Source organism: Nansenia antarctica (genome assembly GCF_963989245.1).
Source record: "Nansenia antarctica genome assembly, chromosome: 5".
Taxonomy (NCBI): domain Eukaryota; kingdom Metazoa; phylum Chordata; class Actinopteri; order Argentiniformes; family Microstomatidae; genus Nansenia; species Nansenia antarctica.
This window is the reverse complement of record NC_137690.1, coordinates 50,034,997-50,107,085: the sequence shown is the minus strand read 5'-3', so window position 1 is coordinate 50,107,085 and position 72,089 is coordinate 50,034,997. Positions and strand designations below refer to the sequence as shown.

The following is a 72,089-nucleotide window of genomic DNA, read 5'->3' as shown; positions in this document are numbered from 1 at the left end:
AATAATAATAATAATAATAATAATAATGATGATAATAATCATACAGATAATAATAATTCATTTATTTTGTATAGTGCTTTTCTCAGTACTCTATGAATACTGAAGAAGAAGAATGAACTGGTCTTGTACATCTAAGGTGCTGAACCACTCTCACAGAATAAATAACTTTGCCTGAGAAACAGTAGGAAAACGTTAGTGTTAGCTCCCCAAGCTAAAGCCAAGGCTTGTTCACTTGAGCTTGAGTCACTCCCTATCTTCCGCTGTAGACTGAAGACTCATCTCTTCAGGCTACACCTTAACTGTCCCTCCTGAGACCTCTACATCCCCTCTACCTCCCCAGAACAGTTTCTCTACTGTAAATAATACACACACACACACACACAAAAACGTAATTCTTCGTTCTTCTAGCCAATACCCTCTGGCCCGAGCATGGATTACTTCGTCTTGCTATGACTGATGGATAGATGATTCACTTACTTAGTCAAATGTATTTGCTGTAAGTCGCTTTGGATAAAGGCGTCTGCTAAATGCCAAGCACGTAGAAAAGAAAGTAAATCTAGCGAGGTTGGAATGGTCAGTGAACCTACTGAACAACTACACTAGAGCGTGGTGCTCATTCCCTCTGATGTCCTGGTGAAACTCACATGTCAGGCCAGAGGCGTCTCATTCACTTGGGCGCTCATCTGTGCTTCTAAAAGAGGCGATTAGAGCGCTGGCCTTTTGAGGCCGAACCGCCTGGTCAGTGTCCATTACAGAGAGACAGAGCCACTCTCTACATCTCCTTACAGTCTCTGGCCCTGAAACTGAGGAGTATCCTCTCTCACACATACACACACACACACACATACACCACTCTGTGTGTGTATATGTGCGTGTGTGTGTGCGTGTGTGTGCGTGTCTGCGTGTGTGTGTGTGTGTGTGTGTGTGTGTGTGTGCGCGCGTGTGTGTGTGTGTGCGTGTCTGTGTGTGTCCCCATGCGCGTGTGCGCGTGCTCTCACACCACACTCTCTTTCACCCACCAGAGTGCCACGCCGAGACCGGTGCCAGCCAGAGAGAGCTGCCCGCCCGCGGCGAGCGGATTGGTAACGGGGTGTAGGGGTCAGGGGTCAGTCAGACACACTTACAGGAAGTCGTCCTGAATGTTGCCATTGAATGTGCCGCAGAGGCCCACCGTGTCCTCCTTCCACTGCTGGTCGAGCTGCAAGTAGAAACGGAACTCTTTCCAGCTGTACTGCAGACGGAGGCCAGTGGAGGTCCGCACCTGCAGGAACATGGAGGACAGCTCCTGGATCTGGAACATCTCTGGGGAGGGACACAACACACACACACACACACACACACACACACACACACACACACACAGGAAGGGGTTAGTGGGACTGCATGGGACTTTAAATGTAATTAAATGTAATTAACACCCGACCCATGTAATTAAATACCCATGTGATTAAACGATTAAATGAACAATAGGATATTGTAAAGTTTTTAATAATAATATTGCAAATCAATTATAATTTAATTCTAATGGAATAGAATTGAATAAAGAGATGCATGCGCTCAACTGGGATTCCCAGCTAAAAATAAAGGTTAAATAAATCAAATAAAACTAAGGTTAGGAGGAATCTGAGCATTTTTTAAATGTTTACACACAAAGTACATGGAAGACATGGACCGCACTATGAGAGAGGCACAGGAGTGAAAACACTCAGTTCTAAAGGAACAAAAACACAGGAGAAAAGCAACATAATACAGCATTTAACACAATGTCCAGTTGGTGTATTGTTGTTGTTGTTATACTTGTCTAAAGAACAGATGTCATCCAATACACCTCTCTCAGTCCCTGAGCTGAGAAAGAACACAGGCCCAGCCAGACAATGGTCAGACATGTTATTGTACTGTATGTGAGGGTTCCCCACCATCCCAGCTAAGAGGAGCCAGATTAACACCCAGACAATGAGGTGTGATATTGTGTGATATGTGTATAAGGCAGGGAGATGTAATACTGTTCCCTACCATCTGAATAAGGCAGATAGATGTAACAGTGTTCCCTACCATCTGAATAAGGCAGATAGATGTAATACTGTTCCCTACCATCTGTATAGGGCAGTGAGATACGGTACTGCCCCGACATGAAGACCTCTCCAAGGTGGCTCATTGTGATCTCCGTCCTGGGATCCTCGTCAATAACCAGGTTCACTGATTGGATGCAAGCCCCGTCCAAATTCTGCAATTGAGACAAGACGCTTGGATAAACGGAGCGGCCATTTTGCCTAATAGCAGCAATTCAAAATCAGATACTACACTTGATGAATAGGAGAGGGAAAATGGCTAAGGGAGAAAAAAAATGGAGGTAAAAAAAGGGACAAAGAAATACAGTTCACTATTCAAAGAACTAACATATTTTTCCTTTTTTGCTTTGTAAAATAGAAGTCATTCTTACACACATCCTACTATCTCTGTGTGAAATAGTTTAGAATGTCTCCACAGGGCACAGTTTCTTATCGAAGATAGAGAGCTGTGGTGGGGGGGTGGGGTGGGGTGGGGACGGGAGAGTGGGTTGGGGGGGTGGGGGGGGGGGGGGGTTGACAGGAAGCGATCCGACTGTATGAATCGCCTCTTTCATGGGTGGTGCAGCAGCCCACAGCTGAGCAGTTGAGCCCCCACCGCTCCCCCTCCTCCTCCTCCACCACCCCTCCCGTTTCTGCGCAACCTGGTCCCTCTATCTGCCACCTCCACCTCCTCTCTTCATCTTCCAGACTACAAAGCCGTTCAAACCTCCATCACTCAGGACCCAGATAAGGTAATCCAAGGGAATTGGCCGTTTGGGTTCATTTAGAGCAGGGCTCCCCCAACCCCCCCCCCGTTCCCCGTCCCCCCACCCCCCCCTCACTAGAATGCGTGTGACATCTTATACAGGGCCCCACTTGCTGCCTGTCAAGTTGGGGGCATCAGCGGTTGAAGGGGTAGCTGGGAAATAGCAAGTCTGTGAGGAAGAGAAGCTCTCGGTCCTTTGTAGCTTTTCATGTTTTATCTGTCAGGGCATTAGACAGTTTGATCAGGACACAAACGCATCTTCTCAGGTCCTTTCATCTAGTCCCCCTCCCAGCCCTCGGGTTACAGACCTGAACGCCAGAGACAAACTCAATTTTCGACATAATGATGTGAATGGAAAAAGGGAGCAAAATGTTTCCTATTAGCGCCCAGCCATCATTATTTGTGTGATCACATTGCCAAGAAACAAATAGCGAGAGTGGTTTGAAATTTCATACACGAAGACAGATGAGAGGCGTCATTTTGTGGTATATCTTCATACAGCGTGCATGAAGAGTTTTGTTCAGTTGTGATACATGCCATTGTAGCAGTCTTAAATAAACTCATAGTATGGATGCTAGAGAGGCAATTACTTCATAAAGAGATCTGTGGGGGTGGTGGTGGGAGGGTGCTATCAAACACCATATTTCATTCCATGCATTACAAAGAGCCCATCCTCCGATTTCTGCCTCCACCAGCCTCCCCTGATATTGAGAGACTATATTGTGTATATATGGGTATATTGAGAGGTCTCTCATAGACACTTACTGGTCCACAGGGCGCATTCTGAATGGTGACGGTGAACTTCCCTGAGTTGCGGCTCTTTGCCAGCACGTATTGGCAGGATGCTGGGAAGGTGTACGTACGACCATCAAACGACTGGAAATACATGTCTCCAGTCACGGAACACTCTCCTGAGAGGGGAGAGAAGAGATAGAGAGAAAGAAAGAATGAATGAGAGAGAGAATCAGAGAGAATCAGAGAGAGAGAATGAGAGAGCGGGAGAGAGAGAGAGAATGAGAGAGAGAGATGGAGAGAGAGAGAGAGAGAGAGAGAGAGAGAGAGAGAGAGAGGGAGAGAGAGACAAAGACAGAAAGAGATAAAGAGAGAGAGAGAATGAGAGAGAGAGAGAATGAGAGAGAGAGATGGAGAGAGAGAGAGACATATCTCTCAAAACACAATCTCTGTCTAGTCTACTACTGAACATCAAATCGAATTGTGAGCGAACCTTTCTAAGACCCAACATATTAAATTATTAATTATTATTATTATTATTATTTAAAAAAATATGCATCAGTAGCAAAGTGCCTAAATCATGCCATAGAGCATGATAAGACGTATTCAATATGTCATGAGCATTAATAAAAGACGATTAATCAAGTCACAGTTCAAGTACGCAACAAGCAGGTCATGAAGTGATGAGGTATGAATGTGGACCTGGGCAGCTGTGGTCTGTACAGTTCCACACTCCCCCCACGCAGGTGCTGAAAGACAGAGAAACAGGAGACGTCACAGGTGGCATTCATGTCTATGGGAACATGAAATAACTGATCCAATCACACAGGATAACAGAGAGAGAAATGTGATTCATCATAATAATTACAGAATCACCGCTACAGTGCATCTGAGATGACAGAGATTATTAGTAGACATTGTATGAATTGCTCTGGAATGATGTTGTGTTGTCAGGCCCTGAATAAGAGAATTGCCATGGTGTTGATCGTAGAGATGACACAGCTGACAGTTTTTGAACATAGTGTGCGATGAATCGTAATACTGAAAGGGCAGATCTTAATGATTCACGGATTGGTCTTCCTAGACTAAAAGGCATCCTCAATAACATAGTAATTTGTATTTTAATTGTATTGCTGTATTTTCATTAGCATTCTCTTCGTCACTGTATTGTTGTAGTTGTATTGTTGTATTTTCTTTATACTGTCAAGCACCTTGGATTGCATTTTTGCATGAAAGGTGCTAAATAAATACAGTTCGATTTTACATGCCGCTTATACTGCCGATTTAGATCATGAAACGTCCAACATGGCACCCAGTGAAGTGACTGGTGAACATGGTGAGAGAGTTCACTGACCAGTTGTTGCATTCCTCCTGGACAGCCTGTCCTGATGGGTAGACCATGCCATGGTATTCACAGGGACATTCTGAAGCCTTCACACAAAGACCGTCCTCGTAGATCAGATCTGGGAGACAGCAGTAACCACAGAGTTAGACATCTGAGTTAGAGTTAGTATCTGCATTGAGATAGAGTTAGTATCTGCATTGAGATAGAGTTAGTATCTGCATTGAGATAGAGTTAGTATCTGCATTGAGATAGAGTTAGTATCTGCATTGCTTCATATTGTGTTGTATGGTTTGATATTGTATTGAGTCATATCATATGGTATCATAGATCCCAGCTCATACTGGTGTAAACTAGGGCTGTAGAATATTTTACTTTATTATATATTACTTATAGAACTCATTCTTTAGTTGACAATTAACTTCAGAAAAAAATATAATTTTCATCACATTCATTTAGATCACCTTACTGTATGTGATCTAATGGTTTTGCTCACCCTTAGACGCCACTCTGTATAACTTATGCCGGCAAAAATATACATTTATGTTATGTGCATTCAAAACGTTTGAGTTTGTAGCTTTTTAATGAGTGATGGACAATGATAAAGTGTATGGCCGATTGAATCCAGCAATAATGTGTATGCATTCCTGTTGATAGGCTACTGTTACAGTATATACATGATACTGAATTCACTAAATGAAAGCCAGATGTACTTAATCCACAGCCCCGATTCATCGACTAAAGAGAACAAATGAATCAAGATATTAGAAGAACATAGAAACCACCAGTCTAACCGTCAGGACAGTAGCATCCATCCAGACACGGCAGCTTGCTGTCGATGCACATCCTGTCCACGTTGCAGGACACGGGGCAGCAGGTGATACACTCTTTGTACAGCAGGTCAGGAGGGCACTGCTTGGCTGATAATAGGACAATAAATATAAATAAATAATAATGATAAAAAAGAGACCTGAAGTGACATCATATTCATCAGCTTGCACTGATCTTGATATTTTGTCATGATGGGGGTCTGTCATGGGTTATTTGAGCAGAGACATTTTCATCTGACACTTCAAACAGTGGAGGCTGGTGGAGGTAGAAATCGGAGGATGGGCTCATTGTAATGCATGGAACGGAATGAGGAATGGTATCAAAGAAACGTGTTTGATTCCATTCCATGCTTTACAATGAGCCCGTCCTCCGATTTCTACCTCCGCCAGCCTCCCCTGCCGTGCTGCAGAGGGGAAGAGAAACACTGAACAATAAGCCGATGTTCTCTAGCCGCCTTGCTTTGGAACCTATTGAAATAATCATGTGACAGCAGAACAAGTCGTCAACCAATCAAAATGTTCAGACTGTTATTCTGAAAAATCCAAATAAATGTCAACGTTGTTGAAAACCAAAGACACACTCGCTAGTCAAACCGACCGTACAATGCAATGGATTCGGTGAGTAATCCCCACTACTCGACAACTAACTAGTGGGGATTACTCACCGAATGCATTGCAATGTTTTGGCTTGACTAGGGAGTGTGTCATTGATTTTCAACAACGCTGACATTTATTTTAAAACATTTCAGAATAAAAGTCTGAACGGTGTGTCGGTTGGCGACTTGTTCCCGGTTTCACCAGCTGCTGTCACATATTGTGATTATCCGTTCACCGTAGCTGACAGTGAGGCATTGCAGGAGAAGCCGGTAGGACACGTACCACACTGCTGTATGCGTCGTCTCCAGCCATGCAGTGGGTGGTCGGCGTGGGCACAGGCGCGAGCATATTCAGTGAACACCTGGCATACCACATCCCCGTTGGGACCTGACCTTCAGAGGGTGGGTGTGGTGGTGGTGGTGGTGGTGGTGGTGGTGGTGGTGGTGGTGGTGGTGATGGTGGGGGTGGGGGTGGAGGGGAGGGGGCAGAGAGAGAGAATAAGTCTTTCACAGCAGGTCGAGAGATGAATGCTTATAGAAGGAGAGTATGGCTGAAATCAACCACGTGAAAGATTAACTTTATCAAACATCAAACATAATTTGGTGCGACTTGAATAACTTTTAACTGTAATGTTTCTCACAGTAAAAAGAAGCTTCTTGGAGTAGGATTCAAGTGTTACCTATCCACCTACTGTACTAGGTAAAGCAGAGACAGACATGCTGTACATACAAGTTGGATGACTACAGAATATTCTGTTTAAAAAATAAAAATGTGTGCTGTTAAAATTAACAAATTAATCAAATTAAACCAAATATCCTGCTTTTGTTATGCTTTTAGAATTTGGGGCATGTCCTGTACAGACAAGCATTTACATTACATTTTTTACATTTTTTAGGCATTTAGCAGACGCCTTATTCCAAAGCGATTTACAATCGATACATTTGACTAAGCAAGTGAATCATCAATTCACCAGTTCTAGCAGGAAGAGTAATCTAGCTCAGGCCAGGGGCCATTGACAGTCGTCGTGATAGAAGAAAATGTTGTTGTTTTTTTGTTTGTTTTTAATAGACACTGGAGAGACAGTACAAGGGGGGCAGTAGAAGTCTTAGGAGGAATAGTATAGGGAAAAAGCAGGTGTCTCAGGAGACGCAGTGCTGGGGGGCAGTAATGTCTCAGGAGGAGCAGTTAAGCGTGTACTTACAGACAGAGGTCGTTGGAGCAGCTGGCCATGTACGACAGAGGACTGACAAAGTCATGGCAGGCTGTAAAGGGCTCCTCCAACAGCATCGCACAAACCTCTCCCACTTTCTGTCACCAAGGAAACGAAAAGAAGGCTGGTTTTATCTCAACAATACAGTATATGGAAAAATACAGTGTACCATTCCTCTGGAAGCCGAGACCTAGTCGTCAATCTGTGTCACGAAACAATTCTCAAACATGTTTAGAACCAGCTAAAGCAGAGATAGATGAGCCTAGACAGAGACAGAGAGAGAGAGAGAGAGCGAGAGAGAGAGAGACAAAGAGAGAGACAAAGAGAGAGAGAGAGAGAGAGAGAGAGAGACAAAGAGAGAGACAAAGAGAGAGAGAGAGAGAGAGAGAGAGAGAGAAAGAGAGAGAGAGAGAAAGAGAGAGAGAGAGAGAGAGAGAGAGAGAGAGAGCGAGAGAGAGAGAGAGAGAGAGAGAGAGAGGCCAGTTCACAGATTGGATGAACAAATCCAGAACAAGCAGAGAGTTGGAGACTTTGAGAGTGGCGCGTAGCCAGTACCAGGAGGATGTGTGGGTCCAGCGCTGCACAGGGCGAAGGGTACTGATCGGTCACCATGGAACACCTCGCCTGGTGAGGCCCCTCCTCCACCCAGCTGTTACCAAACATGGCCAGGTCCTGAGTCAGCACACCTGGGAGTGGGAGGAGGTGTGTGTGTGTGTGGGTGGGGGACAATACACATAAGATTACAGAAAAAAAAGAAATATCCTTCTTCTAGGATTATGATTGCCAATGGCCCCTGGCCTGAGAATATATTACTATTTCCTGCTATGACTATTGGAGAGATGATTCACTTACTTTGGATAAAGGCGTCTGCTAAATGCCAAAAATGTACACATAACTTCTCTGGAGGGGAGCGGGAGGACATTAGAGTACATCACTATAACAATGATGATCAACCACACTATTACACTGTCGTTGGTTCCAACTCTGTCATTGGGAGATGAACCAAATTGGAATGAATTGGAAATTGTATTTGAATCTTTTTTCAAATTATTATTAGCCTTTCTGTTCATAACGGTTAACTGGAATGAGGATCAAATGGATTCAAGATTCAGTGTTCCTCCTACCATAGCTGGTCTTCAGGTCGTCCTGTACGTCTGCGTTGAAGTTCCCACACATCCCACAGGTTCTGCCTACGTACTCCGGGCTGAGTTTGATGTAGACGGAGCCGCTGCGGCCGTCCCAGGCCAGCGTGAAGCCGTGCTGCTGCGTCACCAGGACGTACTGGGAGATCTGCTCCAGCTCCACGTCATGGATGTGGCTGGGCAGCTGCAGACTGGCGGAGAAGTATTTACATTTTTCTTAATAAAAGTCAGAACATTTTGATTGGTTGGCGACTTGTTCCCGGTTTCACCAGCTGCTGTCACTTTTTTTAAGGGCATTTCTGCTTTATTGGGATAGAGACAGTAGAGTTTGGACAGGAAGGATGGGTGAGGTAGAGGAGGGATGACATGCAGGATAGGTCGATGGCCGGAAATGAACAAGGGACCCTGCAAATACGTGGCATGCACCTTAGTGAGCTACGCCACCCAGGCTCCCCATACAGTATCTATTTGATAAGGTATAACAAACTACTGTATGTTGTAATGGTTTGAGTCGTTTATAAGCAAATATTTAAAGAGGAAAACCTTCTATTACCTTTGACCTTTGAAGGTGACGTTGGAGCGGTGCAACCTGATCTCGCCCTCCCAAGGCAGGAAGAGGCTGACTGAGCGGCCACAGGTGTACGGGGACACCCGGCAATCTGGGTCGTTGTGGACCTGAACGTCACGAAACATTCATAAACATACATAAATCATAAACATACATAAATCACTTTATTTAAATAAATATATCACTTTATTTCTGTAAAAGGATGGTGGTCTTTTTTTTAACCATCAACCAACTTCAAGATTTGAAAAGATCCCAAGGTCTGATAACATGGTTAAAACAGCACATCCACAGGATGATCTTTGATTGGCTAGAAATTGTGACAGCAGCTGGTGAAAGCGGGAACAAGTAGGGAACCGACCAAATGTTCAGACTTTTATTCTGAAAAATCGACACACTTGACAGTCAAGCCAAAACATTGCAATGCAATGGATTTGGCGAGTAATCTACCTACTAACTACTACCTAGTTAGTGTAGAGTAGTGGGGATTAGTCACCAAATCCATTGCATTGCAATGTTTTGGCTTGACTAGCGAGTGTGTCATTGATTTTCAACAACAGAAATGTATTTACATTTTTCAGAATAAAAGTCTGGATATTTTGATTGCTTGCCGACTTGTTTCCGCTTTCACCTGCTGTCACAAATGATATTGAGCTAGTTTCCCAAACACAGACTTAAGCCTGCTCCTTGAGTAAAAGCAGATGTTGAATGGATTCTCTATTGAAAGTGTGTTTCAGTCAAAGACATGGCTTGATCTGTGTCCAGCAAAACCACCCAAACATTACTCAGCCATTAGCCACAATAAAATGTCTGCTCAAGTGCTTTCTCTCCTTGTTTTCCCATGAAACTAAGGAACTGCTCTGCTTATGCGGAACAAAGTCCATGTTTGTTTTGCACATTTGAGTGGCGTATAATTACAGCATTTAATTGTAATTGACATCAATTGACTGTAATAAAGAGAAGGCTTTCACTAATCTTCAGAGGGTTTTCCTCAGGCAAAAAGGGTTTTCCTTAGGCAAAGGCTGTACTTGGCTAAACCACTTTTAAAACCAGCGCAACTGGAGAGCGGTTTGGAAATAGAGGATTCTGGTAGAAAACTACAAACGTTGACTGCATGTTTTTTTCTTTTTACCAAATCACTCACTCTTTTCAACCAAGTTGAAGGCTGCATCCAGCCACAGTATAAACATTAACATCTTTATACCAGGGAAATGCTTTTGAGCTCCATAAAACTCTAGCATGATAGATTCAAAAACCTGGGTGAGGACAACCGCAGCCAAGGATCATTTTAACTGTCCCTCTTAAGACCTCTTCATCCCCTCTACCCCCCCACCCCCGCCCCCATTACAGTTTCTCTACTGTAAATAAATAAATAATAAATAAAATAAAATCTTACTAATAAAATAATTTAAAAACGTACTTAGACACATGTAGTTGTTGTAAGTCGCTTTGGATAAAAGCGCCTGCTAAATGCCAAAAATGTAAACGTAAATGGACTATTACAAAAATGACAGAGATTCCTACCTGTATGAGTACGCTGGACTGGCTGGTGTCCTCGCAGTCTCTCAGCAGAGTGTAGGTGCATCTACCAGGGTAGTAGTAGTACAGCCCATCAAACGTCTCAAAGTTATACTGCCCCCAAGCGCGACACGTCATTTCCCGCTCAAACCCTGGATTGGGAACTGGACGAAGGACAGACAGGCAGATGGAACAGACAGTGAGACAGTGAGACAGTGAGACAGAGACATCGGCTTCTGTTTTGCTATGTTTGGGGCCTACAGCAAAGTGTCATGTCGAAATCAAATTTGAGGTATATACCTTGAGGTATATGAGGATATTATAATACACAGTAGTGATATTGAGGTATATGAGGATATTATAATACACAGTAGTGATATTGAGGTATATGAGGATATTATAATACACAGTAGTGATATTGAGGTATATGAGGATATTATAATACACAGTAGTGATATTGAGGTATATGAGGATAAATAAACATTTGATTGGCTGCCGACTTGTTCCTAGATTAGCTGCTGGCACATGCTAACATGCTAACAACAATAAGCAGTACTTAAGCTACAGTATGAGCACCTGATTCCTTATTCCTGATTCCTTATTCCATCCATGCATTCCAATGAGCCCGTCCTCTGATTTCTACCTCCACCAGCCTCCCCTGATACACCAGGTGCTTATAGCGTACGGTCAGTTTATTCCTGTTAGAATTATGTGTACCCTACTGTATTGAAAGAATTCATATGTTTTTTAATTATGTTTTCAACTTTTACTCTTTGATAATATGAACCTGTCCTAAGTTCATTGTAATCATTGCTCATTACTCATTACTCATAATCATTAGTGTGTAATCCTTGTATGTTGTTCCTGTGTGAGTGAGATGTTCTTTCCTCCGATTTCTACCTCTATCAGCCTCCCCTGATATATACATACACCACAGCATGTCAGGTGCTCATAGCTTAAGGCGTTTATTGCTGTTAGTTAATATGTGGTACTGTATGTAGATGTGTGTTGTTTATGACCTGTTTGACAGCGAGTTCCAGTAGCCTGGTATAAACTGCAGTCACATGACCCAGGCTGGACACACTGGCCTCCATTTAGACACGGGAACAGACAGGGTTCTGAAAAAAAGAGATACACGTAACATAAATACGTTGCTATAGTAACATTCAGAAGGAAAAAAAACAGATTAGTATTTTCAATGGTTGAAACTCAATCGAAATCCCCTCCTCCTACCTAGCGGCAAAATACGCACGTTCATTGAACCACTACCTGCTAGAGGACTGGACGTGTGACCTACTCCACCTGACATACTTAGAAAGTCACAACTTTCCATGGCTGTCTGAGGATTAGGAGAAAGTCCCCACCGTCTGCCTTAATCTGTCCTTGTCCCCCCCCCCCTTCTCTCTCTTCTTGTTTCCTCTCTAACTCCCTCTTCCCGAATAGTGACCTTTATATCAGTGTTGCACTTGATCGAGCAAGCCCAGTCTCTCTGATGTGACATGTATCCCTATAGGCTGGTGTGTGTGTGTGTGTGTGTGTGTGTGTGTGTGTGTGTGTGTGTGTGTGCGTGTGTGTGTGTGTGTGTGTGTGTGCGTGCGTGTGTGTGTGTGCATGTGTGCGTGCATGCATGCGTGCGTGCATACGTGCATGGCTGCGCATGTGTGTGTGTGTGTACCACCCCATGAATAGTCCCAGCAAGTCACTCTCCTCACCCAATGATAATGATAATTCTTTATCTTGCCTGTCAGGCTGTCAGTGACAGCATATGGTCAGTGGTCAGGAAGGTAAGGGACAGCTGAACAATGGCGATAATAGACCTGACCCTGTCAACCTCGCAACCTATAGAGGTGTACACACACACACACACACACACACACACACACACACACGCGCACACACGCGCGCGCACACACACACACACACGCACGCACACGCACACACACACACACACACACACACACACACACACACACACACACACACACCAGCCTATAGAGGTACATGTGACATCAGAGACCTTCACAGACTGGGCTGAATTTGGAAGATAAAGGGTCTCTCCTCGCCTCTCTCAGTGTATTCTGAGTAGAGAGGTAAAACAGAGGGGGCAATTGTTCCTGTCGGAAAATACAGATCCACTGGGAGGTGTGGGAGAGGGAGAACCATCTTGCACATTTTAATGTAACATTTGATCATGACATTGATTGTATAAAGGATACATACACAATCGAACGTGTTGTTTTATTTTGTGTGAGCAAGGCGACTTCACAGCGGAGGGATTCATCTAAGCACTTCGCCTCAGGGTGTTTTAAAGCTGTGTGTACTACATACCCTTTAATACTGTGTGTACATACCCTTTAATACTGTGTGTACATACCCTTTAATACTGTGTGTGCATAGCCTTTAATACTGTGTGTACATACCCTTTAATACTGTGTGTACATACCCTTTAATACTGTGTGTGCATAGCCTTTAATACTGTGTGTACATACCCTTTAATACTGTGTGTACATACCCTTTAATACTGTGTGTACATACCCTTTAATACTGTGTGTGCATAGCCTTTAATACTGTGTGTGCATACCCTTTAATACTGTGTGTGCATAGCCTTTAATACTGTGTGTACATACCCTTTAATACCACATGAAGAATGACTCTGGAGGAGGATACAGTACCTGTGGCCCTACGTTTTGATGTCTTCATTGCATCCCTTGATTTTACAGACATCTCAACTGAAGAGATGTTGACCGGAGACATCTCAACTGAAGAGATGTTGACTGGAGATATCTCAACTGAAGAGATGTTGACTGGAGATATCTCAACTGAAGAGATGTTGACTGGAGAGGCACGGACAGAAGACATGTTGACTGGAGACGTCTCAGCTGAAGACATGTTGACTGGAGACGTCTCAGCTGAAGACATGTTGACTGGAGACTTCTCAGCTGAAGACATGTTGACTGGAGATGTATGGACAGAAGACATGTTGACTGGAGAGGCTGAAGACTCATTGGCCGAGGTGTTGGGAGACGGTGAGGTGGATGAAGTGGAGTTGGTTGAGGCATCGGATGAATATATATTGGTTGCTAATGTACCTGCAGTACCTCTATCAAGTTCCTTTGGGAAACAAGAAAAAAACACAAGAAAACATCAGTTGCAATTAATAAAAAATGCATTGTGTATGGCCTAAAGTAGATTAATTAAATGATCCTTTCCTCTTGAGCCTGTCCGGACGAGACCAGATATATGAAATGCGATCATTGACATATGGAAGCCTTGAGCAGAGTTTGAGAGAGTGACTGCTGGGTCGTTTTCAGCAAACCAAAACTAAGCTCTTGTAACACAAGTGGATTCTGTTAATTAATTGTATCAACGTTTCCAGAATTTAATATAAAATACAGTGAGTTCTCGTTCTCTGCAACCTGGAGATGCAAGCCGCTGCTCTCAAGTGACGGATTAATAAAGATTTGATTAAAAAAGTTTGACATCGAAACGTTTTACAATTCTACGTTTTGTTTCATGACATTCCTTCCACATGGCTTTGCATTGGTGCCAAATATAAATGTGTGTGTGTGTGTGTGTGTGTGTGTGTGTGTGTGTGTCTGTGTCTGTGTCTGTGTGTGTGTGTGTGTGTTAAGAGGGATAAAAACAACTGTCACCCACTCCAAATCACTTTTGTATTGAACGTTGTAAACACTATAATGGCTGTCCTGTCATGTTGCATTACAACTCCCCAACCGACCAGGCAATAAGTGTTGGGTGTTTTCCCCTATGGGTTTGGGTAGATATAAAGGCAATAGGGAGAAACTTTAACAGGCATCAAAGCTGGAGCTTTGAGGCAGTTTGTCCTGCCCTAGAATATGGCTTTCCTCCCCATAGACACAGCACATTACTCCACCTGGGACTTAGCAATTTATAGCGGCATATACACACAGGGATGCAGTCACACACTCACACACACACAATCACTCACACACACACACACACACACACACACACAAGCACTCACAAACACATACAAGCACTCACGCAAGCACACACGTATGCACCTCACACACACACACAGACACACACACACACACACACACACACACACACAAGCACGCAGGCATGCACACACACACACACACATACACACTCACACACATGCATGCACACACTAACACAAGCATGCATGCACGCACGTACACACACACATACGCAAGCATGCATGCACACACACACCACCTGCATTCAAGACCTCCACCCCTTCCCAGACACCTGAGACCTCCAACCACTGCTTTCATCTCACATAGAGGGGACATGGGCAGGAGGGGGGCATATCTGAATTATTCAACATTGATTTTGTGAGTCGAAATGAGAATACACGTCATTCAACACCAATGCTGTGTCCACATAATGGTAACTTGTAATAATTGTCTTGCGTCTAAATTATGTAACACTGTTGTAGGATATCAGTAAGGGACATTGTGTGCTAGATAAAGAACAACAGATTGTACAAGAGATATAATAGTTCCTATTGCCTCTTGGGATGTCCTGGCCTTTTTTATTTAAAAGGGGTCAGTAAAGCCATTATGGACAATGAGCTCTAGTGTCAATGACCCATGCCATTGTGAGTATTGTTGCGTTTACTGACCTACAGCAACGCTAGATTATCACACCTCTATCTGTGTGAAATGAACTGTGGACAATGGCAATTATCACATTTGACCTGCTACTGTGTTAAAGAAAACAAAAGAAGTGATACTTTATATTCCAGGAGGGATAGGGAGTTTGAGAAAAAAAATCAAACGAAACTGGTATACACATTCGGGAATAAATATCAGTGAAGCTAAGCACTCTGTGAGATCCTCAAAAAGTGCAGTTTAAATATCATTGTATTTTGTTCTGTTCTAACCCTAAAGTAGAATAAGCAAAATAGGATCAATTTTATGACGGACAGAGAGGAAAGTCACACTGATAAAAAATAATTACAAAAAGATTAAATATAGAGTAAAACATATACTTTGATTTTCTTCCATTTACAGAGATTTCACTAAAGATTCCTTTCAGTCTTTTTGTTTGGAGGAAAATGGTTGCGATAAGTTTGCTCTTTTGTGTGTGTGTGGGTGGGGGTGAAACCCCTGTCCATTACTCCAGCCCGCTAGTGTCGGAGCCTCTGCCTGACGTATTTAACGTGCTCTATCAATGCAGCGTTTCAAAACCGCGGCTCCGCTCGCCTACCTACCTGCCCGCCCTGGGACGCGGTATCCCATTTCGCCAGCATTATACCGCTGCTTTTGCTGTTGGGAGAAGAAGAGAACAAGGCAAGGTTTGTTCTTCACAGGTAATCAGCACTTGTGTTGGTCGGGAAAAAGAAGCTCTGCCCAAAAAAGACAAAGAGCTTTTCCCTGACATCAACAGAATTAAGACTCCGAAAATGACTGTGTGACCATAATTCTGAACATATAATAAACTATATTTCCCATTAAAATCATCTTAGAGTTTTGCAAACGTTTACAGATACAGCTTCAATCATTACAGTTGCAATCATAATTGTGTAAACATTTTAATGAAATTGCAATGAAATAAAACAAAAATAAAATGTATCTTAACATGAATAATATTAATAATAATGTCATTATTATTATCATATGGTAAAAATCATGAATCAATTGAATGAAACTATCAAACTCACTTATCAAAATCATGCCAGTGTGTTAGGTTCACGCTGTCAATACCCCACGAAATATGTGCTGAAATTAAAATAACAAAATAATGTGATTCATGAGGTTTATGAAATGATCACTGAATCAACGTGGAACAACACACCATGAGTTTTTTAAAAAACGAATTCTAATATGAACAAATTCAAACATCTCGAGTTATATTCCAGATATATGCACACCTATAAGAGCGCTCAACCAAGTGCATCTTGGACAACATTTATTTAGTCTACTTGTACCCTATTTTTGCGGAAATATCAATTCACATAATTACTTATTTCATTCGTAAGGAGCGAAATTGAAGCGTACAACATAAATGCTAAATAACAACCCAAATAGTAAGTCTGACTAACCGGTATTGAGATTCATTAACGCGAACTTACCTTGATAAATAAGTATAAAATAGAAAGATAAAAAATGCAAAAATCTTTTCCTGCTGAGAATTAAATTAGGATCCATTCGTGATGCATACGACCCACTATAAGTGGAATCGATGTCTCCCCCGCCGGTTAAAATAGAATTTAAATGTACCATCGAAACATTTTTTCTGAAACCATCACGTTAATTTTCCTCCGCACAGACGTGTTCTCCCTCTCGCCCGCTTTTTCCATTCGGTTTATTCCAGGAGCATCCTGACTCCTTGGTTAAGGACCGACCGCTCTGGCCTATTAGCATAATATATGCAAGGTAGACAGGTAGACAGGTAGGGTGAGGGGAGAGACGGACGAGGATTCTGAAGTGATCAACTAGGCTACACAAAACCACACAAGCGTTTCGTAAAAAAATAATTAAAAAAAAACAGTGACACCGATAAGTGAGAATCTTTATTGGACTCTACGTGACTCTAATTTGTGATGTTATGTCAATAGGGACAAGTTACAAAATCAACAGGTTGAATAATTATGTAGAGAAACCTGGTGTGAAGGCAACTAACACGCATATTATTTATCAAAAGCGCAAGATGGGGCTAGACACAATTTGGCCATTTGAAATTCGATTTTGCAAGAGCTGCATGTATCAGTCTTCAGTCAATTATTGACCATATTTGCCACTAACACTAATAGATCCAGCACGCCTCAGCAGCCTGCGACAGAGGCTCTTCGACATCGCCCCCGTGTGGAGCAGAGTCATACAGATGACTGTATACAGATGACCTGCGCTCAACAGCAGGCTCCGATGCACATGCACCGTGATTCATGAAATATAGTGCTAACTGATTGCCCAAGATATTTACAGAAACAGATGTAAAGAGAGATTGGGGAAGGACGAGCATGAATATGCCGGTAGGTCTAAACGCCTACATATAGGTCTAAAGTTCTACTTCACCCACATGGATGTTTGTCATACTTGTGATGTAATTGCATGTTGGATGATGTGATCATCATCATCATCATCATCATCATCATCATCTTGTAATGTATATTTTTGTGTACATTTGGTGTTCCCTCACCTGCTATATGCAAGCTTGCATGTAGGCCAGGGGGCTGGACTGGGACAAAAATTAGGCCCTGCCATGTGGCTCAGACCGGCCCAACACAATCGGTCTGACACCGCCGATCAACATGCTGGCAGTCTGTTGAATATACCATTTGTAAAAAAAATAATAATATATAGAGCGGAGTAAGTGACATGGACAGCAAGTATACCAATGCAAGTGTGAACCAGTGTACTCACTCACTGTTGACGTACTCCACGGTGATGAGACATGGCTGCTGTATCTGTAGTAGGCCTAGCCCCCACAGTCGATCCAGAGAACATATCTGTCAGTTTCTGACATTTTGAGGCATCCTCTGCTAGCTTCTTACTTTTTTTCTCCCTAATTTTCTGGGCACCCCTTTCACTATCTTATCTACGAACCAGTGGCGGCTGGTGCAAACATTTTTGGGTGGGGCACAGCAGTGTGGCGGGGGGGTCCTCTTTCGCACGCGCATCGCGCGCGATTTTTTCTGCGTGCACGATTTTTTCCGCGTGCACGCGCATAAAACACGCACTGGCGTTACAACCATTGTATAATTTCAACTTTCACCCTTAAAATGACCGTGTGGGCCATGGAGAAGTTACCCTGTCAACTACAGACACTGAGGTGGAAGAGTGACCGGTCTATGGACGTCGGTACGGTCCAATACCCAGTGTCAGACAAGGAGGAAGTCTAGTCAACAAGGCTAGTACAGGCCTCACAGCTACACTCAGGTTAATAAAGGTAGCAGATGAATATGTGTACTATGTGTCTGTGTGACATGGCTACATCAATGAGCAGAGATGAATGCTGCAGTCAGTAGTACAGTACTATCTATTTCATAGACACATGATGGATGATGATGGAGAGTGATGGTGGTCAACACATCACAGCAGGTCAACACATTCAATGATGTATCACAACCAGACCATGTCAGAAACACAACCAGACCATGTCAGAAACACAACCAGACCATGTCAGAAACACAACCAGACCATGTCTGTATCACAACCAGACCATGTCAGAAACACAACCAGACCATGTCTGTATCACAACCAGACCATGTCAGAAACACAACCAGACCATGTCTGTAACACAACCAGACAATGTCAGAAACACAACCAGACCATGTCTGTAACACAACCAGACCATGTCAGAAACACAACCAGACCATGTCAGAAACACAACAATGCATCAGCTGAGTTAAAGAAAACCAACCCTTACCTTTGATGACAGAACATGAGCCGTGTTTACCCGTACCTCCGCCTTGCCCCGCGCATATTGCTATGAATAGTTCGAAGATAGGTGCTTGCACGTTAGGTGCGAGGCTGCTTGGTTAACCCATTAGCGGGAACATTATTAGTTGCACAAAATAGGCTGATTTAATTGACCATGAACATCAGAGACAGACATTACGAATGTTCATTTAAAATACTCCGGAAGCCCGAAGTCCGGAAAACCGGAAGTCGGGAGTCCTCAGCATAATGCATTGTCTGCAATACAACCGGAGATTCAGGAGGACGCACATTTGTGCGCCCTGGCCAAGAAATAGAGACAGCCAATTGGAGCGCTGCTACAGCTCACGTGTACGCGAAAAGTATTCGTCCTGGCATAGACTTGCAATTGACCGGCGCCCCGCGTTCTCCCCTATGTATTTTAACAGTGAGTTTTACACACACACACACACACACGCACAGATAAAAAATGTTATTGTATTGGAGGATTTTTAATGAATGCTGATAGGCGCAGACAGAATATCAGCCGCATTTTGTGAATAAACAATGTTTATTTTAAAAAAAAACTTTTTTTTTCTTCTTCAAATCGCAACTAGGAAGTGAAGGTGGGGGCGGCGCCCCAGCGCCCTCTATCGGCCAGCCGCCACTGCTACGAACATGACACTGCACTTGGGTTGTCGGCCGAGGGATCAGAGTGGGGGAGGGGGCCGATGGACAGCAGGGCCTACGCATGTGATTGGGCCAGCCCATGTGTTAGTATAAACGGGGGCCGCCGCTTGATTCAGCGCTAGTTGACGCCGCGCTATTTTGGGCCGCACTAGTTGTTGTTTTTTTGGGGGGGGGGGTCGGGGGGCGGCGGCCCGACCGGCCCAAAACTAGCGCGGCCCACCTGCCAGCGGGCAGGTAGATTGATTGTATGGCCAGTCCAGCGGTGGGCCAGGGGATGGCTAACACCGTCTCTCACCCATCCCATAACCCATCACTGCCTCATTTTAAGTACCCCTGCTCCACTACCCCCGCTATCCCTCACCTCCGCTCTTCCTCACCCCTACCTCCTCCTTCTCTCTCCCCTCTCTCCGACTGTTAGTATTTTAATGCATCTGTATTTGCTAGTGTTTTATTGTTGTAAATTATTTAACCTTGTTTTATTTCTAGCTTCCCATCCCCCCCCGCCAAAGAGCCATTGCTTTTTGGTCAGGCTGCATTTGTAAATAAGAATGTGTTCTTACATGTTTGCCTGGTTAAATAAAGGTTACATAAAATAAATAAAAACACCCTCAGTGATCTGTTTCCTATTACTTACTGTACAGATCAGCCTCAGACAAATGATCACTGACAATTACTGTGCATATTTGGGAGCAGCAAGAGAATGTTTTCCTTCTTTTAAAGCGATGGCAGTGACATTATCAAGCAGCAGTTATAAAGAAGAACAGTCGATGAAGGCGGAATTGTTGTCATGGCAACAACAGGTTCGGAGAGCACAAGACCGGAGGAGATGGAGGGGTTTCATTGATGGCCTATGTTCCCTAGGGAATTTAAAGGCCTAAGTAACTAATGAGTTAGTAAGTTATGAAGAACATTCTGCATGTGGGGCATGTTTTTATCATTCCAATCTTATTTGAACAGAGAAAGAGGCCTTCAGCAGGACCAGACCTTGGAGGGGGAGACATCCTCCTCAGGGTGGCCAGGCAGAAGGATCAGAGAACAGCCATCAAGGCCAGACAGACTGTATTACAGCCTGTGTTATACTGTATACATGAAGAAACTGTACATGATTGAAACAACATAAAGCCTACATAACAACAAATCCCATTTGCTGGTCATCATCTCCAATTTCTATTCCCCATAGCTGCCTGAGCTCTTACAACCATTTTTCTTTTCTTTTTTTTGAACACGATTTTATCTTTTATATTTTTGTCCCGTTTCTTTATGTTTTGTTAGCTTTTTTGTTCACAAATGCTTTCTGTACAGTGTCCTTGAGTCGAGAAAGTCGCTTTTAAATTAAATCTATTATTATTATTATTATTATTATTATTATTATTAACATTTGAGCACTGGCGGACTCAAGGGGGGGGGGGCAGGGGGGGCGACCGCCCCTCCTGGTGCTCCCACGGTTGAAAAACGTCTCTCTTAAGTGCCCTTTTGAGTGGCGAAAATGAGAGGACGTGCCCTATTGGTGCCCCTCCAATGGTCTAAACTTGACCATGTGCCCCCACAGTTGAAAAACGTTGCACTAAAGTGCCCTTTTGAGTGGCAAAATTAGAGGATGTGCCCTATTGGCTGCCCTTCCAATGGTCTAAACTTGACCATGTGCACTGATGGGGTCCCATGTTATGCAGTAGATGCCCTTTTTTTCTTTTCGCCCCTGCCCTTCAAACAGCCTGAGTCCACCACTGCATTTGAGTGTGAATTGCTCTGGGTTGACACACATACAGGCTCAGGAAGTGGCCCTTGTGTCTGTGCGTCACAGAAAGCAGAGCTCCCACAGAGAAAAGAGCTTTGAGTGAGATCCCTCTGAGACTTCCCGGGGTGCTCCCATGTCCCACACACTCATTGTCCCACTCTGCCATCAACCATTGTGTGTCTGGTTTCATAAGGCAAACAGGGCATCAGCGTGGGGGACACAGAGAGGAAACTGGGGGGGAGAGAGAGAGAGAGAGAGAGAGAGAGAGGAGGGAGGGGAGAAAGAGGGGAAGGAGAGAGAGGAGAGGGAGGGGAGAAAGAGGGGAAGGAGAGAGAGGAGAGGGAGGGGAGAAAGAGGGGAAGGAGAGAGAGGAGAGGGAGGGGGGGAAAGAGGGAAGAGGGTTCAAAGAGGCTTCATAATACAGTCAGATTGGACGTGGGGGAATGAGTGTACTTCCCACCCCAGGGTGCAGAGGGTTTAGTAATCTTCCCCGGGTAAAAGCCTGAAAACCTGGCGCCTGCTTTGTGCCTGCCAGTGAAGAGACGGGAGAGGGGGGAGAAGAGGGGAGAGAGTTCACTCAGATGGGTTATGCAGCCATGTTGGGTACCTGAATCCTCACTCCTTACACAGGGTCTTTATACCAAACAAACACATTTGCCAAGCTTGCTAAAGAAGTAATTATTCATACAGTTAAGACAAGAAACTTTAATCTTTATTAAACTGTTGTATTGTCTTATGTACAAAGGAAACAAAGAGATGTAACATGAAGGGTTAAACATTGTCGCCTAAAACAATATTACACACTTTTCTAAAAGTTATAGGGAAACATCACCCCTGCAGTTTACCATCTCTTTATGCAAAACATACAAATCAGACATTACAATACAAATTATGACAATAGTGTTTATTCTAATTACTTACTAACTTCTGTTGAGATGATCTGTTCAGATTTCCGCAGGTCATACTGCCTAAAATCAACTAATACATGGACAAGGAAAATGGTGCATATTTATAATGTTTTATTCAAGGTGATGTCCTTTCAACGAGGCTAGTGACGTTGATGTGTTTAAACCATACAAGCTGCAGTAGCCAAATAGATCTCAGTTAGTTAACAGAAACTTTGGTAGCACTTAGACCATCCATTGCCTACATTGCATTTAAGATGATCTTAGTGCTACTGTAGACAACTTTCAGTAAACTCAGTCATCCCTGGACAACCATTGAGATAAGTGTGATGATGGAAAAACATCCTGCTGAAGTAAAGATTAGCAGCACTAATCAGTTAAGATCATTGTCATTTGTTTAAAAAAAAACATGTGACACACGGTAAACGCTTTTGACAATATATTTAGCCAGGGTGCTAAGTTTGTTTTGCCAAGCTCTAGCTTAAGATAATTACACTTAAGGCCAAAACTGAGAGAGTAACACCCAGGCTCAAATCTGGGCCGTCAAAGGGCACAACATAAGTGAATAACTTGTAAATCAAATGTTATAACATCATAACTTAATGCTATCCGATGCTTACCGTTTTTCCTCAAACAGGAGAGGAATTAGTTTGTAAGACATACATTTTTCAGAACAAAACCCACATTCTCACTGATATCCAAACACTCAGGGCCAGTTCCTCAGACACAGAACAAGCCTAGTCCTGGAATAAATATCGGGCCGGTTTGCTTGAGCCTAATCCTAGACTAAAAAGCATCCTCATTGGAGATTTTCCATTGCAAGTGTGATTTAATCCTGGAGTAGTCCTAAGCCTTGTCTGTGAAACCAGCCCTTAGAGAGTCTCCAGTGACAGAGTTTAGTCCAGGACTAGTCTTAATATGTGACAGCAACTGGTGAAAGGGGGAACAAGTAGGCAACCGGCTCAGACAAACTGGGAACCACAGCAAGAGAGAAACATACACTTGATGAAACCGTCTGAGATTGAAATACGATAGTGGGGAAGTCAAGGGAATGAAACTGAAGAAGGCACAGAACCAGAGTATTCCCCATCTACTGGCATGAAGGTACCATCATAAGGGATGGGGAGGGGAAAGGAGGGGAGGGGAGAGGAGGCAAGCTCTAGGCTCCACATACTCCACACGCTACAGTGATGAGCTACAGTACCGACCACCACTACCAAAACAAAGCTACACAGAACATAAAGGGGAAAACAAACGTTTAAAACAAGAAGAAAAGAAAACAAGAAAAAGACGCTTTAATTGACCCGGTGTGTCTTCATCTTCGAGTTGTTGTTTGTTTGTGTGCTGTTTGTACGTGTGTGTGTGTGTGTGTATAGTGTGTGTAGTGTGTGCGTGCGTCCTGATGTACCTTTGGATAGAGTCCCAAGTTTGGCCCCTGTGTGTGTGTGTGTGTGTGTGTGTGTGTGTGTGTGTGTGTGTGTGGTGTTATCTTGGCCGGTGGGCCAGGAGGAAGTCCTTGTCCTTGCAGGTGAGGCAGAGTTTGAGGTTGCGTAGCGACCCCCCAGCACAGGAGAAGGCCCACCCCCCCATCAGGAGCATGATGATGTAGGTGGGCACCAGGCTCCCCACGTAATGAGGGTTCTGGAACGTCTGCAACAGGACAGGACAGAAGTCTCAGGCTGCATTCGTAAATTCGCTCTGAGAGCACCGGAGCACACACTGGGTTCAACGTCATAAAGGGACCAAGTCATTTAATTGGACAAGAGGCATTCCATGAGTGCTGATCAGATTTCCAGAGTGTATTTACGAACGCAGCCTCTGTCAGGGATCGCTTTTCACATTGTGATGTGGCAAGAATCTGTGGCTGTGTTCCAAAATGCGTTCTTGCATTCTGTCCTTGGTATACACTCTAGACAGAGTGCAAGAACACATGTTGGAACTCAGCCAGGGTTCCAAACGCTCCCCAACAGGGGTCAGACAGGGATATATTATATCAAATATCAATAAGAAGAACAGTAAAGCACTGTCTTGACTTGAGGGAGGTAACCTATTCTAATACTTAACACTTTCAATAAGAGACATAAAATGCTGAGGGTTCATTTGACTGCTTTCTGGTTAAGTTCACACATTCCTTGCCTTTCATTGTGGCTGACGTCAAAGACGACCGCTCATGGGGTGCTTAGTGGTGTAGCGCAATAATGCGCATACCACATCATCACAAGGTTCCTGGTTCAATTCCGACCAATCGACATATCTTGCATGTCATCCCTCCTCTCTCTCACCCATCCTTCCTGTCAATCTCTACTGTCTCTACTCCAATAAAAGCAGAAAGGCCCTAAAAGTATATTTAAAAACAACAAACAAACAAAAAACGCTCATTCTACTGAACGCCTTACCAGACAGGACACCAGCAGGTGGCTGATGACCACGACTGCCAGGGACCACCAGCGCTGCTTCTCACACGCCTCGAAGAACACCACCCCCCAGAACATGTGCAGCAGGATGATCGCCATGGTCATAAAGGCTGGGAGGAGAGGAGAGGAGGAGACCCCACACACACACACACACACACACACACACACACACACACACACACACACACACACACACACACGGTTAAAGACAGGTCAGACAATGTGAAGTGAGAAGTTCTAGGACTTTTAAGGGGTAAGCAGGTACTTACTCCAAATCCCTAGTAAAACCCATATTACAGTACCTAATAATTACATATTAATACACTGTTTCTTAGATTCACCGACTCGAGTGTCATTTAGTACCATTTAGTACACAAATTGTGTTTACATTATTGAAATAAGTACCTGAAAGTTCCCTTTGCTACAACATATAGGGCCGGTTTCACAGACAAGGCTTAAGCCTAGTCCTGGACAAAATCACACTTTCAATGTAAAATCTCCATTGAAGATGCTTTTTAGTCCAGGATTAGGCTTAAGCCTTGTCTGTGAAACTGGCCCATATTGTTGTAAATACCAATTGTAGCCGGGCTGTGTAATAAAGGGTTACCCCGTGGGCTACAAGCCAGTAGTGAAGTAAACTAACATGGCTTCCTTGCCACTTAGGTTTAGGGTTATCCCCAGTGGCATTCTATGAATTCTATTGTGGCCTTGTCCCATACCTGACGAGAGGAAGTAGTGTTGTGAGTCTCCATGGATACCAGTTGTACCGGGGCCTACAGAGTCAGCCAGGATGTTGACCACAGAGAACGCTCCACTCATGAAGCCAAAACCAAGGCCTGACACTGGGGAACACAGATAATACAGCCTGGGTCACATACACACACACAACACATCCAGTATCAATACATCCGTATCAACGTGAGGCCAGAACACAAGACACTGAGCACACACACACATATAGGGCCGGTTTCACAGACAAGGCTTAAGCCTAATCCTAGACTAAAAAGCAACTTCAATGGAGATTTTATATTGAAAGTGTGATTTAGTTCAGGACTAGGCTTAAGCCTTGTCTGTGAAACCAGCCCATTGGCTGCTACATGTATAAGACCCCTGTACTGTACTCCAAATCAATATTAGCATCTCAGCATGACTCAGCAGAGTAATGTTCTCAGTGTAACATCTCAGCTAAGGTGGTTTTGCATTACCGCCACTTCAATCACAACAACTGCCATGGAGTTAACTAAATGAGAAAAACAATACACAGTATTTGACACAAAATGGCCAAATATGATAGGATATATATGGTAAATATGATAAAGTCCTGGTTGATTGGATGCTCTACAGTACATACCATAGGCCAGTTGTCGTATTGAGATCGGCATCGTTTCTTCCTGGCTCAGTGTCAGCAAACCTTCATTTGCTTTCCTGGTAGAATTAATACAAAATAAAAAATCCTTACTGCTCTGAGCATCAATGACAGAATACAACTTCTCCAATCATTTTCGAGTTCTGATGATGCCCACATGCTGACGAAAGTTATTAAACCATTGATTAGGCTAATCATTAAACATCATTAAATCTGAACTTTTAAAAAAACAACAACAACATTGATTATGATCATGCTTCTTTCTCTCACGCTGAGTATAGTGACATCAACACCAGCCTAAAAGTGTGTCAACCAGAGGAATATAACACTCCCTTCCAACAATGCCACTTCCTCTTCTACAGTCAGAACCCCCGTAGGGACTACGCTGGCTAGAACGAGAAGCCACATGATAGCAGGTCATGGGATACACAGGGCCTAGGCCCAGGCTTACTTCAGCAGCTTGTAGTAACCAAAGCGGAAGGTTTCCTGCAGGAGGACGCACAGCACCACTCCGAATATGAGCAGGCCTTTCTGTTGGGAGGCACTCTCTTTGTTGCTGATCTGGACCGTGATAAACCACACCAGAGAGGACAGCAGCAGAGACACCAGCCAGAAGAATGCCCTTGGGAAATATGACAGAAAAAAACACATAAGTTGCACAGTAAAGTTTAAAACACAGAGGCCCCCCTGCTTACAAACATAAAATGATCATAAATGTACATTCAGAATAACAAACATAATACAGTTAGGCTAATTCGTTACACAACAATTGTGAAGTCAATATAATCAATTAAAATGTGTACATTCCTTGGATGACAGATCTTTTATCGATGTTTTAAACTGACCGTGTGACACAATGCCAAGAACCTAAGCCTAAGAATTGTACTCTTGTGTACCCGTACATTGGATGTAATAAAAGCAATCCGGATTCTGAATATCAACTTTTAGGTTCATTTTGAAGGTTGTTGAGGGTTAAGTTAGTTAGGGTTAGGTTAACTAGGGTTAGGGTTGAGGGTTTGAGTTAGGTTAGCTAGGGTTAAGGTTAGGTTAACTAGGGTTAGGGTTAGCCAAGCGTGGGACCTGGTTTGGCACTCTAGAGAGAGTGTGCCATAAAAGCAGCGATGTAAGGTCAAATGGGAGTTTTCAAAGAACTGCTTTACTTACAAATAAAATCCAATGACAAACCCTTCTTGAAGTCAAAGCCTTTCAACCGACAGACTGACATAAAAGAAAACGGTGTGGGCGGAAACTCTCCGTAGAGTTGTACCGCAGAGCAGTGTGAAGCCGAGCCTAATTCAGCAGCACTTTGCCCTCATTCAGTTCTATCTTAAAAACAATAAGCGATTTCTTTTAATAGAATCAAAACCATGTTGAAAGTGAAGAATAGCCTGCAGAGCTGAACTAGGACTAGACAACAGTAGGCCTATCATCAGCATAAAAATGCAGTTTGCAATTGTACAGGACAAATCAAAATGATGGAGGCTATGTAAATGGTAAACCACAGAGGACCTAGAATCGAATCTTGCAGAACACCTTTACTAACGTTGAAAAACTAGGCCTAGACTGAACTCCTTCTCCATCTTCTCCATCTAATACATTCTATTAGGGCTGAGAGCTGCAGGAGATACAGATAAAGCATCTCAACTGGGCCCTGGAGTCTTGTTAACATCAATCTTACACAACACATCAGACACTTCCCTGGTAGAAACGCAATGGATGGAGAATTTAGGGTCATTGTAAACCAGTGGGGAAACTATCAGCCTATCAGTCTGATCAGGGATTAATCTAGACAGGCTACCTGTCTGATTGTTTCTTAGGGGTTGCCAGCAGAGACAAAATGTTGGTTAAAAGGAGTCATTTATTCTTTTCTTTTTTTTTAATCCGTAATGATGTAAGAATTGGATAAAAGACGTGGAGGCACAGAGGGAGAGGAGCTGGATGCATTTCAGTGATTTAACTGCTTTCCATAATGTAGATGGGTCACCGCCAGAATCAGAGATTAGATTGTGTTTATTTAGTCAATTGAATTTGCCTCCTTCTGGAAATACATTCACAGGCGATCAGAGTATAAATCGGTAGAAATGCGTCTACCGGGAAAAAACGGATCATGTCTTTGGTAACTGTTTTTGACTTAATTTCGTTGGACAACTTTCCTCAACAAAGAACTACACAACAGAGAAGCAGGATATAGCTATTCAGGGGGGTTGTTTTCAGCGATAGAGTGCGGAGGTGTGCTTTTGTGTGCCTTCAGTGCCTTGCGACCCAAATGGGCAGCAGTCGGGCTGCAGTTGCAGCTATGATTGACTCTCACTGCCAAATACATGTATTAGGTTGATCTATTCGAGCTAGTATCATAATAATCGAAGTCTGAAGAGGCTGACTATGGGTCAGACTACACCCTGGAACGAAACCTCTCCATTGCATGGTCCATGGACATGCATGTAACGAGCTAACGCGTTGTAGCAGGTTCTAACATGTTGCCATCATCAATAGATTAATTGAAGATCGGAGACTCTAACAACAGTGGGACAGGTTATGGACCTACACGGTCTATTTCGTTCAAGCAACGACACTAACCAACTACACGGAAAGCGTTATAGTACGATATCACACATCTGTCCACCAGAACATCGCTCAAATTGTTACTCACCCGGCTATAAGAAAGATCACCCTCAGTGGGTCTCGGGCAATAGTGAATAAGAACAAAGCAATGGCAGGGCCGAATGCAATGAACGTGCATCCGAAAAACACCGATGCTGTCATCTTGGGGCTCGGTCCGGCTCCGGGGAATAAGTCAGCTAACAACCTCAGGCGACCGGGCTTCTTCTTCGACAGATGACCAAAAGGCCTTTTTCCGAAGACTTGAATAACTCTTGTACAACTGCGATAAGTCGTTAAGCCACTAGCTATCTATATTATCTCATTGTTTTATGTTCAATTACTGTGCTTTCAGTTTAAACACATTTCTACTGAAGCGCTTCCTGCTCTGATTGTTTGGAAGCACGTGACCCGAGTGTTCCAGGTCGCTTACGTTTCAGTCGGGCTGCGCATTTAGCCCAGATAACCGACCTGCATGGGTCGAAGTACTTTTGTATTTAAAGAGATAGTTACATATTTTTTTTACGCCATGGTTCCTTGGTACCTAAAAGTGGTCAATGGGTCAGGAAAAACAGCAATCCATTGTTCAAAGTAGTAACCTTAAGTAGTAACTTTAGCCAAGGTTAACAAAATGAGAAGTTTCATGTTCTCCAGAATTTTGGAAGTAATTGAAATACAGTAGGCTACTTGAAATACAGTTTCAACCCAGATAGTACTTTTCGAGGCTCAATTTAATTGAGTATTTCAACATGCAGTATACATGGAGTGAATAGTGGTGTAATAAATGATTCTGTGGTGGCATTATTTGGGTGCATTAGAGGACATTGATCTTGTAAATGGTTATCAAGCGACGAGGTGGCCGAGTGGTTAAGGCGATGGACTGCTAATCCATTGTGCTCTGCACGCGTGGGTTCGAATCCCATCCTCGTCGATATCCCTTTACTGCATTTCGTTGTCCGGTGCTTGTACTCTGCAATGTCAATACAATTGAACCTGATCTAAAATATGCTCCCAATATTCTTACAATATACATGGAGTGAGTAGTAATGTAAAATACAATAATTCTGTACTGCGAGGTTTAATAGAGGATATTGGTCTATCGAAATATGCTACCCCTGAAATTATGATGTTATAATGGAGTATCAAAATATGCTCACAATATTCTTACAGTACACTTAACCCTGTTTGTAATATTAATACATTAAATTAATAAATAAATAAAAACATGAATAAAGATGCCATAATACTGTGAGAAGTTATACCTTTATGGGATGTAGGCCTACACAACTGAAAATTGAAACACATATGGTAGACTTTTTGATAGGGTAGCGCGAATCGATAGACTCTGTATCGATTCGCACTTTGGTAGCATTATGGAAGCAACATCGGCTTCAACATCTCTCCACAGGATTGCTCCCCTGGTGCCATACACTACTCAACCAGCAGAGGTCACTGTTTACCCATTTACAAGAAATGTCTGCATGAAATACCGTAGGTAGGCTTTGGCTACTCCATCTGGGAGTGGTGTAAATCCATTAAATGAAGTCCTCTGTCTACATGCAATTAGTATAGGCTACTGTATCATCAATTCTATTGACCGATCATTATCACACTCATGGTAAACATTTGTGAGTTGTACTCCTTTTATTTACAATAATATTGACAGTAATCTATCTCCATCATACATCTACCTCTGTGCCACATTTGGTGATGTCATTATGAAAATAGTCCCAACATGTGTAAAATAGTGATACTGTCATCTGATTTGCTATCTAAATCATTTCAGGGAACATTAATCTGCCTCTGTGTAAAATGTTTTTGATATTATCATGTCCATAAATCTATCTCTGTGCCAAATATTGCAGCTTCCTCACTAATTATGTCTTGACAATACTGCTCCCGAATCAAATTGAGTGATGGTTGAATTCCTTGATAACAGCCCATCCCCTTTAATTCTGAGGACGTCTATTCTTCGCCAGTGGCGGGAGGGAGCATGCAGTGACTCCTGGCTAAATCCAGTCGCAATGAGAGAGGCGCTGCATTGTCCAGAGCAGCATCCGAACAGACAGGAGACGCTTCAGCCATGTAGCATCAATACCGTACCGTGTCACGATTAAACTTGGGCAAACAACTTGCAAACAAATATTGTCTGGTTGAGTTGTTTAATTAAATAGAAGACCAATCCTAATACTAAGGATATCAGTAGCTTTCACTTAACGTGTGGAAAAAAACATCGGATAGGTAAGCTTTCATCTTGTTTTGAGAACAAAGTTGAATGTGTTTTGGTTGATTTAGAATGTAGCCTAATAATGCATTAGAAAGTGTAGGTTATATTTCTTTAAAATGCGTTTGACCTCCTGTTAAGAGTTTCATTGGTAATAGGCTAAACACAAGATATATTGTGTCTGTTATGTCGTGCATTTATTCAATACAATGGTTTTACAATGGCCAGATTACAATGGCATTCAGGCATGTATAATTATTGCTTGGTGGGGGAAACGCGATGCTCACTCCGTTCAGCACCAAGGACAGGGCACAGACAGGCGCTGTGGCGTAGTTCGAAAACAAACTGCGCTGCGAGTGTTTTTCTATCATCAGCAGACAGCTGGGCTAAGATCTAGGCTGATCAGCTGAGTCATGTATCGACGTAGTGGCAAAACATGTTTTCTAAACGTAGTATCGAATATATCTGCGAATTAACCAGGAAATCTATTTCTACATTGCTGGAATTTTCGGCCTCCAGAAAAATGTAAATCCAGCCAGATGTAATAATATAAACTAAATTCAAGTTGGTCATAGCTCTATGAAGATACTATACATCCTCAGTACATTGATGCATTGCAGAATGTGTGATTTGCATTAAGACAATGTATGTGAAATATGTAATTATGTTATTTTAACCATCCCTTGAATAATGATTATGTCTTTAAGCTATATGGGCTAAGGTTGATGATGGATTGAGGAATTCAACATACAGTATGAGTCAGATTAGTTGCTGTGACATTTGAGATTAGTACAAATATTTATTGAACTGTGACATTTATTTTGCAGGCTCAGAAAATGGCATCTGCATACGCACTCTGCCTGTCTCTATGTGCTGCTGTTCTTGGCTTTGCCGACGGCTGCCCAGAGCTGTGCACCTGTTCTGACAAATACGGACGGCAGTTTGCTGAATGCTCTTACAAAAACCTGGATGAAATTCCCGAAGGACTCCCACCCAATGTGACTACTCTCAGTCTCTCAGCTAACAAACTCACTCTGGTCCAGGCAGGATGTTTTGATAATGTCACCATGGTGACATCTTTATGGATGGGCCGCAATGAAATAGTGTCCATCGAGGAGGGCACACTGGCGCCGTTGGTTCAGCTGCGAAACTTTGACATTAGCTACAACAGAATAGTGGATTTCCCCTGGGAAGACTTACGCAACCTCACGGCCCTGCAGCTCCTAAAGATGAACCACAACAGGATATCCAGTCTGCCTAAAGATGCCTTCTCTAACCTCAAAGACCTGAGGTCGCTCCGTCTCAACAACAACAGGTTCACCACCCTGGCAGAGGGCACATTCGACGGCCTGATCTCCCTGTCACATCTTCAGCTCTACAACAACCCCTTCACCTGCTCCTGCTCCATGGACTGGCTCCGAGACTGGCTCTCAAAGACCACAGTGTCCGTCCCAGAGCCCAACTCTACTGTCTGCGCTTCCCCAGAACATCTCAAAGGTGCAGTGATTGTGAAACTAGCTGAATCTAAGTGTATGGCCCCCAATGTCACCATAGTATCACAGCCAAACATTGACAACACCACAATCTACGACAGCACCTTGTTGATCTTGAACTGCGAAACGGAAGGGAATCCAAAACCGGAGGTCATCTGGAAAATAAACACAAAAGGCCAAAACACTGAATTTCCTTTGTCGTCAATAGAAGATGAATCAGAAGAATATGAATTAGAAGAACCTGAGGAGGACAGTAAAATGTCCGACAATCAATTCCAGTTGTTTCCTAACGGTACTCTGGTCATATCACACCTCGCCCTGAGCGATAGTGGCAGCTACAGCTGCTTAGCCACCAATGAATTTGGCAGAGCAGAAGGTACGGTGGCAGTAGTGGTAGTGTCAAAACCTAAACCAAACCCCCCCCCTCCTGTTCCTAAAGTGTTTAAACCACTGGCTGTCCCACAAAACAATCCATCCGTACGTCAACCAGTGGTTCCAACCTCTGTATATAATGCCTTCAATCTCCCTCATCTAGAGAGAAAGGACAATACGACCCCAACTCTTCCTCAATCTATCGACATAGACACGCAGACAGAGTATATCGAACAGGCTCCAATGTATCCATCACGTGCTGCTAGCAAATGTGGCCTGAGCAGTGATACACAGTACACCTCCAACCACGCTTTCAACGGCACTCTGGATGATGTCAAACAGTATATGTTCGACTTCGGGGTCGTTGCCTTAGGGGTGTCAGAGACCGATGCTAAGGTGCGTCTCAATCCTCTGCTCCTGCCCAAAGACAAAACAGACATCAGACTCATTGCCTCGGAGGGGTTTCATAGTGTCAGCAAAGAGCCTCGTAACCAATCAGAACTGTCCAGGAAATCCCTCTCAGACGGGCTGTATCTGTGTGTCACCGCCGACCCTCAACGCTCAGCAGTTCAGTGGTCGAGGATAGAAGATGGTGTCAACACATATCTGTTCCAGGGTTTACACCCTGGCACTAACTACTCCCTCTGCCTCACCTACAGAGGGGAGGACTGTGACGTCCAGGTGATCTTCACGACAAAGAAAAGGATCCCAAACCTACTGATAATTATCTCGGTCAGTATATGCCTCCTCACAGTATCCACTGTGCCTCTGCTGGGAGCCACGTGTTTTCATTTGGTGTACAAATACAGAGGTAAGACGTACAAGCTCATCATGAAGGCCAAAGACCAGTATCATATGGACAGGAACCTAGCTGCTAACTTTAACCTCAGGACAGCGTACGCAGAGTCCCAGAGAAAGATCAATGTCAGGGAGATAGACGAGGCAGAGGGGGAGTCAGAGAGTGGCACGGGGGAGAGAGAGGGAGATGGGGACGTGGAGGGGAGTGTGGTGACTGAGTCCTTCACTCTCTCACAGTACAGAAGTCACCTGGATGAATGTGAGGTAGGTTCTGAATATAGTGACCGGCTCCCCCTAGGGGCAGAAGCAGTGAACATCATTGGCACCTACAAATTCACTGGCAACTGAAAATCGAGTCAGTGTGATTTGGATGTTTGATTGTGCCCAACGCATCTTGGAAAGGTTAAGGTCAACAGTAATTGTTTCATTGAGGTTAGTTCACATATGAGAGAAAAGCCTAAAATGAGAGAAAAGTCAAATTAAAAGAGATTATCTGCTAATGAATGGAAAATCAATGAAGATAGTTTGTTGAGTAATACTGTGTATACGTCCTTTGTGAAGATCACTAGTTGACCCTTCCAGTGTGCTCATAACAGTTAGTTGTGCTAAGATGGTGAGTTAGTCACAGTAATTGAGTGCAGTCTCATGTCTAACAAAACACAAACAAGCAAAGAAAAAAAGCTAAGGTGTAGTTCTGTATCTCTTAAACTGTCTTTTTAGCAGCTATCCTACTGAATGTGTAGGCCTATGTGAATCTATTGTACCAATTCTGTTTCACATGTATGGGGTATTTCCACTATTGTGTTGCCAAGAAAAACAGTATTGTGGTGATAGAGCTGCATGTTTCTAGCTCTATATTCTGTTCTATTCTATATGTGTCAATGTACATGTATAAAATATTGTGCCAACCTCTGATCCTTACCTCTACCTTCTCCAACACCTCTCAGTTTTCTGCTGCTCAGTTCGTAGTAAACACTTTGATAGAAGAAAAATGATAAGATTCTGAATTGCCTCACTTCGCTTTAAAGTGTCCTCTTCTGATTATATGTGCCTGAATCAATAAACGAAATGTCAAAGAACTGTTGATTATTGACTTGATGAATGTTGCTGACTGTTGTTTTTGTTCCCGAGAGCATTTCAGTATGTCCATTACGGCTGATATACATGACAAATACAATTTCATTTCATTTGATCTGATTTGACAAGTTAGCCCCACCCTGTAGTCTGGTGTTAATTGCGGCTAGCTTCTTTCTCAGCACATAACACACAGCATACCTCCATCCTCCACTTTATTTATTGTTTTCCCACATAGAAATGTAACAGATATCTGTTTATAATAATAATAATTATTAATATGATTATTATAATAATAATAATAATATATTCAAATTTGTACCGGTATATATGGTATCTCAACCTTTGACACCTTACAGTAACGTTATACAAAAACTGATACAAGACAGACATTGTGAGATTGACACTAACAGAATTTGCTTTGCGCATCACAACTGAACACATAACAATTCAGCATGAAGAACTCCTTACCCAACATTGTGACTAGTAAATGTTGAAATTGAATTGACAGCACATGCTACATAATATGGCTCTGATAGCCGAAATTGGTTAGATGGTTCCTTCCCTTGAAAGTAGACATTATTAGTAACCATTATAAAAGGTTTGGATTTGTTTGAATAGCAACTGTATAATACGCTAACTGTAACCACTGCTAACCCCCAAAATCATTTGGGTGTGAAAGATACACACAATGTAGATAAACGTCACAATATTTAACAAACAAACAACCCAAGGAACTCCATCGGATGCACAGATGTGATAATAACAAGCCTACAATCCACTCCATTGCTGTTTCCTGGACTAAACATCCAATCACAACCGTTCACCTCTCCCTGAACATAACATACAAACCCAACATTGACTCCAACGAGAGCAGCGAGGGAACCATCCGGTGTACTCATAAACTGTAGCAACCGGTTCCCCAGAACCCCTTTCTCAGGCGCTGCTCAGACGTGATCATCTGTGCAGCGCAACTGCCATGTAGATGACCTGAATGTAGATGACCTGAATCTAAACCCCCTTGTCTCAGTTCGCTGCGGTGGCTGCAGTGTCAGCTGTGGTGGCTGCAGCCTCAGCTGTAGTGACTGCGTTCTCAGCGGAGACGTCACCGGCCTTACCGACGTCCTTCTTGCTGCCCCGCCTGGCGCTGCGTTTGAGCGCTCCGTTGACAAAGCTCTCCGAGTTCTGCAGCTGGAAGTGTTTCCTGCAGCCCAGCAGAGAGGGGTTGTTGACCAGGGTGCAGAGCAGCTGCCAGCGGGCCTGCACCCGTCTGGCGTTGGACGCCTTGTTCTGCGTCGTCTCCTGATGGACCATCTGGATGCCTGAAAGCACGGAGGAGCTGGCTGTCAGGATAGAGCTGAAGACACTCACACTCAGGAGTCAAGCAGAGAGAGAGTGTGTGTGTGTGTGTGTGTGTGTGTGTGTGTGTGTGTGTGTATAGAATAGAATAGAATAGAATAGACTTTATTGTCGTTGTACAGTTGCCTATACAATGAAATTGTAGTGGTTCTTCTGAAGGTGCAAAAACAGAAAACATATTCACATATTCACAAACATACACATATAACATATCACAAATATTACACACTAGACAATTAAAAAGCGAAAATGCTATAAAACAAGCTAAGAGACAATGAGGTCCGTGGTGTCAAGTGCAAATAAAGACAACAATCTTAAGAAAATAAAAACAACTATAAAAGCAAGCTAAAAGTTGTGTGTGTGTGTGTGTGTGTGTGTGTGTGTGTGTGTGTGTGTGTGTGTGTGTGTGTGTGAGGCCACACCTTAGTGCAGGGTAGGATCGGACAACGTAGATATTGTTGTATCAAACCAATGGAGACAGAGCACAATAGGGGTCATGACTCTACCCCTCTCTCTTCAATTAACACCATTACCTCATTAGCTGTCCTCTCTCCTTTCATGAAAAGCAGTGGGTACTGGACACAGAGGAAACAGGCTGTGTGTGTGTGTGTGTGTGTGTGTGTGTGTGTGTGTGTGTGTGTGTGTGTGTGTGTGAGGCCACACCTTAGTGCAGGGTAGGATCAGAAAACTTAGATATTGTTGTATCAAACCAATGGAGACAGAGCACAATAGGGGTCATGACTCTACCCCTCTCTCTTCAATTAACACCATTACCTCATTAGCTGTCCTCTCTCCTTTGATGAAAAGCAGTGGGTACTGGACACAGAGGAAACAGGCTGTGTGTGTGTGTGTGTGTGTGTGTGTGTGTGTGTGTGTGTGTGTGTGTGTGTGTGTGCATATGTGTCTATATGTGTGTGAGCTACTCACACTACTAACCTTCTTCTGCATCTCGCATCTTTTGCTCAGCACTGCCCCCCTGGCCAGCAGACTGCAGTAATAACCCACAGAAGGCCTTCATCACAGGGTGACCCTGGCTCACCTCCACCTTCAGGAAGTGGGCATAGTAACGATAGCCTGTAGAGGTCAAAGGTTAGGAAGGAATCAGACATATAAGGCTGGTTTCTCAGACCTATGTTAAGTATACAACTTAAAACCAATGGAGAATTTCCACTGACATTTGTTACAGCAGCTGGTGAAACCGGGACCAAGTCGCCAAACCGACGGACCGTTCAGACTTTTATTCTGAAAAATGCAATTTAAATGACACACTCGCTAGTCAAGGCAAAACATTGCAATGCAATGGATTCGGTGAGTAATCCACACTACTACCTACGTAGTGTAGAGTGGTGGGGATTACTCCATTGCATTGCAATGTTTTGGCTTGACTAGCGAGTGTGTCATTGATTTTCAACAGCACTGAAATGTATTTAAATTTTTCAGAATAAAAGTCCAAACATTTTGATTGGTTGGCGACTTGTTCTCGGTTTCACCAGCAGCTGCTGTCACATTTGATTTAGTCCACGACTTGGCTTGATCTGTGTCCAGGAAGCTATGCTACTGTATTTCCCCTCATATTCTAGTCTAGGGTACAGTACGACCACAAGCCCACGTACCTGGGTCAAATGATTCCGCAGAGCGGTTAAGCAAACTGATATCCATACGACCCAGGTGGATGATGTTGTAGAGGGCAGTGATGAGAACCCTCCACATTCCAGCAATGAGTCCTATTACGATGTTTATAAGGTACAGCAGGTAGGTCAGCAGGAAGAGACTGCCTCTGGAAGTGACATCACAACCAGTGAACAATTTGTTATTTGGTTTCAATACCCAATTAACATTTACATTTCTGTCAATTAAGACAGATTTAAATTGTTCAGTTGATATGAGGAGTTACGGGTTAATCACTTCTAGGGAGGGCTACCCCCCACAGAATAATAAAAAAAAGGAAGTGTTGTTATTAATGAATGTTTTGTTACGATGCCCAGAGGTCTCTATTGTTAGGTTGCTTTTGTTCTTGTTCCCACCACCACCTCAGCCTCCACCTGCTTTGGTTCTGCTCTGTCTGTATGTATCAAGGGGGTTGATAGATGTGTGGGTTCCCTGCCATGATATATACATGCATCTGTTGTGGAGCTCTCAAAAGAATGGAGCTATGCAAATACGCCAAGCCTAATGGTATTATCATTTTATTTTCAATAAATGGTTCAACTAAAACATGAGAGATCATGACTGAACTTATGACATCCGTACCTGTTGTTCAGGTCTCTTGTGCCAGCGTCCTTTTTGATGAAAGCAAATGTGGCTGCTACATGTTGAAGAGCAGTAGCCAACAGCATTGTCACCCAGATCGGCCTGTAATTGAACATATTCATGACAGAAAGGTCTCATTCACTTCGGAGTATACTAGCATAGTAGGAACAGTATAATAATAGTATAGTAATGAGGTCAAGGGCTATTGAGCTAGCCAAAAAATAGCTTAACAGTATTCAAATAAAGTGTTGTTAAAACCCTACAGCACTCACCAGGCCTTGGCAGCCAATTGGAAGAGTATAAGGTTATTGCCGTAGAAGACAGGTATGATGATGAGAAACACCAGGAACACGAAACAGATGAAGAAGACCAGAGTTTGGAGGACCAGACCTTATAACAGATAACATCCGTTAGTGGGGAATCTGAAATATAACTGGAAACATGTCATACATGGAATTCCTCTTCGGAAAGGTTACTATTGAGGTAGAGACGTTGTTGTGATTGTTCCCTCTGTTTCTCTTTAGTAAGTGTGGGTGATTGTTTGTGTAGTTGGCATGTTGGATGTTAAGTATGACGTGGGCCTATGTACATGTTATATTTGAGAGTAAATAATAAAGACAGTTTTCAGACAAAAATGAGACAGAGATACATTGATACCTAAACTGACAACAGCAGCCTGGTACCCCGTGAAGCCCATCCAGCAGACAAGGCCAGGCTGGGATGGGCGGATGGTCTTCTGGCAGTTATACACCTTGTAAATGTCTCCTCTGTACAATCCCTTCAGATTGGACCTGATGACCCCCCCCCCCACACACACACACACACACACACACACACAAACACACACCTTTTGTTTTAACAGCTGAACGATGGGTCTGGATAAATGGAACCACTCTGACCATCCGTCAGTGGCTATGTTAATTTCAAAGTCCAATAATGATGGTAAACACACTGCCTGTGCAATTGTTTGTCGCATAAATGAATAATTCATAATGGTTATGATTGTTAAGAATTATTCGTAAACAGAATGTTATGAGTAATGTCACCTATGAAGGACCATGGATCTCATGAGCATGACGAGACTGACCAAACAGGAAAGGATAACCGCACACAGATAGCACACTGCAAAACAAAGGAGGTGGTATTACAATGGTACAATTATTACATCTTAACATCAGCCAAGTTCTATCCTAAACTTCTATTGGACTGTACCATACTAAATATTATTTGTTGTTTTTAGTCATTTTCTCAAAGGATTAATAATAATAATAATAATAATAATAATAATAGATTTGATTTAAAAGCACCTTTCTCAAACTCAAGGACACTGTACATAAAAAATAAAATAAAAAGAAACACAACAAACAAAAAGGCAGCTATGGGGAATAGTGTTAGTCAGGACCCATGCCATGCTGTGTTAAGGGTTTCTGGAGGGATTATCCATTGATATTGTTTCTCATTCATAACAAGAACAGATACCTACCTTCCAGGCACCACGTGTAGTAGGTCACTAGTGTGACCACCTCCATTCTGTCCTCTGATAGGACGATTTGGAAGCTTAACAGAAGGAAGGCAATGTTTTCATCGATACCAGCACGGACAATATGGAGAGTAGGGATCACCAGTATGATCAATAACAGAGCCACCTAGGGAAGGGGACATGATGGATACAGTGACACAAACTCCATTATGGCAGCCTTACCCACTGGCAGCAATGGTGTGAATCAATCGCAATGGTGTGACATAGCATGCATGTATTCCTTTAAACAGAAGGTAAATTAATTGTGGCATGGTGCAATGCCTAGGCCCAAAACAGGCACATAATTGAAAGTTACCTGATAAATTGCCACAAAGGACACAAATGCTGAGATCGCAAGCTTTATTGGAAATCTGAATACTAGAAGAGAGAATGACAATATAGGAATATCATTATTTGTATAATGTTCTGAATTAGAAATGAGAACAAAAATGACCTTTTGTGGACATCAATCTCTTACCTTCGTCTGGTGTGTAGATGTAGGACTTCACTGTATCCAGTATCCTCTCAGACAGTTTGGGGTTGTCAGACATGCTACTGTACAAAAACAGGTTCATCGCAATAACTACATTATCAGGAAAATAATATGATAATGGGCAAATAACAAAGTATCATGATTAAAAGTATAGTAATAGTATAGTAATAAGGTCAAGGGTTATTGAGCAGGTATAGTATTCATACCAGGTGTTAGAGGACTTGTTTTTCTTCAGCACTGACTTCACATAGGCTCTGTAGTAGCTGCAGTTTAGGTCCTGAAACAGCACAATAGTCAGAGTCAGAATCAGAATCATATGATTCTTTTTTAATCACACTGCTATTGAACATAACATGTGGGTACATTATCAGAAAAAAGACAGCACACCCATTTCATTTCACCAATATTGACCGAACCATAGTTCGAAAAGGAGAATTGTTGTGGTCAAAAGTAAAATGTTGCTATTAGAGAATGACCAATGATTTTGACACTTGGAACTTATTCAACATGATTTCCCATTTACCTCTAGGTCATAGTGAGGCAATGCCACAGATTACCGGTACTGTGGCATAAACACTACATTGTGTGCTCTTGGAGAGAGCTCCTAATCTCTTCAAGGACGTGGTACTAAACCTAGTTGATTCCATTCGAGCTGATTATCATAATCAGGCCTCTGGAATGTGTGTGTGTGTGTGTGTGTGTGTGTGTGTGTGTGTGTGTGTGTCTACATCTTAGTGCAGGGTAGGATCAGAATACTTTGATATTGTTGTATCAAACCAATGGAGACAGAGCACAGAAGAGGTCATGACTCCACCCCTCTCTCTTCAATTAACACCATTACCTCATTAGCTGTCGTATCTCCTTTAATGAAAAGCAGTGGGTACTGGACACAGAGGAAACCCAGACAGGCCATCTGTGGCAGACTGGCAAGCAGGGCATAATACATATAGAGCTGTGAAGACAGTAAACAAGATTCAAGATCATCAACCTCCTTGTCTCAACACCACTGAGCTAGTGGGTAACTAGCATGGTAACTGCCAATGGCCCCTGGTCATAGCATAGATGACTTTTTCTTACAATGGCTGAAGATAGATCACTCACTTACTTGGACAAATGTATTTGTTGTAAGTCGCTTTGGATAAAGGCGTCTGCTGAATGACCAAAATGTAATGTAATGTAAATATAGTGGGGATAGCTGCACTTCACAAAGCCTTTATGCACGACACAGGTACAACAGTAACAGAAGTTCAACATCTTAGTAACATCTTAAATGTGAAAAATCACTAGCTCTAATCACTAGTGCCTTGATGTTGACGTTCTGGTATTTCTTCAATCTTGCTGTGTAGAACCTTTATGCACATACTCATTATGACAAGAAATTAACCTTGTGAATAACATGCGATTTGATTGACATCGTGTCATCGTGTCCCTCCCTCCAATATCTGACCTCAGGAGTTATGGGACAGTCAATCCTCTGCCAGATCAGAACTCCAAAGTGTGTCCAGGACAGCAGACTTCCCAGCACATAGCCAGGTTTAATATGTAGCGTACCACAGGCCAACAGAGGGTAATACAGGGCCGGGTAGTAGAAGATGGAAATGATCTTCATGTACTCTGAAAAATAGACAATAGGTAAAGATGATATCATCTGATACATCTGTCCACATTTACATTTACATTGTTGGCATTCTCATTTTATGCACCCAAATTGTGGAATGCACTGCCAGTTTACATTAGGGATGCAACTTCAGCAAATATGTTCAAGTCAAGACTAAAGACCCATGCCTTTAAGTAAGTAAATAATTAAATTATGATTATATAACGATTGGAGCACTTTGAGCTGCAACGTTTGCAGGAACAATGCTATACAAATAAAAAAGTTATTATTATTATTATTATTTAGCAAACACCTTTATCCAAAGCAACTTACAACAAATACATTTCACTAAGTAAGTGAATCATCTATCCATCAGTCATATAGCAAGGGGCCATTGGCAGTCATAATGCTTGAAGAAGGAAGAATTAAGTCTTTTATTTCTTTATTTAATTATTTACAGTAGAGAAACTGTACAGAAGGGTAGAGGGGAATAAGAGGTCTCAGGAGGGACAGGGGAGGCTGGTGGAGGCAGACATTGGCTCATTATAATGCATGGAATGGAATAAGGAATGATATCAATCACACATGCAACGCTATATTTCTTAGCATACAGGGACACAATGGGATTCCTGACCTTTGATTTCTGGTGGGGTGTCTTTGGAGAACGGGAGGGGGTCAGGGGTCAGCACCAACACAGACAGCCGGCTGAAGACAAGCCCAAAGACAGCCAAAGCCAGGCCTTTGTGCCGTGTGTGGTCCAGGAAGTTGATGGGACTGTCGAATCGCACCGAGAGGATGGAACACATGCCAGAACACACAATTTGTTAACAATATATAACATCACCAGGGGGGTATTCCATCGACGTTGCTAAAACCAAATCCAGGCTTATTTTTATCATAAATATGCCTGGATTTTCCTTCAGCAACATTGATGGAATACCCCCCTGGTATTCTTCCTTGGAAAAAACTATTACAATACGTAGTATTCAACACTGTTTTATTACTCAATTGCAGTACATGTATGTATCTACCTACCAGTGTATTACAGAGTAATTACTAGGTTATTACAATGGTATTGGGCCTGCAGTATGTGATGTAAAGTGTGAACAATATATCTATGATGATGCAGAGTATAAAAAAGACAACAAAATGCAGTTTGCATCTATCCAAAAGTGCAAATAGTGATAATATATATATATATATATATATATATATATATATATATACAGTGTATATATATATATATATATATATATATATATATATATATATATATATATATATATATATATAAGTGATATATATTTAAAAGAAACATTTAAATAACATGATTGTGATAGGTACAGTATGGCAAGTACAGTAGTTAGAGGTATATACAGTTATGAGTTATGTACAGTTAAAGTAGCTATGTACAGTATGGTATGTACAGATGTATAAGGTATCTATGTACAGTATAGTATGTACAGATGTATAAGGTAGCTATGTACAGATGTATAAGGTAGCTATGTACAGTATAGTATGTACAGATGTATAAGGTAGCTATGTACAGATGTATAAGGCAGCTATGTACAGTATAGTATGTACAGATGTATAAGGCAGCTATGTACAGTATAGTATGTACAGATGTATAGTGAATGACCTGCATCTACCTCAGCACCCCAGGAGAGCCCCGCAGGAAGCCCTGACAGAGCCTTTTCCTCCTGGTCAGGGCTGCCAGGATCACCATGACAACAACCTACGGGACAACATACTGTAGGTTTCATTAGTGCTACACTTGAGCATCCACTTCCAATTGTCTGTATTGTTCCTTCTTATTGACTTGGTTGTTATGCCAGTATGGTTTGAAACATTATGGAAACCCTCCTACATCTCCCCTTATAACAAAATCTTTGAATAGTACCTCATTCTAAAAGCTTGACTCTTTTCTAGCTGCAGTCTCATTATTTTTGATGAGATCCGTTTGGTCTGAATGATTGACACAGCCCTAGTTTTCCTCTGAGTGCCCTCTATTTGGCAAACTCACAGTAAATTGGTTTACAGTATATGTCTGTTCCATGAACATGCATCGAATTAGTTTGCTTAGCAAAATGGAGCAAGCCTTTGTTCTGTCTGAAATCAGGCACGGCCTTATGATGTCGAGGGGAATGTCTTTCCATGGTCACGCTTCACTCATCCGCAACATCCCAGTTAATTTTGATGTATTCTAATTTCCAATCCATTGTTCAATTCATTCAACACTTCAGTGTTAGCGGCTGAGCTCTGAATACAAAGCTACTAAGTCACAGCTTCAAATTCAATATGATTTACAGTATGTATGACTTCAAATGATTTAACTTATGGCTTATGTGGCCTTCCCATGAGTCAGCTATCACAGTAATGCATATCTGCACAGGGTCTAATGTTCAGCTGAAACAACTTGTCAATATAGTGTTGTTACCGCAGTAATTACAGCATTGCAATATATAATATTATATAATAATCTAATATCCTGTAATACTTACAGATATTGAAGCGATACATATGTGGAAAATCTTGTCGTCTGCTATCAGATCACATGGGAGAATCATTCTGAAACAGTTATGTCACAAGCAAAAAGGTCACAGTGAGGTCACACTTCATGCCAAACAAGACGAACGTCCAGAAACATTCTGGTCAGTTTGAACAGTCAGTAGCAAATGTAACTAGAGGACTAATAATTTACTATGGATGGAACCATAAAACATTAGGCCCTGATTAGACAAAAAAGAGCCCCAAAGTATGGTCCATTAAACTGATCATCAGACTTTTCGACTTTTGTTTAATAAACCTCAATGATGAAACATATCTCAGTTGTGAGAGGGGGAGTGGTTTTAACCATGGGATGGGACATATCTACAGATAGACTCAATATAAGTTTAAGATAGAAAAGTCACAGGAATCCCTACTGTAAAAGACAACATAAAACGCAAATGTTTCTAACTTGATTTTGTTAAAAGACAGTGACATTGACCCATGATGCATCATCTGAATAATACCACTTTCAGCACTGAAAATCAGTTAGGGTTAGGTCTTCTTTTTTGTCCAACAGGATAGCATTCGTATTCTATTATTATCTTATATTATTGTCCATACTTACGTCTTTGGTGGTTTGGTTGGCTCCATCTTATCTGAGTACCAGTCTGAGTAGTCGTAATAGTTATAGGCCGGCGGCTCCGGCTCGATCTTGGTTTGGTTCATTGTGGCTGTTTTTCTTTTGCTTCTCTGCTCTTAAAGTGTAGATGTGTTAAAACTCAGCTAGAGAGAAATCCACCTGTTCCCAGAACCTCTGCCAGAGGTTATGAAGCCCTGCTTGTGCCCTGTAAAGACTGACTATTGAAGTTTACTCCAAAGGTTGTTGGGGTTAGCCTGTAGGTGAGGCACAGCAGTGTTTATGGTACAGAAGTACCTTCTAGTATGGTATCCTACCCCGCTGTTGGACTGGTGTAATGTGGCAGGGCGAGGGCTTAGCAGGCACACCATACAATACACTCCTCTCACACTAACTACTTAACACCACAGATTACGTCAGCCCCCAAAAGGGATAAGAAGAGAGAGGGGGGGGGGGGGGGGGTACCAGAGAGAGAACGTGTGTGGGCTAGAGAGAGGGAGATGTAACTATGAGAGGTGTATCTATGTCCACAGTTGACCCTAGCCCCTTGGTTCAAATGAAGCCTAATATTCAGATGGGTTGATTGATTGATTGATAAATTGATTGATTGATTGATTGATTTATTGAATACTGCCATTACAAAATGTGTAGAGCAACACCTAGTACAGGTTGCCTTTATCTGTCTCATATAGCTTTGTAGCCTAATGAAATGATCTGCAGAGACTGTTTTTCTGCCAGTGGCCTTGGTTGTTAAAACGAATGGTGCCTGGGCACATCATGTCAATAACACATCAGGATAAGAAGACTGTTATTTCATTTTATATGATTCAACGCAAGACGGAGTCGGTGTTTCTCTGACGTATAAATAAAAATCACGCCTGAGCTGAATGGAGGATTGAGAAACAACAAGTCACGACTACTCCGCGGTGCAGTTTCACCCTGTTTTCGTTCTTTTGCCTGTTTCATAAGGGGCTTATCTCATAAGACGAAAAACCTCTGCCTGATGTGTTGTTCAAACAGTGGCTAGCTTTGTGCTGAAGAGGGCTGATGGAGTGAGGGAGAAGGAGAATGTTGATCATTTTACATGTGAGGGGACAGGATGCCCTGCCCACCTTGTTGCAGATATTTACTGAGCGCTACGCTATCTTGAGTGCTGGCTGTTGCATATAGCGAGCATAGCCATTAGCCCATGTCTGTATAGTTTGAAGTAGAAGCAAAGTCCATTTAATGGCCTGGAGGATGGGAGGAGGTAAACACTGCATCCACATCTATCTTTTTTTTTAATGAGGGTAACCTAAGAATAGAATACAAGCCTTAACTTATATAAAGATAAACCGGGGCATAAAAGTTAACATTTTTAAGTGAAGTTCCGCAATTGCAAGTACAATACAAAAGCCAAAGTTCAAAGGTCAAGTTCCTAATTTCTCCCGTGAAATCCTCTGAAAGACATTTCAACCATGTCGTCATCAGAATCAGAAACAGAATCAGAATTGCTTTTATTACGTCCCAATGTACAAGTACACAAGAGTACAATTCTTTGGCTTTGGTTCCTCAACATTAGTATTGCAGCATCAAGATACACATTTGTCATTTTCCTGCAGCAATGTCACTTCTCTTCACTCAGGATGAAAAGGTATAAGCTACAGTATGTAGGATGCACTGTACTCTGCTCTCCTTTCAATTCCTCGGGTTCGACGGATGGTTGTTTGATTAAGGAACCTTCTGGGTTCCTTGGGGGTTGGTGGAGTTTGGAGGGGGGAGGAGGCGTGAAGGGTGGTGGCCGATCTGGTCCGACCCTGGTCTTTCCTCCAGAGGGGTGGATTAGGAGACGCAGGTATCACGAGGCTGTGACGAGGAAGGGTGGCTTTGGCAATGCCTGGGTTATCCAAGCCATGCTAAGAGTGGCTTATGCCCCTCGAAAATGAATGTAATATGAACATTGAATACAGTATGAACTGTTAGATAGAGCGGGGGGGTTGATGAATGAACCATTTTTGAGCTGATGAAGCATGGGAAGCATGAATAGCATGGGAAGCACAGATATTGTGTATACAGTGACAGAGCAATTTAATGCAAAAGACGAAATATTGGTGAATCATATGACATTTGTATTTGAATCTTCCCACCAGGGACGTGCCGTCCATATAAGCAGAGTAAGCAGTGCTTACCCAACGAAAAAATAAAAAAGGACCGTGAAAATATTAAAATAAAAGTGCATGTAACCGTTTGTTTGTTTTCATTAAAAGAGTCGTATTTTAGGTCCCAGGGCAGCAGGAGTCATTCATTTTGACGTTGCATTTTTAGCGCCACCTGCAGGAGTAAGCACTTCCTACTCTGCTTGGTTACATTATAAACACTTCTCTCTCTGCTTTCCCTCGCGTACATTCGAATGCGTGAAAATGTCTTTTTAATTTTTTTCAGATGGCTCAGCCCGCTGTTTAATGTGGCCAGGGTAAGCATGCTTACAGCCAATCAGTAGGTCTTTAATTTCGATAAGAGCTACTGATTGGCTCTTATCACTTTCAAGTTCACTTAACATTTCACCTCTCGCACGGCAGAATAGCTTATGCCAGCCAGGCGCGGATCTATGGGTGGGCCTGGGTGGGTGTCTATGGGTGGGCCTGGGTGGGTGTCAGATTGACAGCTGGCCCACCCAGTCAGATTCATAAAAATACATATTTTTTTTATAATAAAATATTTTTTAAGTTTAATTTTCACTAACTAACTGTAATGTGAATAGTTTTGTCTTGGAAATGATTAAAAGTATGTATTAATACTAATTATATTCAACTTCCTCTCTTACGTTTACATGGCTTCCTCTTTACGTTTACCGTACTCTGATTGTTCAGTTGACCGTGACTGAAGGGTATACCGCCGTCCACCAGGTGGCAGTAGTTAATCTTTGTCATTAAAAATACTTGATTCACATTGAGGAGCGTATTTCTTCAGTGACCAGTGTCAAGTGTCAAGTGTCAGTGTCAAGTGTCTGTCAAGTGTTCAGTGTGCGCGCTACGATGGCTAAACAGCTAACATTGTCTCGCTTTCTTAAAAAGCCACGTCTGGAAGTCAGTGAAAATAATGAAAGTTTGGACCAGGCCTTGTCCAAAGACAGAGAGGAGGATTGTGATGAGATGTGTGCTGGCCCTGGGGATGAAGAAGGAGAAACGGCCACAGCTTCAACATCTAATGCTAACTTGAGCATACACGCTAAAGCTCCACCGAAGCGACCGACATTGCCACCGGCTTGTGAAGAGCTAACTGGTAGGACTACACCGTCGGATCTGTCAGCCATGGAGGAACCAGCCACTCAACCAAAGCTGGTAACCTTCCCTACCACTGTAATAGATGGGAAAGCGCGCTCCTTCAGTAGAAATTGGTACGAGAAGTTCAAGTGGATGGAATATAGTAAAGAAAGAGACGCTATTTTTTGTAAAGTGTGTCGACATTTCCCAGAGGCGCACACGGAGTTCACTTTTATAAGAGATGGATACAAAAATTGGAAACGTCTCCGGCAGGCCTGTGACAAACACGAGTCTAGCAAGCCGCATGCTGTTGCCCTCACCAAGTTGGATGGGTACAGGCAAAGCCATGATGGACCCCAATGCCGTGGGACAGTGTTAAATCAAATGCACGGTGATGCCGTTTCATTCATAGAGCGAAACCGGCAACACGTTAAAGTTGTGTTAGACATTGCTATGTTGTGTGCCAAGTTGGAAATTCCACTTAGAGGTCACAGAGAAACGGAAGAGGCGCTCAATAAAGGTAATTTCTTGGAGCTATTCAAGTTCATGTCAAAATATGATCCAGAAATTGAAAATAGACTGAAGGAACTGCCTCGAAATGCCACGCTCCTAAGCCATCACATTCAGGATGAGCTGCTTGAGGCTGCAGCCTCACTGCTAATTCGAAAGATAAAGTCTGAACTGCATGAGCAATCCACATATTATGCCATACTTGCGGATGAGTATAAAGATCTATCCAAGCGCGAGCTAGTTGCTGTCTGTATTCGATTCATTCATGGAGGGGTAATTAAAGAACGAGCAGTAGGCTTTGTGGAAACTGCGGAATTGTCTGCTCAAGGAATATCACAGAGGATCCTAGAGGTCCTTGAACCACTCGGATTGGATCCTTCTCTGTGCGTCGGATTCTGTTTCGATGGCGCATCGGTCATGTCAGGGCACAAGGGAGGGGTACAGGTGCTACTGAAAGAGACATTTCCGAAAGCCGTTTATGTACACTGCAATTCTCATCGGCTTAATCTAGTGCTTTGCACTGCGGCAAAAGTGTCTGGGCATGTTAGCACCTTTTTTGACATAGTGAATCATATACACAACTTTTTCACTGGGGCACAGATGTATCCCTTTTTTATCCATCCTGTGGGACGGGTCGTGACATAAATCGGCGCCTATGATCGCGAGCCCGGTTGTGTTCCATCCATCTGGCTGCTCATACATAGGTCTAAAACGTGCGGTGATGAGTTTCACTCAGGCCTACCCAGATTTTTCCAGGCCCACCCATCAGCCACTTTCTGTATCCGCCACTGATGCCAGCTAGCTCAAACGATCTAAATAATAATAATCAATAAGGATAACTTGCTTGATTTTGTGAATATGGACATTACTGTCAGCGACCTAAAGGGATTTCGTAGACTGGACTGGACTGGAAAAACACAACTACTGGCTAAATGCCGCCCGAAGCGATCTTCACACCCAGAAAGGGAGAGTCGCCAGCAAGCCTGGTATGAGCGGTTTATATGATTTATATGATTCGCGAGGCTGGTGGCGATCTGTGCTTGTTTATATGGTTTGAGTACTTTGAGAGGGAGGGTTTGTGATGTGATGTCAAGTGCCTGTGTGACAAAGTGTGAAAAGAAAGTGTGTTGTGAGTTTACTATCGACTGCTCGTCGATGGAGGGAGCGTGGAGAGAGTCTCAACCCTCCGATTCCTGGGGGTGCACATACAGGATGACCTGTCCTGGAAGAACAACACAGCAGCCATCATCAAGAAGGCACAACAGCGGCTCTACTTCCTGAGAGTCCTCAGGAAAAACCACATCAGACAGGAGCTGCTTGTGACCTTCTACCGCTGCACAGTGGAGAGCATCCTCACCTACTGCATCTGCGTGTGATTCTCCAGCTGCACAGCCGCAGAGAGGAATGCGCTACAGAGAGTCGTGAGATCGGCCCAAAAGATCACCGGCGCCCCCCTCCCCTCTCTGGAAGAGCTGTACAACACACGCTGCCTCAGGAAGGCCTCCAAGATCTCCAGAGACCCATCCCACCCTGGGAACGAACACTTTGTTCGGCTGCCCTCGGACAGGCGGTTCAGGACCATGTTCGCAAGGACAAATAGACTGAAGCTCAGCTTCTACCCCAGGGCCATTCAGGCCCTGAACACAGCAAAGACCTAGGTTCTAGGCCCTGGACAATCTAGACAATTTGATGGCAGCTACTAGATTGTAATCAAGTGCAATACTGAAACACAACTGTGAACATTTCAAACCTGCAAACTGCGACACTTTAAATGAATGTGCAATAACACTATGTGCAATATGACAACCCTCGGGTACATAAGGTTTAGAGATAGGAAATGTTAGAATAGGTATAGCATAGCATAGAGTACAGCACAGTGTTTTATTTGTATAGTATAGTATAGTGGATAGTGTACATAGCCTTTATTTATGTAAATCAGCTCTTTTCCCTTCTTGTTTTTAGTTTTTTTCCTAGCACCAGGGGAGCCCCCCCTCCCAAATTTCGTTGTATGGTACCTGTACTATATCAATGACAATAAAGACCATTCATTCATCATTCATTCATCATTCATTCATACTATGGAGGATGGAAACGGTGTGTGTCTGTGTTGTGCATGTGTGTGTTTGCAATGTTGAAACTGGACTTGTAGATTTCAGCAGGCTGGCTACTTGAAAAGATCTTGGTTCAAAAAAGATTGAACAATGAGCACCCCTGATATAGTCGAAACTGGCAACTGTTTTTTTTGTTTTTGGTAATCTGATCACAAAGTGACACTACCGTTTATTAGCGGGTTCTAGGGCATCAAAATTGCATTTCCTTGAAACTGCGTTCACTGATAGCGTGTATGTGTAATTATGTGTATTTCTATTTATGCTTACCCAATCTAAAAGCTCACGGCACGTGCCTGCTTCCCACAATGCACAGGCTAGAATTGGAAGAAGAAGAAGAAGAAGAAGAAGAAGAAGAAGAACTGTACTTTTATTCCATTACACAAGAAAAACACAAAACACAAACATGCACGTTCATTCACAGAGAGGTCAGAGCTCTGTTCCTCTGTTCTGCTTCTCTGCTAAGTTGGTTCTAGACATAATTTCTCCACAGCACACAGGTGTCCAGGACTACTTCTGTTTCTCAAAAGGCCTTTATCTTTGAATTAGAATTCTAATACTGAGTGACATTCCTTATCTGGCTGACATTCATGGGAAAAACTCTGCTACAGCTTTTAACTGCAAGTTAATTTAGATGTTTCAAAAAAAGACCTGGCTAGTTTGAAATTCAACTACTAGTGTCTGGAAGGATTTGGTAAGAACAAGAGTTATTTCCCCTGTGTAGAACCCAGATGTCTGTGAGGAGATATGAGACTTAAAACGCCATCAGACTGGGCTTTGAGCTCCCTGGTTCGGTATTTTAGTTTCCACGGTTTGTAGAACTCATGCTGAAGAGATAAGGACACATATCCACACTGCAAATGAATTAATCTACTGTCAGAATGAGTGCATGCATATGATATTACATAAAGTCTAAATATTATTATTATTATTACAATAAACACCAATACAACAATTTAATCATCAACCTCTATAACAATGTAACAATGTAATAACAAATATAGAATACTTATCTGTGAATACTAGGTTCCTCTTTTTGTTCTCCATGAGCATGGAATGGCAACATCCTGTACCAAGCAGGGCAACATTGACAGTAGTACAATATCGGGTTTGATACCTGTACTCACCAACATTGTTTTCACTACCTATCTTCCTCCATAGATTGAAGACCCATCTCTTTAGGCTGCATCTTAACTATCCCTTGTAAACACCTCTTCATCCCCACTACCCCATGTACAGTTTCTCTACTGTAAATCATAATAATAAAAAAAGGAATTAGTCCTTCTCCTAGCATTGTGACTGCCAATGGCCCCTGATTGTTTTTCTTATGATGACTGATGTATAGATGATTTACTTACTTAGACAAAGTACTTGTTGTAAGTCGCGTAAGTTGGATAAAAGCGTCTGCTAATGGTCTAAAATGTAAATGTAACAAATGTCCCAAAAGTTGTTGGATCATAGCATAATGGCACACCATAATTGTGCTTAAGTTTAAACTGACATGCATTACCAATATTAATGGAGGAGTATAGATGAGAATGGCTGTTTGTCACATCATCTCTTGAGTGCTACTACGGGTTGCTCTGAAGTTGTGGATACTCTACCAATCGTGACGTTAGAATTATAAGGTAGTTGAGACAAATCTTTGTCAAAATTGAGTTTTTTACATAATCTGATCTATTAGGTGTTTATTAATGCCTGTGTGGTGTTATTTTAAAAATGTTTACATGTTTTAATTAGTAATTAATCAAATACAAAGGCTCCATCTCATAAAACATAATGGAATGTGAAAACTTTGACGCTCAATATCTCTGAACTACCCTAAACGGAGATAGAACCTTATCATTCTAAGCTCACGCAATGCTGTCCAGGCAACACCCTAAGTACCCTACCCTACTGTTGACTGTGGGACTGGGAGGACCTCTAGTGGTGGTACAGTGATATGACAGGTATTATCATTTCCGATGGAGGCTGCTCAAATATGCAGGTTTTGTGCCACAATGAAATACAATACACACATCGAAATGAATAGATGTGTATCGAAATGCAAATCCAAAAATAAGGAATATTTGTGGCAAAAAAAATCAATACAACCGTATTGTATTTCTAGATGTGTGCATTGTATTTCGGGATATACATTACATTTCGAGATGTGTACATTGCATTTCGAGATGTTTGCATTACATTTTGATGTGAGTTTTGGCACTATGTAAATTATAGTCATGTTATAGACTTGTTTCCTAACAAACGAAGACTACAGAGGCTTCATACAAGGTATCGTAAGCTGTGCTATATAAAACTGGCTGCAATTTTTATGATATACTGTTGAGGTAGGAGGCCTGTTGTTCCGGGGATATTTAGTTAGGTGGTCCGCACGTTTTTATTTTATTTACAAGTGGTCCTTGGTCTGAAAAAGTTTGAGAAACACTGCTCTAGGGAAATGAGAAAAGGAGTAGGCATCAGAGTTTGCTGCTGGTGTAGTATTTTCAGGTGGGATCCAGGTCTTTGTGAGAGCGAGGATGTTGAGGGACATGAACGAAGCATAAGCTGAGATAGCCTCAGCTTTCCGGACCGCTGGTTGGCAATTCCAAAGACCACCCATGGTCAGTTGAAGAAGGTGGATAGATGAGATTGGAAGGGTTGTACGGGGGGATGTAGCGTCTATATGTCGTCCTGAGTGTCAGAAGAACAGGAATAGGGAGAAAGCACATTGTGATATTAGTCAGTAGAGGGGTACAGGGTTAATGGACAAACAAAAGTTGGAGTTGTACTCAAAGTAGACAAATATGACAAGAGAACAATCAAAATGGAAGAGAAGAGAAGAGACTTAGTCGGCACAGCTTGGGATTCCATGGAAATTAGAGGGCGAGGGATGACAGAGCAGCAACGTTTGACATGGCTGCTCTCCATGCCAGCTTGTGCTGATGTCAACAATGCCATGCAAGAGCTGACAGGGGTGAACCACAACACTGAGGAGCAGAACAAGGACATGACAGATGCAAGACAAGCATGAAGGATACACTGACAGTTCTGAACTATCTCCAAGAGAGTAACCCCTTCAGCTCCGATCCAAGCTTGCGCAGTGTCTCAACTGGGGTCCATGCCCTTCTGTGAATGTTGAAAAGGCAAAGACCATCGGAAACACCATCTTGGCCAGCATGGAGGGACAGACTACTGCTGAGTACACATTCAAGAAGAAGGAGCAGACAATCACCATGAGTATGAAGTCCTCAGTCAAGATTGATGGTGAAGCAGTGCAGGTGGATCCTCAACTACTTTTCCAGCGACTCATAATTGCTGCTAAAGCTTCACAAGACCTGGCATCAGTGTTCAGGTATGAGACCTGGCACCAGTGTTCAGGTATGAGACCTGGCAGTGTTCAGGTATGAGACCTGGCACCAGTGTTCAGGTATGAGACCTGGCACCAGTGTTCAGGTATGAGACCTGGCACCAGTGTTCAGGTATGAGACCTGGCACCAGTGTTCAGGTATGAGCTATCCTCCAGAGCTGTTTGACACCTCCCTGCTGCTTCGACAGCCACAGAAGCCAGTGCTAGCAGATGCCATTTGGGAGCTCCTCACACCTGACCTTCCGGGAAACACAGACACATCCACAAAAGACATGACACACCGCAGGCGAGCAGGTGGGAGGACTGGAGCAGCCGTAACCATGTGTGACGGTCGGGATTATTACCGCCGCCTTGTAGGGGTTACAAAGTACTTAGTCTGGGGAGGACTGAGTGGGACAGGATCTAGGTCCCCCACACCCAATACCTATGGCCTCAATGTTCAGGTGAGTGAGCAAGTTGTTTCCTGTTTAGTAGGTGGCCGTGAAAAGTGTGTGCAGTGTGTGCGAGGTAAGTGCCGAACTGACCTGACACTACCCCCTACTTTACCTAGGTCTATCTAAACAGGTGAGGCGCCCCTACCCCCAGGTAAGTAAATGAAATGGGAAATTACACAGAGCTTATGGAAACATATTCAAACACAAAACGGTTAACTTTGGGTCAAGAAATTCAATATGGTATGGTTTCATTAATACACTGGTCACTAGCAAGAAATCACATGAAAGGCAAATCAATGCATACAATACATCTGTTCTAATTCACCATCCAACCCTGAATGCTTGAAATGTACACTTAATAAACCATACCCTTTAAATGCAACATCATCAACTTAACTGAATGCAGATAAACTCAAAACAGGCATTTCACTCTTACTTTCACATTGACATGTAACACATCTCAGTCTGAATGAGCAGTCCTTTTCCTCCAGTGTGGGCTTGTGTATGCGTGTGGGTGCGTGTGTGTGTGTGTGTGTGTGTGCGTGTGTGTGTGTGTGTGCGCGTGCGAGCGTTAGTCCGTTCAGTTCAGTTCTGTTCGTCTGCGCACGGTATGCGTGGTTGGCCAGTGCTAATGGCAAGGTGTAGTGCAGAGATTACCCATCCAGCAGAGATCGCACGTCAAGAGTGTCTGATGGCTGGCAGGGTAAACTCCGAGAAACCTTGCTGAACCCACGCCTCACTGGCGCACGCTTCTCCTCTGTCCAGGACAATGAACACCAACCACGTGTAGCTCCTTTTTCTCGCAGTTCACACACGGGGTGGGGAAGGGGTGAGCTGGCGCACGCTTCGCCTCTCGATACCGACGACGTTCAGGCCGGCTCCTCCCAAACAAAACACTCGCTGATCAACGTATCCCGTACTTTGTATGACCACTCGTCAATATCTTCTTATCAAAACGATGTACTTGCAAAGAGCCCACACCGCTACCGCTCCGACCACGTTGCTCGTTCCAACTCACTGCTCCTCTCTCAAGCACCCCTGCGCGTTCACACCTGCGCGTTCATGTGACCTCGTCTTAAAGGCGCAGCATATATTTGTACCTGCTACATTCCCCCCTGCGAAACCCTGCCATGCCATCCAACATCCAAATGACGATGCGACCTCAGTAAAAGAAGAAATAAAAATACAACATGTCACTCCATACGACAGTACCCACAGGTAGGTTCACAACACAGGTAACATTTCAACCAGTACATAAGGATGCCTCAGAAGAGCTGAAAACAATAAAACACGGCATCATAACACTTTTCACTCCTCAATACCTAAAAACATGGACATGCATGAAGGTAAGTAGAAAACATTTGCAATCGCACAAATTATTTCAAAACATAATCACTCCTGAATCTACAGGGAATTCTACCCCTGGTCTGTCTTTGAGACCGTCTGGGTTCAGCCACACTCTCACTTTCACTCCCTGCATCTGACCCACCCATAGTTCCCAGCTCCTCAACTACTTCTCTAATACCCAGGCCTGTGTTTGTGTGGGGCATGTGTGTAGTGGCAGGGATGCATATGAAGTAAGGGCAGCCTGTGTCAATGTCAGGGTCGGTGTCCTTACTGGACGGGTGCCTCTCCGTAGGCAAGGCGAGCCCTCTCCGTAGGCGAGGCGAGCCCTCTCCGTAGGCGAGGCGAACCCTCTCCGTAGGCGAGGCGAGCCCTCTCCGTAGGCGAGGCGAACCCTCTCCGTAGGCGAGGCGAGCCCTCTCCGTAGGCGAGGCGAGCCCTCTCCGTAGACGAGGCGAGCCCTCTCCGTAGGCGAGGCGAGCCCTCTCCGTAGGCGAGGCGAGCCCTCTCCGTAGGCGAGGCGAACCCTCTCCGTAGGCGAGGCGAGCCCTCTCCGTAGGCGAGGCGAGCCCTCTCCGTAGACGAGGCGAGCCCTCTCCGTAGGCGAGGCGAGCCCTCTCCGTAGGCGAGGCGAACCCTCTCCGTAGGCGAGGCGAGCCCTCTCCGTAGGCGAGGCGAGCCCTCTCCGTAGGCGAGGCGAACCTTCTCCGTAGGCGAGGCGAGCCCTCTCCGTAGGCGAGGCGAGCCCTCTCCGTAGGCGAGGCGAACCCTCTCCGTGGACGAGGCGAGCCCTCTCCGTAGGCGAGGCGAGCCCTCTCCGTAGGCGAGGCGAACCCTCTCCGTAGGCGAGGCGAGCCCTCTCCGTAGACGAGGCGAGCCCTCTCCGTAGACGAGGCGAGCCCTCTCCGTAGGCGAGGCGAGCCCTCTCCGTAGGCGAGGCGAACCCTCTCCGTAGGCGAGGCGAGGCGAGCCCTCTCCGTAGGCGAGGCGAGCCCTCTCCGTAGTTGAGGCGAACCCTCTCCGTAGGCGAGGCGAGCCCTCTCCGTAGGCGAGGCGAGCCCTCTCTGTAGTCGAGGCGAACCCTCCAGGATGCGCTCGCTGAGTGGGGGAATGATGACTGTCTCTCTGCCTGCCACTTTAACATATCCTATTCGGTCACTCTGTCCGAGGGACCCTGCCTCTTTTCTGATGTTCGCTATCACCCTGTGGACCTTAGCCTCTGTTTCCCGATACTTATTCATCTTCTTCATGCCGTCCGTGGCAACGAAAAGATCCTTCAGTTCACTTAGAACATTCATTCCCAGGATACCTGGGAGGCCTCTCATCTCTTCCACATCTGGGCTTTCATCTTTAAGGACAAAGACACACTTCCTGCCAACGGTCTTCCCCATGCACTCTACCTCCGCCTCCAGGCATCCAAGGACGGGAATTTCGAGGCCATTGGCAGCGGCGAGCTGGACCAAGTTGGCTGAGGACAACGCCGACTTCCCAAAGTACTCTCTGAAGTAAGATTCCCGGATTGTGGTCACCTCTGAGCCTGTGTCCAACAGGCAGTCAGTCTTCACGCCTGCTATCTTCACTTCAACGACCAAGCAGTTTCCAAAGGCACTTACACTTGAGGCTTGAGAAGTGTTACAGGGCTGCCTTGCCAGGTGACTTCTAATTGCAGGGGTACCTGGACTCTGGCGCATCGCCCCTCCGGGGTCGTTTCCTGCAGGCCCAGATGGCCCATCCCTTCTGAGTGGAGGACGTGCTATGCCCATAGCTCCCCTGTTCAGAGGACAGTGTCTGCTGATATGTCCTGGCTCATTGCACGTGTAGCAGATGAACTGCCCATCTTCGTTTTTCAAAGGGGGGCTTCTTGCCTTCTCGCCTTTCCCTTGTGTCATGCCAGTGCCACTGTGGCCCATCATCTGGAACAGTTCATCTTGACGGATGGCTAACTTTTGTATTGCTTCATACAACATCTCCATTGTCAACTGCGAAGCAGGTTCGTCGGTAGCCCTGGTAGCATTAATGGCACCTTTGGCACGGGAACTGCTTTGCGCACTATCAGACCCCTGAACCTCTTCCTCCTCAGACCATGAGATGGCGTCTTGCATTAGCTCAGCAAAAGTACGACTCTCATTTTCCTTCAGTCTCCTCTTGATCTCTCTTCTTAAGATATCATCTCTAAGCCCAAGAGCAAGCTGTTCTTTCAGCATTCCGTCTGAATCAGGGACACGCTTGGCATCTCTACGACGAATTCGCATTAGCTTTCCTTGAAGGTCATAGGCGTAAGAACGTATGGTCTCTCCTGCCAACTGCTTGCGGTCATAGAATTCTTTGAGCCGGGTGCCTAAAGGGACTTTGTCACCATAAGTCTTACGCAGTGCTTCAAATATGGTCTCTGCATCCTTAGCTTTGTCTGCCATATACTTGACTGTGAGTTTGGCTTCGTTTTGAAGATGCTGCTTGATGAACTCGGCTTGGTCCTCTATAGGGACCTTCATGATTTGAAGGGCAGATTTAATTGATGTGATCCATTCTTCAATATCTACATCACCTTGTTTACCACTGAAATCTGAAATCTTGCGGTCTCTGGGGATATACACAATAGATGCAGGGGGCTTTTCTTTCTGCTGATCTATGACTGCTTTAGCTAATGCCAGAGCTTCTCTATGCTCGCTTCTAGCTTGTATCAGGGCCTCGGCTTGGTCATTGAACCTCTCCATCATCCCCTCAAATTGCTTCTTAAGTTCCTCTAATTCTGCCATGGCTTTCACTTAAAAATGGTTGCTTATTCTATCCTGTTCGTGACGCCAATTGTGACGGTCGGGATTATTACCGCCGCCTTGTAGGGGTTACAAAGTACTTAGTCTGGGGAGGACTGAGTGGGACAGGATCTAGGTCCCCCACACCCAATACCTATGGCCTCAATGTTCAGGTGAGTGAGCAAGTTGTTTCCTGTTTAGTAGGTGGCCGTGAAAAGTGTGTGCAGTGTGTGCGAGGTAAGTGCCGAACTGACCTGACACTACCCCCTACTTTACCTAGGTCTATCTAAACAGGTGAGGCGCCCCTACCCCCAGGTAAGTAAATGAAATGGGAAATTACACAGAGCTTATGGAAACATATTCAAACACAAAACGGTTAACTTTGGGTCAAGAAATTCAATATGGTATGGTTTCATTAATACACTGGTCACTAGCAAGAAATCACATGAAAGGCAAATCAATGCATACAATACATCTGTTCTAATTCACCATCCAACCCTGAATGCTTGAAATGTACACTTAATAAACCATACCCTTTAAATGCAACATCATCAACTTAACTGAATGCAGATAAACTCAAAACAGGCATTTCACTCTTACTTTCACATTGACATGTAACACATCTCAGTCTGAATGAGCAGTCCTTTTCCTCCAGTGTGGGCTTGTGTATGCGTGTGGGTGCGTGTGTGTGTGTGTGTGTGTGTGCGTGTGTGTGTGTGTGTGCGCGTGCGAGCGTTAGTCCGTTCAGTTCAGTTCTGTTCGTCTGCGCACGGTATGCGTGGTTGGCCAGTGCTAATGGCAAGGTGTAGTGCAGAGATTACCCATCCAGCAGAGATCGCACGTCAAGAGTGTCTGATGGCTGGCAGGGTAAACTCCGAGAAACCTTGCTGAACCCACGCCTCACTGGCGCACGCTTCTCCTCTGTCCAGGACAATGAACACCAACCACGTGTAGCTCCTTTTTCTCGCAGTTCACACACGGGGTGGGGAAGGGGTGAGCTGGCGCACGCTTCGCCTCTCGATACCGACGACGTTCAGGCCGGCTCCTCCCAAACAAAACACTCGCTGATCAACGTATCCCGTACTTTGTATGACCACTCGTCAATATCTTCTTATCAAAACGATGTACTTGCAAAGAGCCCACACCGCTACCGCTCCGACCACGTTGCTCGTTCCAACTCACTGCTCCTCTCTCAAGCACCCCTGCGCGTTCACACCTGCGCGTTCATGTGACCTCGTCTTAAAGGCGCAGCATATATTTGTACCTGCTACACATGGATGAAGACATGCCTATTACGATGAATAAAGACCTGTTCCTTTCAAACAACACAAACAAGCAGCAGTTCATCAACATGCTCAGGGGTCACTTACAGAAGAACTGTCAGACGTACCATGCAGAAGAAAAAAAAAATCGGAATAAAAGTCAGAAAAAAAACATTTCTGAATAAAAGTCCAGTATGTGCTGGATGGTGGAGTATTGGTTCAGCGCATCCCATGGACACGTGGATCCACATACAAGGACATCTGCAAGCTGTACAGCGAGTATGTCACAAGGAAGTATGGAGAGGCAGTTGTTGTGTTTGACGGTTATCAGGGCACATCCACAAAAGACATGACACACAGCAGACGAGCAGGTGGGAGGACTGGAGCAGCCGTAACCATGGATGAAGACATGCCTATTACGATGAATAAAGACCTGTTCCTTTCAAACAACACAAACAAGCAGCAGTTCATCAACATGCTCAGTGGTCACCTACAGAAGAACTGTCAGATGTACCATGCTCCAGGTGATGCTGATCTCCTCATTGTGCAAAAAGCAGTGCAGTCTGCCACAGTAACAAACACTGTGCTCATTGGTGATGATACAGATCTGCTCGTCCTCCTCATATACCAAACCAACCTCAAGTCACATGACCTCTTCTTCAAACCTGAGGCGAAGAAGAGCATGAAGAAGCCACGTGTCTGGAACATCAAGGCCGCCAAGCAGCAGCTGGTTCACAGTGTTTGCCCTCACATCCTCTTCATCCATGCAATAGCTGGGTGTGACACTACCTCCCGCATTTATGGCATTGGGAAAGGAGCTCCCCTCAAGAAATTCACAACCAGTGATGACTTCTGTGAGCAAGCTAAAGTGTTTGACACACAGTCAGCTACCACAGCAGTTGTGTCAGCAGGAGAGAATGCTTTGCTGTGCCTGGACAATGGGAAACCTGGGGAGGGACTCGACTCTCTACGACACTATCGCTTTTGTGAGAAGGTAGCTATTAGCACTTCTCATGTACAGCCGCAGAGTCTGCCACCTACGTCAGCAGCAGCGAAGTACCACAGTCTTCGTGTGTCCTACCAGGTGCAGCAGTGGAAGGGAACCTCAAATGAACTCCTGCCACAAGAATGGGAATGGAAAGAGAGTGATGAGGCTTGTCCCTGTCCAAACTGACTTACCACCAGCTCCACAGGAACTCCTCCGGTTCATCAGATGAACCTGCAAGACAGACTGCAACAGCCTGAGGTGCACATGCAAGAAGCATGGCATTGAGTGCTCTGTTGCATGTAGCAACTGCAAAGGATTGGGGTGTGCAAACTCATCTCAGGCTGCATGTGATGAAGATGATGACGATGAAGATGGTGAAGATGAACCAGACACCTACTGATAAAGTTTTACTTAAAAGTTAACATGTTTACGTTTTTGTTCAATAGTGCCAACATGTTGATTAGTGCAAATCTACCAGTCACAAATATTTTGAAAGTAACATAAAAGTGATATTTTAATAATATTGTTTTCAATTGTTGTTAATCAATGCCTATATTAATGTTGATTACTGCTAATTTATGTTGCCTTGTATAAAAGTATATTAATTTAGTGATTCGATTAAAGTTTCAACATTTTAAAGCTTTATAATGTCATTTTTGGTTACCAGGTTATGGTAAAAAAAAAAAATACTTTCCACCACTTGGATTTCTTAAGACTTTTTATATGTCATATAGGAGACATTTATGAGCAATAAACAGTTGAAAGATTTTCTGTTGCAATTTGTCTGAGGTTCCCCCCTCTTTTCTCACAAAATGCCTGTACTATAAAGGGAAGCAGGCATGGAACTTGCAAATTCCACTGGTGTGCTCACCGTTTTATAAATCCAAATGTTGTGTGTGTAAATGTTCTTGCTTTGCGTAGGTAGGTACGCAAGCCGTTTACGCCAGTTATACGCAAAGCTTTATAAATTAGGTCCCTGGTCGGCACAGCTTGGGATTCCATGAAAATTATTGGGGAACTATGTGTGAAAGAGGCTTAAATGTTGAAATGACAGTAATACCATGTTCATTGATAAAATGACATAAGGGATGAAAAGGGGGGATGGCAGTTTTAGAAGGGGGATGATGAAGCACGCTGGATTGAGGAACGGTCTAGCATAGGCACAGTACATCACCATAATAGCGATTTTTTTGTTATGCTTGTTGTACATAAAAGTTCTATGATGCATTGAAATGACATTAAACTGAGATAATAAGATGGTTATCATAATTTTTCAAATCTTTATTAATAAGTTATTACAGAAACAGTAAGTGACATTTTCCGAGAGTGAAATCTGTTGTGGTATTTAAAAACGGCAGTTATCGATGAAGTCTATGAACATGGGATTCAGAATAAATTCAGAATAAAAGTCTGAAACTTTTTTTCCAGAATTAAAGTCTTAACCTTTTTTTTCAGAATAAAAGTCTGAAAAAAATGTCAAAATAAAAGTCTGAAAAATAACAATTCTGAATAAAAGTCTAAAAATATTTTTTTTTTAATGAAAGTCTTTAAAAAAATATGAGTAAAAGTCTCAACTTTTTTTTTACAATCTGCGTTTGTTATAGATACGTCATGTCGTTTCTTATACTGTATATGTTCCTATTCTTACAGGAGAGAGCTCCAACCCAGACTTACACACAGACTAACACATCAGGAAAACAGCTCCACCACATCAGGAAAACATAAACAACACAGACGTAGGGGCTCAAGACAGAAGACTCACTCTTGTCTTCAGTGTGGGCAGAGTTTCAGTCACGCAGGAAACCTAAAGCGTCACCAGAGGATACACACAGGAGAGAGGCCATATCACTGCTCCCAGTGCAGGCAGAGTTTCAGTCAGGCAGGAAACCTAAAGATACACAAGACAATACACACAGGAAAGAAGCCCCATCACTGCTCCCAGTGTGGAAAGTGTTTCAGTGAGGCAGGACACCTAAAACGCCATCAGAGAATACACACAGGAGAGAGGTCATATCACTGCTCCCAGTGTGGGCAGAGGTTCAGTGATGCAGGATCCCTAAAGAAACATCAGAGAATACACACAGGAGAGAGGCCATATCACTGTTCCCAGTGTGGAAAGAGTTTCAATCGGGCAGAAAGCCTAAAAATCCATCTGAGAATACACACAGGAGAGAGGCCATATCACTGCTCTCATTGCGGGCAGAGTTTCAGTGAGGCAGGATCCCTAAAGAAACATCAGAGAATACACACAGGAGAGAAGCCCCATCACTGCGCTCAGTGTGGGCAGAGTTTCAGTGGAGCAGCACACCGAGTCACCAGGTAGGAGAAGGTTGTTAGCCCTTGGTAACGGTCTCCTAGTCAGACTGTTATTGATGTGTTTACCGCGGCTTGCTAGCTGTCATTACCTTGGTCATTACCCAGAAGATCACCGGCGCCCCCCTCCCCTCTCTGGAAGAGCTGTACAACACACGCTGCCTCAGGAAGGCCTCCAAGATCTCCAGAAACCCATCCCACCCTGGGTACGAACACTTTGCTCGGCTGCCCTCGAACAGGCGGTTCAGGACCATGTTCGCAAGGACAAACAGACTGAAGCTCAGCTTCTACCCCAGGGCCATTCAGGCCCTGAACACAGCAAAGACCTAGGTTCTAGGCCCTGGACAATCTAGACAAATTGATGGCAGCTACTAGATTGAAATCAAGTGTAATACTGAAACACAACTGTGTACATTTCAAACCTGCAAACTGCGACACTTTAAATGAATGTGCAATAACACTATGTGCAATATGACAACCCTAGGGTACATAAGGTTCAGAGAATAGGAAATGTTAGAATAGGTATAGCATAGCATAGAGTACAGCACAGTGTTTTATTTGTATAGTATAGTATAGTGGATAGTGTACATAGCCTTTATTTATGTAAACCAGCTCTTTTCCCTTCTTGTTTTTTCCTAGCACCAGGGGAGCCCCCCCTCCCAAATTTCGTTGTTTGGTACCTGTACTATATCAATGACAATAAAGACCATTCATTCATTCATTCATTCATTCATTCATTCATTCATTCATTCATTCACCTTGCTACAGGGTTCCCACTCTTTTAGAGAAATAATTTTCCATTTTTGTAATAAAGTAATAATGTACACTGTAAGGTGTGTTTTCATCGTCAAAGTATTGTTTGAATGAATGAATGAATGAATGAATGAATGAATGAATGAATGAATGAATGAATGGTCTTTATTGTCATTAATATAGTACAGGTACCAAACAACGAAATTTGGGAGGGGGGCTCCCCTGGCGCTAGGAAAAAAATACTAAAAACAAGAAGGGAAAAGAGCTGGTTTACATAAATAAGGGCTATAATATCCACTATCCACTTTACTATACTATACAAATAAAACACTGTGCTGTACTCTATGCTATGCTATAAATATCCTAACATTTCCTATCTCTGAACCTTATGTGCATGAGGGTTGTCATATTGCACATAGTATTATTGCACATTCATTTCATTTCATTCAAAGTGTCGCAGTTTGCAGGTTTGAAATGTTCACAGTAGTGTTTCAGTATTGCACTTGATTACAATCTAGTAGCTGCCATCAAATTGTCTAGATTGTCCAGGGCCTAGAACCTAGGTCTTAGCTGTGTTCAGGGCCTGTATGGCCCTAGGGTAGAAGCTGAGCTTCAGTCTATTTGTCCTTGCGGACATGGTCCTGTTTAACAGGTGGTATTGGGCTGTATGCACCCCTATAGCTGTATTAATGACGTTGATGCATACAATCTTAATTTCCAGGACAACAGCGAATTTTTTTCCAGGATATTTTGTCATTTTAGTCAGTTTTCCAGGTTTTCCATGACTGGAAATCTAGTCTCTGAATTTTCAGGTTTTCCAGGACGAGTGGGAGCCCTGTCGCTACCTATCCTAGTAGTAGTAGTAGCACGTTGTGGAAAGTTCCCTGTTATCCGTTCAGTGAATGAACACTAGTGATGTGAAGACAGTGATGTTATTGTCAGGAGGTGTTTTATTGATGTAAACAGCAGCTACACTTGACTCGCCGTTCTTTTGGTTGGTCCATGCGATTGTATAGAAATGTAAAAACGTAAACTTTGGCCAAACATGTTGTTTGCGAGGTTTAAAAGCTGACTGAGTCCTGGAGCAAAGCCTTGCTCTCGATGACATCTTTCAGCCACTTTTCTCTGAACCTCGTCTTCCCCGGGGTGTGTGTCAGCCGGTTGGACTCCACCCAGAACTGCACCTCCACGGGCAACGTCTGGGGTTTGATCTTGGGAGATAAGATACATATAAATAAAACATATTTAAAACTAAAGCTAAAAACCTTCATGTTCTGCAACAGTTCTGATTATACACGAACACTTCTATAATGTTGAGAGAGAGAGAGAGAGAGAGAGAGAGAGAGCGAGAGAGCGAGAGAGAGAGAGAGGGGGGGGGGGGGAGAGGGAGAGAGAGAGAGAGAGAGAGAGAGAGAGAGAGAGAGAGAGAGAGAGAGAGAGAGAGAGAGAGAGAGAGAGAGAGAGAGAGAGAGAGAGAGAGAAAAAAACAAAAAGCCTCTCAGCTCTTGCCTTGGAGATCTGGATGAGGAAGTAGACGCAGGCGGACCTGGGCAGCGGGGTGCGCCGGGTGGGGATGCTCCACCGGGCCCTGTAGCGGTACTGTCTGAGAAACTCCACCTCGTTTTCCTCCAGGAACTCGAGGCTGAACAGCCAGCTGGGGTGCATCTCCCACGTGTGGATGTACTCCTCGATCTGCTGCTTTCCCAGGTCGATGGTGAAGTCTTGGCAGCTGATCCAATCGATGTCTCGTATCTTGTAGTCGGCGAACCGTTGTTCGTCTGAACTCTGCAGGGCTTTGCTGGCGTATTCCAGCGCACTTTTCACGATCTCTGATGCCCTGACGCTTAGGTTTGATGAAGGTCGGTCGTCTTCCATCATCAAATGCCTCGTATTCAAAACTCAAGGAAATACTTTATATTTATAATAGCTTGCCGAGGCGAGCAAAGGTGATTTCCTTGTCGTGAGTTGTTATTGTTTAGAATGGTTGCCATGGCTACCGCGGAGGTAGGCCCGGACATCCTGTTGTAACTTTATAGCTTACATGATTAACTTTATAGGTTACATAATTTATTAATATGTTACATGATTGATTGACACTTAAAAGAGATTGATTCATATGTTACATAATTGATTGACAGTTAAAATAGTTATTATTAAGAGAGTTAAAAAGAAGTACATTTCTGTTGTATTGGCCAAGAATAGGTAGAACTGCAGGTCCCAGAAGGCCTTGCGGCAAGACGTCATAGAAGTTGACAGTTTGTTGTACAGAAATGAAAGGAATATCTAATTGCTCGTTTATTGTTTGAAAGTGATCAAAAGTGTATGCTAGCTGATTTTTTTTTTTTCATACAAAGAACCTTTCGCTTTACAATCCGACGTCCTAGCCGTCATTTTTGAAGGTAGAAATACTAGGCTACACGGACATCCAGGTATTTTAAGGGCCAACCAGAGCCCTCTGTGCAGAGAGGGAGAACCCCATCTCTTAATTTTAGAAAGAAAAAAACAACAACAATACAATCTTGTCTTTGGTTTACAGTATGAAATAATGAAAATGATCTCTGTGTGTGTGTGTGTGCGTGTGTGTGTGTGTGTGTGTGTGTGTGTGTGTGTGTGTGTGTGTGTGTGTGGTGTTTACGTTTTCTGTTCTCTAACATTCTCTATTTTTCTGTTTTTCAGATTTGAGGCTTCGATCTTAACGAGGCGAAATTCCTTTTTATTGTTTTTAATTATTCAACCCAAATAAAAGACCTTGAGAGAGAGAGACGCGAACATATGGCAAACCAGAGTGCCACCCCAAGGCCCAACCACCACACCCCCACAATCTCAGCCTGTCAGGCCCGCCGGACGCGAAATTGCGAAACCTAGGATGGTAGCTACCATGGTAGAAACCTAGGGGAAGGCAGGGCAATACCGCTACCTGATTGGTTGGCGAAGCACTCGTGATGAGCCCCCTCATTGGCTGGCGAGTCTACCATCTAATTAGCCAGATTCCTTGCTATAAGCTAGCAATATTGGGCTAACATAAACGTTCTAATGCTAAGCTAGCAATATTGGGCTAATGTAAACGTTATAATGCTAAGCTAGCAATATTGGGCTAACGTAAACGCTAGCTAGCTGAAATGCGGCGTGTGAACGGGTTGAAATGCGTGTGTCTCACGCCCAGAGAAGTTAGAAGTCATAAGGAAACATGTTTATTGACTGGGCAACACAGTGTAAATACAGTACTAGCCTGACCTTGGTCATGTGAACCAGCTTCATAAAATAAACCAGAAACACTAATTCTGCAGTCTGCACGTTTTATTCTGATATTAACCAGCTTGTTAACATTCAATTTGTCACATTGTATACCCACAAACCATATTACTGCATAAGCAACCACACAGGGGAAATACAGTATCAAAGGAGCAGTAATGTCACAATAGCAAGGAGTCTGGCTAATTAGATGGTAGACTCGCCAGCCAATGAGGGGGCTCATCACGAGTGCTTCGCCAACCAATCAGGTAGCGGTATTGCCCTGCCTTCCCCTACCATCCTAGGTTTCGCAAATTCGCCCACCGGACCCCCACACACCGCTTCGATTAACCCCCCTCGCAAACCTTCCTCTTCCTATTGGGGCTTTTCCACTAGAGGGCTGACCCGGGTCTGGCCTGCTTCTTTGGCGCTTTTCCATTTGTCGGCCTGGATCAGCACGGCACGGTACGGCACGCTTCTTTAGCTACCCTTCGAGGGCAGGAACCTTTTTGAGACCCGGAACCTTTTTGCCAGGCTGCGTGTGACGTGTGACGCTGCACACTGTTGATTGGTCAATGGAAATCGTCATCCCATGTTCAGCGATTTCTTCGCTAACCGCCATCTTTAAATACCACATTCGCTCTTGGAAAATGTCACTACAGTTTCTGTAATAGCTTATTAATAAAGATTAGAAAAATTATGCTGACCATCGTATTATCTTAGTTTAATGTCATTTCAATGCATCATAGAACTTTTATTTACAACAAGCATAACACAAAAATCGCTATTATGCACCGTCTTTGCCCGTGAATAACACCGGCTGTGAAGGTGGTAGAAACACAATACTCCTTTGCTAACTTCACCATCGGTATACGGTCATTTTGAGCCCTTAACCACCGCGCTGACACCCCGAGAAGATATGCTTTTAACCGCAAACTCAATGAACCGGGAGTTCACCCGCTGCTGCTCGCAGCACCGCTTGCTGCTGGTTGAAACTCCCGTTGACAGCGGGGGGAGAGAAAAGTTTTACCAGGGAATTCGCTCCGCGCTGTGTCGACCGTGATAAGAGTGTCGTATCGACACCATTCAAATGGTTTTGGATTCCCTGTCCTCTCCTCTATCCGGACACGTTTGAATTGTTATCCTAACCCACGGTAAATCACAGTTATTAACCCGCAAAGGGTGCCTACGGGCACCGTCTTTGCCCGTTAATAACACTGGCTATGAAGGGGGTAGAAACACAAGACTATGCTGGATAACTCCACCATCGGTATACGGTCATTTTGAGCCCTGAACCACCGTGGTGCCACCCCGAGAAGTGAACCGGGAGTAAACTCAATGAACCAGGAGTTCAACATGCGTCAGGTGCTTATATTCACTACGAGCAGTGTCGACATCGATCAGGCAGTAGCCATCTCATATGCTCATACAGTTCATAAAGCAGACAAGTGAAGGCAGTGGTTTTAAGGGTTCAAAAAACATGACTTTATTATGTGTACATAGCTTCCTCTCTCTCTCCCTCTCTCTCTTTCTCTTTCTCTCCAAAAAACCACGGTTAATAATATACCACATGCCGAGGGAAAGGCATACGATAGCTTCAAGTTCCTCCATGTCGCTATTGTTGTGGCTGTGTTGTGTCTCGTGAAAATATACGTCACCACCATGGCGCGCTTTTATGACGCGTAACTCCGCCTACTATCTCCTACTCCTCTTACTCGATCCTGGTCTGTTGTGTATAGTGGAAAAGCGCCACGGAAGCTGTGGTCGCATGGTCTAATTACAGGGCAATATGCGCGGTGCAAAAATAATCTAAAATCATCACGAACAGAACGGCGGAGGTATGGGAAAACAGGGCTCATGTCGGTGTCATCAAAGGTAAAAGTTGGTTTTCTCTAACTCAGCTGATGCATTACCTTGCTGTTGATTGTTTACCGAATGCTTCATCTGACTGTGACACTGTGATTTTACTTGTGTAAACAGTTAATTAGCCCGTTTTGTGCGTGTACTCTCATGTAGGCCTACTTCATATTGATGAGCTGATAATCTTTCAGTGTGTGTGTGTGTGTGTGTGTTTGTGTGTGTGTGTGTGTGTGTGTGTATGTGTGTATGTATGTGTGTGTGTGTGTGTGTGTGTGTGTGTGTGTGTGTATGTGTGTGTATGTGACTGTCAGTCACAAGTTTATATTCTACGGATGTTGTTCAGTGCTGTATGCGCGTTCCCGGTTCTGTGTGTACTCTTGTGTACTTCATATTCAATGAGCTGATTATCTTTCACTGTGTGTGTGTGTGTGTGTGTGTCTGTCAGTCACATGTATATTATACGGTAACCTATGTTCAGTGCTGTAGTTCCCCATGTTCTGCTGCAGCTGTAGCATCAGGATATGTTGGTATTTGATCACCTTATATAAAACATCGCCGCTCTGCATTAATGGCGTGCACTCGGAAAATCGCGTCAGTGACCAATGATGTGAAAAATCCTGGATTTCTATATAGATTTTTTTTTAATTATTATCAAAAGTACCGATTTAAGTACCGTTTCGGTACCGGTACCGTTTTTAAAGTACCGATTTGGCACCGGTATCGAATAAAACCAAACGGTACCCAACCCTACTAAAGAGTCACCAGAGAATACACACAGGAGAGAAGCCCTATCACTGCTCTAAGTGTGGGCAGAGTTTCAATCACGCAGGAGGCCTAAAGAGTCACCAGAGAATACACACAGGAGAGAGGCCATATCACTGCTCTCAGTGTGGGCAGAGTTTCAGTCAATTAGCACACCTAAAGAGTCAGCAGAGGATACACACAGGAGAGAGGCCATAATATCACTGCTCCCAGTGTGAGAAGAGTTTCAACAATAAAGGAGACTAAGCCTTCTCCTATTTTGTTTTGTCGTTTATTGTGCGGTTGAGTTATATTCGCTTACTCAAATAAAGAGCACCTTTTATTTAGAATTCTACACCTGCATCCCGACTCCTATGTTCTGCACTGCACCAGGGTCCAACCACTTTAGCTACTCATAACAGTCCTACATTCATGGCTTATGCAGTATGCACTATTTGCATCTGGTTAGATGCTGAACTGCGTAACCCTGTGTCTAATAAAGTTGAATCTAATCTAATCTAATCTCATCTAATGAAGAGTTCCCTGCAGTGCACACAAAACATGATATAGGATAATAAATACAAACGGAGATATCTGCTTTTTCAAAACAACCCCTCAAATACAGTTTAATCGGCAATCATATTTGATTGGATCTGTAATTCGTAAACAATACTTGTATGTTATTAAATGTATTCTCATCAATAATAACAACAGAAGGGGAAAAAAAACATGTTTAAACTGATGTTTTCGAGATATGAGTGCAGTTCTATATGTTTTTATCACATGCTCATTGCACAGAACTGTTGCGCAGAATTTCACTGGGTGAAACTTCCCTTTTCTGTCGTCATGCAATCAATATAGATTAATATTAATTTGGGGCGTTTCACTGAACATTTATAGGCAACTATGGGCGTTAAAAGGGTGGGACAGTGCTCCAGATTACACGCATTCAAGCATCTATATAGAAACGTTTTGCATTAATAAAAAAAAAACTCTTAATAGCACTTTCTGCTTTAAGTAGCTAATTACTACAATATTGAAGTTACCATTTATTGTTCTTTGTCAGGTACGTATCTTCTCACATTTGTAGATGTTTTCCCCAGTCTGATAGGGCCAAGATGGAGGCCAGAAAGCGTGCTGCTGTCCAGGAGATCTCTGGGCTGGTAACCCGTACCACAGCGAAGTACATGCAGCAATGTGGCAACGTCCCGATGGCGCGTCTCATCGCCCTAAGCAAGGACGTGTCACGCATCAAAGACCTTCTGCCTCCTGAGCTTTGATGGTGCCCTCTTCGACGCCAGGGCTGTTGTCAAGGACGTAGTGAGTGAAATTGTGTATAAGGAAGAGAGGGCCTCCTCTCACCCTGTGAAGGTACCTGATTACCTTGAGGGTCTGAACTGGGGGGTCAATCAGATCCTCCAGCAGACCATCATTCGCCTGGGCCCAGGGCTCAAACTCAACTCCTCAAACTCCTCTGCTCTTTGAATGAATGGACTTTATTGTCATTGCTACAGTACAGGTACCAAACAACGAAATTTAGGAGGGGTGGCTCCCCTGGTGTTAGGAAAGAAAAGAAAAAAAAAACTTTTAAAAAACAATCACAAGAAGGGAAGGAGCTGGTTTACATAAATAAAGGCTATGTACACAATCCACTGTACTATACTGTACAGATAGACGACTAGGGTTGTCATATTGCACAATAGTATTGTTTCACGTTATTTAAAGTGTCACAGTTTGCAGGCTTGAAATGTACATGTTTGTGCCTCAGCACTACACCTGATTTTTTCAGTCCAGCAGCTGCCATACAATCCGTCCAGACTGTCCAGGGCCCAGAACTTAGGTCTTTGCTGTGTTCAGGGCCTGGACGGCCCTGTGGTAGAAGCTGTTCTTCAGTCTGTTTGTCTTAGCGGCCAGGGTCCTGAACCGCCTTTTCGAGGGCAGCCTGGTAAAGTGTACGTACCCAGGGTGGGTCGGGTCCCTGGAGATCTTGGAGGCCTTCCTGAGACAGCGTGTGTTGTACAGCTCTTCCAGAGAGGGGAGGGGGGCGCCGGTGATCTTCTGTGCTGTT

General features: G+C 43.6%; 5 protein-coding genes across 5 annotated transcripts in view; 1 reads left to right on the top strand and 4 right to left on the bottom strand.

Annotated features, from left to right (window-relative positions):
* Nucleotides 1-15,999, bottom strand: part of otog (otogelin) — a gene marked incomplete at both ends in the record, with an annotated part of 60,723 nt that extends 44,724 nt beyond the window's left edge. The window contains 14 exons of the mRNA XM_080531699.1: nt 1,125-1,302; nt 2,092-2,224; nt 3,580-3,725; nt 4,249-4,295; nt 4,901-5,009; nt 5,683-5,808; nt 6,598-6,707; nt 7,517-7,623; nt 8,081-8,211; nt 8,650-8,858; nt 9,221-9,342; nt 10,757-10,914; nt 11,770-11,868; nt 15,972-15,999. Of these exons, the coding sequence (XP_080387825.1) occupies nt 1,125-1,302; nt 2,092-2,224; nt 3,580-3,725; nt 4,249-4,295; nt 4,901-5,009; nt 5,683-5,808; nt 6,598-6,707; nt 7,517-7,623; nt 8,081-8,211; nt 8,650-8,858; nt 9,221-9,342; nt 10,757-10,914; nt 11,770-11,868; nt 15,972-15,999 (1,703 nt within the window). The remainder of the gene's footprint in view (nt 1-1,124; nt 1,303-2,091; nt 2,225-3,579; nt 3,726-4,248; nt 4,296-4,900; nt 5,010-5,682; nt 5,809-6,597; nt 6,708-7,516; nt 7,624-8,080; nt 8,212-8,649; nt 8,859-9,220; nt 9,343-10,756; nt 10,915-11,769; nt 11,869-15,971) is intronic.
* A 6,250-nt stretch (nt 16,000-22,249) lies between these two features.
* On the bottom strand, nt 22,250-29,205 carry aph1b (APH1B gamma secretase subunit). Its single transcript, XM_080531141.1, has 6 exons — nt 28,880-29,205; nt 26,681-26,851; nt 26,215-26,288; nt 25,583-25,705; nt 24,846-24,973; nt 22,250-24,099 (listed from the first exon to the last, which is right to left on the bottom strand). Exons 1-6 carry the CDS (start codon nt 28,990-28,992, stop codon nt 23,935-23,937), a joined length of 774 nt encoding a protein of 257 aa, XP_080387267.1. The 5' UTR covers nt 28,993-29,205; the 3' UTR covers nt 22,250-23,934.
* A 2,682-nt stretch (nt 29,206-31,887) lies between these two features.
* On the top strand, nt 31,888-34,062 carry LOC308158103 (immunoglobulin superfamily containing leucine-rich repeat protein 2-like; the record flags this gene model as incomplete). Its single annotated transcript, XM_080531698.1, has 1 exon — nt 31,888-34,062. One exon carries the CDS (start codon nt 31,888-31,890, stop codon nt 34,060-34,062), a length of 2,175 nt encoding a protein of 724 aa, XP_080387824.1.
* A 1,752-nt stretch (nt 34,063-35,814) lies between these two features.
* LOC308158102 (receptor for retinol uptake stra6-like) lies at nt 35,815-45,222 on the bottom strand (the record flags this gene model as incomplete). Its single annotated transcript, XM_080531697.1, has 17 exons — nt 35,815-36,110; nt 37,084-37,221; nt 37,761-37,924; nt 38,398-38,499; nt 38,670-38,787; nt 39,055-39,188; nt 39,444-39,519; nt 39,881-40,043; nt 40,233-40,294; nt 40,395-40,468; nt 40,616-40,686; nt 41,251-41,361; nt 41,857-42,023; nt 42,641-42,780; nt 43,656-43,741; nt 44,508-44,574; nt 45,122-45,222. 17 exons carry the CDS (start codon nt 45,220-45,222, stop codon nt 35,815-35,817), a joined length of 2,070 nt encoding a protein of 689 aa, XP_080387823.1.
* A 20,028-nt stretch (nt 45,223-65,250) lies between these two features.
* LOC308158101 (A-kinase anchor protein 14-like) lies at nt 65,251-66,064 on the bottom strand (the record flags this gene model as incomplete). Its single annotated transcript, XM_080531696.1, has 2 exons — nt 65,251-65,400; nt 65,699-66,064. The coding sequence occupies 2 exons, from the start codon at nt 66,062-66,064 to the stop codon at nt 65,251-65,253; spliced, it is 516 nt and encodes a 171-aa protein (XP_080387822.1).
* Between the last annotated feature and the right edge of the window lie 6,025 nt (nt 66,065-72,089).

Excerpts from the sequence above, each read along its gene's own strand:
- aph1b (XM_080531141.1), bottom strand. The coding sequence starts at position 28,992 with ATGACAGCATCGGTGTTTTTCGGATGCACGTTCATTGCATTCGGCCCT. Across the intron at positions 26,852-28,879 it reads GTGATCTTTCTTATAGCCGG|GGCATTCTTCTGGCTGGTGT; the intron begins GTGAGTAACAAT and ends ATATTTCCCAAG. Across the intron at positions 25,706-26,214 it reads AATACGACAACTGGCCTATG|TGTCAGGCCTTGGTTTTGGC; the intron begins GTATGTACTGTA and ends TGTGTTCCCCAG.